This window comes from Abramis brama (assembly GCF_963993115.1).
Source record: "Abramis brama genome assembly, chromosome: 25".
Classification (NCBI taxonomy): domain Eukaryota; kingdom Metazoa; phylum Chordata; class Actinopteri; order Cypriniformes; family Leuciscidae; genus Abramis; species Abramis brama.
Window position 1 is genome coordinate 6688302 of NC_139987.1, and position 72089 is coordinate 6760390.

General features: G+C 36.3%; 2 protein-coding genes across 6 annotated transcripts; both read right to left on the reverse strand.

Moving 5' to 3' along the window:
- Positions 1 to 2522: 2522 nt before the first annotated feature.
- Positions 2523 to 26478, reverse strand: LOC311076099 (roquin-2-like). Of its 5 annotated transcripts, none has more exons than XM_084103991.1 (20): positions 24118 to 24253; positions 23605 to 23710; positions 19873 to 20176; positions 19146 to 19263; positions 17229 to 17462; positions 15067 to 15242; positions 14468 to 14668; positions 13474 to 13606; positions 13271 to 13389; positions 11943 to 12055; positions 11478 to 11705; positions 10671 to 10831; positions 10210 to 10592; positions 8625 to 8789; positions 8093 to 8245; positions 6653 to 6866; positions 6485 to 6569; positions 5345 to 5522; positions 5120 to 5256; positions 2523 to 3888 (listed from the first exon to the last, which is right to left on the reverse strand). In XM_084103991.1, the coding sequence occupies exons 3-20, from the start codon at positions 20101 to 20103 to the stop codon at positions 3768 to 3770; spliced, it is 3150 nt and encodes a 1049-aa protein (XP_083960117.1). In that variant the 5' UTR covers positions 20104 to 20176; positions 23605 to 23710; positions 24118 to 24253; the 3' UTR covers positions 2523 to 3767. The 5 variants fall into 5 exon arrangements, with proteins under 5 accessions (XP_083960117.1, XP_083960118.1, XP_083960115.1 ...); XM_084103992.1 differs by having other exon boundaries at positions 23605 to 23707; positions 24118 to 24245; XM_084103989.1 differs by lacking the exons at positions 23605 to 23710; positions 24118 to 24253 and adding an exon at positions 26197 to 26478.
- An 11732-nt stretch (positions 26479 to 38210) lies between these two features.
- Positions 38211 to 53313, reverse strand: LOC311076777 (keratin, type I cytoskeletal 18). Its single transcript, XM_084105201.1, has 9 exons — positions 53273 to 53313; positions 51387 to 51784; positions 50293 to 50375; positions 50054 to 50210; positions 48602 to 48766; positions 47041 to 47166; positions 45385 to 45602; positions 41976 to 42007; positions 38211 to 38703 (listed from the first exon to the last, which is right to left on the reverse strand). The coding sequence occupies exons 2-9, from the start codon at positions 51777 to 51779 to the stop codon at positions 38588 to 38590; spliced, it is 1290 nt and encodes a 429-aa protein (XP_083961327.1). The 5' UTR covers positions 51780 to 51784; positions 53273 to 53313; the 3' UTR covers positions 38211 to 38587.
- Positions 53314 to 72089: the final 18776 nt, after the last annotated feature.

Below are 72089 nucleotides of genomic sequence, written 5' to 3' on the forward strand. Positions count from 1 at the left end.
CCTTTAGATTCATCTCAGCAGCTTGCCCTATATATCAGAGCAAAGCTTAGCCAAGATACAAGAGCAATAACAAACAAACAACCCAAACAGTAAGAATCCACTGTGCGTTGGCTACATTTCTATATATTCTTTCTTGCATTGCCACAAGCAAAAGGGAAATCCTTGCCCGGTGGTATTTAAAAAGAAACAAATGCAATATAAATAATCTCTACTATTATTTCATCAAAAGATATTCCTGACTTTTAGAATCTTTCTCTCTGTGACCATAAATAGCCTCATATATCTGATTATACATCATAAAAATGTGCAGTATGTCCATCGAATGATGGCTCTGGTTGTATAAAATGACGGATGCCCATCTTCTATTCATTTACAATTGAATCGAACAATAGATTTGCAAAGAAAATGTCTAATACAGACGTAAAAATATCCAACACATCAGTTCGTTTTTGCAGTTGCGCACAGGACAAAATCAAGCATCATCACAACCAAACACGTCCTGCCCCATTATTACAGCTAAGCAAATTTTTAAAATTTAAATGCAAACAAAAATGACATTTCCAAGGGAAAAAAACTACAGAACTATGGATATAAAACAACAATCATAATCCTGATATTAATCCATAAGAGCAGACAGTAAGCGCTAGAGGAAGTGAGCGTAATGTAAGATACAGTGCAGGACACTCACAGCGCTGGGATGTTGTGTGACACAACTACACAATCATACTTCCTTTGCCAAAGAACCTCTTTGCCAAAGGCAACATGCACAATACAGGGCTGAGCTGGGCAGATAAACGAGTCGAACGTGTACTAATAAGGCTTTGCTGCGTCGCAAACGGGTGATAAAAAAGGAAAAAGTCATGTTTTTGACAACTAGCGAGGAAATTAAAACGGAAACTCGTATCGTTACCAACCCAGCACCATTTTTTTTAACTCTCATATCAGATGAGGCCAAACATAAAAAATAAAGGCAAATTTCTCTACATGAACACTAAACCAACAAGATGTTGCGCTTGCATACACAAGGACAGAAAATGAACAAATTTCTGTGTATATCAGCATTTTGCAACAAAAAAACAATATCTTTGCTGGAAGGTGCAGCTGTAACATCCCCTGTCGAAAAACACTTCGACTGCAGGAGGCAAAATGAAATTTAATGACCAGGAAGATTTCACTCATTACTCATTTCAGTGGAAAAACACTAATATCACATAAGTAAAACCGTGATTAACAGTCTTAAGTGATAATGCATTCATATTCATATTTTGTTCAGGCTTAACAAAGACATGTGCACTTTCATACACAAATACAAACATATACATGTACACTTTACTGGTCCAGGCAATACATTTAACAAAGGAGAAGTCAGTGAAGGGAGAAAAACATTCAACAAAACAATCCCGTCATAAATTAGACACTGAATCAAATAAATGCTGTTTATAGGAGAGATTTTTCTAAGTGATGTAACACAGTTTTCATCTCCTTTCAGGAGCACTATAGTGCACAAAACACCAGCATTGGGTTGGGTTGATAGTACTTTCAAAATGCTGACCAAACAATTAAAAAAGGATACAAAATATTCCAACAACTTCATGGAAGTTAGCAATGTTTTGAAATAAAATAAAGGAAAACAGGAACTTTGGGGGGGAAATTTAAACTAAGTCTAATTGTCTGACGAAAAAGAAACAGAAGCAATGAAAATGAGGTGACCTTTGGACCACTGTAAACAACAAATAGGAACTGTCACTGTAATCAGCATTTCATACACACTAAACACAATCTCACATCTTCAAACCGGACTGAACTCTAAAATTCTATTGTGCTGTTTGTTGCTTGTAGCTATTAAAGGAACAGTTCACCCAAAAATTATCAAAATTCAGCATTGAAGTATTGGCTTGGACTCAACCCACTTCTGGTGTCTGGACTCTAACATGAGCCTGTCCTGTTCTTGGTCTTGACTCAGACTAGACCCTCTTCTGGTCTCGGTCTTGACTCAGACCTTTTGTGGTCTCTGTCTTTTTTTCTCTCTTTTTTTTAAGATTTGTTTTTGCAATTTTTGCCTTTATAATGATAGGACAGTAAGTAGACAGGAAGCGAAGTGGGCGAGCGAGAGAGGGGGACAGGAGCAGGAAAGGTCCACGAGCCGGGAGTCAAACTCAGGTCGCCTGAAGCGCAGCGGTGCTATATGTTTGTGCACTGACTGTGGTCTCAGTGGTCTCTCCTGTTCTCAGTCTCAGTCTCAGACTCGCTTTTGTGGTCTCTCTCTTGACTCAGACTCAACTCTCTTCGAGTCTTGGTCTTGTCTCAGGCTTGACCCTTTTGTGGTCTCTGTCTTTATTTGGACTCATCCCTCTTCTGGTCTCGTTCTTGACTCACACTCGACCCTGTTCTGGTCTCGATCTTGACCCTTTTGTGGTCTCTGTCTCGACTTGGACTCATCCCTCTTCTGGTCTCGTTCTTGACTCAGACTTGACCCTGTTCTGGTCTCGATCTTGTCTCGCGCTTGACCCTTTTGTGGTCTCTGTCTCGACTTGGACTCATCCCTCTTCTTGTCTCTGTCTTGACTCAGACTCAACCCTCTCCTGGACTCGTTCTTGACTCACACTCGACCCTGTTCTGGTCTCGATCTTGACCTTTTTGTGGTCTCTGTCTCGACTTGGACTCTTCCCTCTTCTGGTCTTTGTCTTAACTCAGACTCATCCCTCTTCTGGTCTCTCTCTTGACTCGGGCTTGACCCTTTTGTGGTCCGGGTCTTGATTAAGACTTGAGTCTCTTCTGGTCTCTGTCTTGACTAAAACTCTAGCCTCTTCTAGTCTTGCTCTTGACACAGACTCAATCTACTCAGGTCTTGGCCTGGACTCAGACCCAAATGAGTTGGTTTAGTCTACAACACTGCAAAGTGTTTTTTTCCGCCAGAGTTTTCGTGACCAATCGACATTGTCAAAGCTGGTGAGACACATCTTGATGCACTGAATTTGAAAGTAGAATAACACCTGAATTTGGAGAGCCTGTTTCCATTTACTTTTATTATGAATCCTACAGGTTTGGAACGATATAAAGGTGAGTAAATTATGACAGAATGAAAGAATTGGGTGAACTGTTCTTTTTAGTAGTAGTACAAAATATTGACTGATTGCCTATGAAATGTCTCTTAGAGATATCAGACCTATACCACAATCTATACATACATTTAAACAATGATCAATGAATGGTGGTTTCAAACAATGATGCCCAACAAATAATTCATGCACATAACATTTCAGTGGCTAACACTGCAATAATATTAATAATGCAAGTACTATAGATTCCAAGCACCTTGGTTATTCTTGATATACTGGAAGAGTCCACTATATAGTTTTTATTCAGTAGATTATGGTTTCCACAGTGAGCTAAAAGCTAGTGAGAACCGTCACTTCTGTACAGAGTTACGGGACATGGGTAATTGGTTTCCTGGCTTGGAGAGGGTTCTGATTGGCTGACATCAAAAGTTACCTGAGGTGGAGTTGTGACTCAAAGTGAACATTCATCCACAAGCAGTGATTAAGAAAAACAAACTGACTCTGAACAGATGATGAGTGATTACAATTACAGGGCATAGCTAGCTCTTATGAAGAGAACACATGAATACAGAAGGCTTTCGGCTGCGTCTTGCTGCCTCGATTGACTCCTATAAGGGCAACTCTACCTTCTACCTAAGGAGGATGGTGGATTCTTGGCATGACCCCATGGAATTAGAACATGAGGAGGGCTGGTGTGTCCAGCCGGCCTCAGTTCCCGTTTAGCAGCATCTCAGGTCCTGGACTGGGTCGCGGGGGGTCTCCGGGCCTGGGCGAGCACGTCCTCATCTGCATCTTCCCCATATTGCGGCCTCCAGGAGAGAGGGTCTTTCTGTAATGTCATAAGAGAAATAATAAATTATAGCTCTTAGTAATAAAAATAAATTATCAACTATTAAAAGGGAAGAGAAAATGCTTCCCACAATTATATGTTGTTGATCTCAAAGGTTTTTGCATTCACACAATTATACATTTTCCTTTTTAGTCTCAGTCATGTTAACTCTTTTCCTGCCATTGACGCAATTTTCTGTCATTCATTAAACAACGTTTCCCCGCCATTGACGGAATTTTCCGGGTTTTTGTGGTTTCACTGTTATACGACAGGGGGCGCTATTAGGCATCTTCTGAAAGAGTACAGAATCTCCTGATCAAAAAACAGCTGAAGAAACAGAAACAAGCGATTGCATATGTAATCATATGCATATGTAAAATAAACGGATCATCAACATTAAACAGCATATAAATCAAAACTGCCTAATGCTGCCGAATTAAATGTCAATCCAGGACGAGCTAAAGGACTGTGCAAGCATTAGGTTTGTTGATGAACTCAATCTATGTTTTGATCATCGTTCTGAATCCGGTCAGGATGTAGTCTTTGATAAAAACACGATTTTCTCAGCTTTTTGCTCAAAATGTTGCTTGGAACTTATCCACATTCAAGTGTTGATAAAAGAATGCATGAAGCAAGAATAAAACAGTTTTTTTGTTTGTTTAAAAGCAGAGAGTCTGTTCTTTCTTTTGATATAGCATATTCAGATATTCATACAACTAAATATTCTGGGGGCCATAAAACTTCAATCAATAATCAAAAATGCTGGTGCTGGCTGGCAACTTTTTTCAAAAACGCTGGTGGGGAAAGAGTCAATTAATTTTCATATTGTTAGATCTATACAGTAATAATAATACATTTAATGTTTTTTGTGTCAAAAATTCAGACTTGGTGTGAACAGATCATTAATCCGAAACTTGTTCCAAAACATGTCACATCAAACTAAAACAAATTCTAAAATAACAATAAAAACTATAACATAACTGGGAAAAAGTGAAGATAAAATGACAATAAAATGACAGTGCTGAGAGTTGTTGTATGCGAAAGAATCCTGACATTGTGCAGATGCTTACATCATTACAACGGCAACCAATGTAGATGCACTGGATATTGCCTACAATCAAACTGATCCGATTTCATTACTTGCAAAATGACAAGCAAACAGTCAGCCCTAAAAATAGGGATTTGAAAACCAAATCAGATTTGTGTGCAGTGTCAACAAAGCTCTGCTTACCTGAATGCCATCTTCTTCATAAGGTGGTTGTCCATTCTGTCAGGCAGGTTGTTTTCAAACTGAGAACTGGATGCTGGATCACAGAAGACTGCAGAGAGGTGGGTGTTCTGGGAGCGGCTTTGCGTTTCAATTGAGTCCTTTAGATTATACAAGCAGTTAAACACTAAACAAAACAAAAACCTGCCAAATGCAATGTAGGCTTTCAAGTCTGAGTCTAAATGTTACCTCAGAGTTGCAGTCCTGTGTCTCAGTGTCCTCCATGTCCAGCGCGGAAAGCTCCAGCTCGATGTCTCTGTCAGGCTCACTCTCCGTCCCATCCTTCTCCAGCAGATCTATGCCCTGCTTTGACCCGCTGCTGAAGGAATTACGCCTTACATGCAGCCCGGACACGGCCAGCTGATCGCTGAGAAACACAGACACACACACTGAGCTCTGAAACATACCTACACTTCAGTACACAAATCAGTCGGCTCTGTTGTTTGGTGTTCTCAGACTAGAAACTCAATTTTGAGATCAGGTGAGAGGTGTTCTCCCACTCAGAATCTGCCCTATGAGTAATCATCATTGACACCAAAAAACAATGTTAAATTATTAGAGGACATATCAGAGGGAAAATATCAGAGGAAAAGGATTTTTTTCTTTGGAAATGAAAGATAGATTCATCTATAAGCTATAAAATGAAAGTGTCTGAAATGCATGTTTTATTTTTATTAATAATTATATATACACTACTGTTTAAAAGTTTATATCAGTAAGATTTAGGTTTTTGTAAAGAAATACATTTTTATTCAGCAAGGATGCATTAAATCAATTAAAAGTGACATTTATAATGTCTTATACTACGGAGCTGTTGAATGCTTGAATCTGATTGGTTGACTAACATTCTAAGGTGTGCAATTATTTTCAGGGAAACGCACGGCTAAAGTAGTGGTGCAAAAGACATTGACTAACTAAGTTGATTTCATGGGAAAAAAATAAAATGCTACAATATGGCCCTAGATAAGGACTTGTGTGTGTTTAGGAGACACTATTAAATGTAAGTCCTCACTGCTGTGTGTAAGAGCTTTGCAAACACAAACGAGTGGAGCTGTGTTCCGGCTGCTGCTCTATTTTTAGAATGGTACAGTGAGACGACTACGGCGGGGTAGGATGGGGGTGAAGACTGGGAAACACTTTGAAGACTACTTGTACAATGTTCCCGACAATACAGTAAAATTAATGTACAAATGACACTAATAATAATGTATACATGCATGACACTGCTATGTGGTTGTTCACTGGACCAAGTCAAAAGAGCCCACTCCCAAGTCTCTATATATGGCTCAGGTGCCTCCTTCAATGCAAATGAGATTTTTAGTTTGGTACCTGTCTAGAAAGCTGGAGTGACTAGAGGAATCAGAACCACGGGGGCCCCATCTGAGGTCACTGTGACCAATATGGCAGCCATAGTCTGTAAAGAAAAGAAAACACAAATCACTCTCAAAGCCAAAGGAATTCAGAGTCAATAGCACAGCAAACCAAAAAAGGTCTAACCTCTGAAGTTGATTGATGTGGTGCCGGCGCACCCCTGCGATGCGGTGGCCTGGACTGGGTCAGTGGTGTGAAAGCCAGTGCGGGAAGCTCGGGAGATGGCTCCCCATTTAGAGATGATGGGCCCCTCTCCAAAAGGAATGATGGGATCTTCTTCTTTCAGTCGCCTGTAGGGTTCGAACATGTGCAGCCACCGCTTGCCACCACTCTCCTCGTCCTGAGGACAGATAATTAGATATCCATTAGGAGCCATATCACAATCACATTTATGAAGCACTGCTTTGTGTAGTGTCATGATACAGAGGTCATTTCTGAAACTGACCATTTATTTACAATTATCACAACAAAAATGTGAAATATGTTATTTAATTTTACAAAAGGGTATGTAGCACTTTGTATAAAAGTGTTTGCCAAATGTGTAAATTTACCTGCAGCACATTTATTTCTAAATCAGTTTAAGTTATCTTAAATCAGTTATCTATTAATCAATAGAAATGTGTTGCAGAGTAATCAAAGAGTGATTCAGTGTGATGTGCAGTGACTCCTATTATATCTGCTACACATTCATTTTTAATTCAGTGTGAATGTGATGTGCAGTGACTCCACTTGTGCCTGTTTCATATTAATTTTTAATTCAGTTTGAGAAAATGTAAATGTGTTATATGGTAAGCATATTTACAGTAAGTGTAAATCAGTGCAAATGTGATCTGAAGTGGCTCCACTTACACCTGTTACACATTCATAGTATTTTAATTCAGTTTGAAGTAATATTGATTCAGTTTGAGGGAATTAACAGGAATGTGTTACTGGGTAAGAACATTTTAAGAGTAAATCAGTGTGAATGTTATTTGAAGTGACTCCATTTGTATCTGCTAATTCGTTTTTAGTTCAGATTGTGTTAATCAATAGGCACGTGTTGTAGAGTATGTAAAATTAGAAATAAAGCAAAGTGAATATTATCTAAAGTGACTCCTCTTGTACCTGCTACAGTACATGTTCATTTTTTTATTTAGTTTGGGAGAATTAATAGTAATGTGTTATTTGGCAAGCAAATTTATAAGTAAATCAGGGTGAATCTAAAGTGACTCCACTTATGCAACACATTTATGTTGATTCAGTTTGATGGAAACAATAGGAAAGTGTTACTGAGTAAGCTAATTTAAGAATGAATCAGTGTGAATGCGATCTGAAGTGACTCCAGTAGTACTCTACTCTCTACACATTTATTCTTAATTCACTTTGAGGGAATCAAAAGGGATTTGTTAAAGAATAAGCAAATTTAAAAGTATATAATTATATGTTAGTATATTTGTAAATGTGATCTGAAATGACTCCTCTCGTACCTGCTTTATATTCAGTTTGATGCACTTTAAAGGAAACAACAGAAATGTGTTATTGAGTAAGCAAATGTAAAAGTAAATGTGTTCTAAAGCGACCACTTACTAGCTGTTTGGAACAGGAGTGGGTTGACAAATGGTGGGGCACTGACTCAAACGGGCTGATGCTGCTGCACGACCAGGGCGAATAGTGGGCAAGGCTCTCTTCTCCACCATGACACTTACAAGTCATACGCCCACCACCTACACCCTCAGGATGCTAAAGGAGGAGAAAGAGAGAGATGACAACATTCTACAGTATCTCACACCCACCCGTGTGCAACAGGCTGCCAAAATTAAAAAATGGGGGTGGAAAGAAACAATGCAAAGTGACTCAGCCTCTGTGGTGCCAAATCTTTCTCTGAGAGTTCATGCATTTCAAAGCGCTTGTGCGCACACACAATTTTCAGGACAGAACTGCTTCTTGCTTTGGATTGATCAGTTGCTGAGCAACAGACCCACTTAAAATAGCTTAACACACCTCAGAAGGGCGACTGCAGCTTTATTGCCAAAGTTATTATTTGAAGAAACGGCAAATCTGATTTAACACCACTTTAGCACGGTGCAGACATGTGTTGTAGTTTTCCCAGGATACACACCTCTAAAAACACCAAATCACTGGGCCGTACCTCTGGACACACATCCACAGTGAAAACCGGAGAGGACTGGGAGGGCCTGTTCATGTTGCCGTGGTGATGTACCCACTGTTCCTGTTTATGGCGATAGAGTTCCTCATAGCCAAGCGGAACACGGGCATATGCGTCCTATATACAAAAGACAGAAAAGAAGTTTTAAACTTCTCTATTCTCATGATGAAACAGCATAATCACCTACTTTACATTTAAAAGTGAAGGATGTAATTTTTGAGCAACCAGCGGTATGCAAATAATGTTGTTGTTGTTGTTGTTTTTTTAAACCTACCACAATAGAAACCGAGTGACCGACAAAATGTCTTGTCACACTCAGCTGCTGACAGGTGCCATTGGTTACAACTAAAATTAACATGGAAGAAAAATTCCACCTGACACTCTTTTTACATAAAAGAGCCAATAAACAGTGTTGGGGAAAGTTACTTTTAAAAGTAATGCATTACAATATTAAGTTACTCCCTATAGAGGTTACTAACTGCATTACTTAGTAACTTTTTATGGAAAGTAATGTGTTACGTTACTTTTGCGTTACTCTTTCTCATCTGGGCTGAGCTTGCTTGTTTGTTTTTTAATAACATTTTTTTTTTTTTCAAAATGTAAAATGTTTTTTCCAAATGTAAAGGCTCTTTCACACCAAAAGTGAAATGATGCAGTAGTAGAAAGTTCAACACTCTTACTTGAAAAAAAGAAATTTTTGCTTATTCGATGGTTGAATTTGATCATCAAAGGTAATGAGATTAATTACATAAAGTATATTTGTGTTGTTTAACATATCGAATTACTGCAGGTGTTTGTTATATATTCTGAGTTTGCATTTAACTGTTTAAATCTATTGTATGTGCAAGTGAGATGAGTAAATGCATGCTCACATTTAGTCTAGAACAACAATAACCATAATTTCTGTCATGATAACTCTATGAGTGTTTGGCATGGTAATGGATATAACAATGTTGATATGTTTGGTCTTGGTGGGACTTGCTACTGCCAATACACACACGACACACTGCTGCTGAGTGAGTACAATAGCGTACATGAATTACCCGTGGCAGATCTATACAGGTGGAGCTGGGGAAGGTGGAGGGTTTCTGAAAGCACGCTGCAACTGCTACAGCAAATGCTGAACAAGTATTTAAAGGTTGAACAGCTCATTGGCTACTGATACAGCAGGAACCAATCAGCCTGAGCCATCTAGAGAATGATGTGATTGCAAGCAGATTGAGTTAACGACCTATCAGCCATCTAGAGTTTCATGACAGAACTTTGTATGGTTACACAGCGCACACAGCGCCTCTACACTTACTCCTGATTTCTCTCAACATGGGGACAGGAGAGGTGCCAGTCAATAAATGAGAAAATGGAGTAACTTGCGTAACTTATTTGAAAAAGTCAGATATTTGCTGTAAATTTAAAAGTAATGCATTACTTGTTACCTGAAAAAAGTAATCTGATTATGTAACTCGCGTTACTTGTAATGCGTTACCCCCAACAGTGCCTATAAGACACTGCCTATAAGACATGAGATAATGAAACGTGCCCTGTGCATTGCCGCTCTCTGCTCCGCTGTGCTGCTGTAGGGGCTGTCCAGCGAGTTGTAGCGCTCCCGGAGCGGGGCCTGGTAGACGGTGGAATGGAAAACCTCAGGAGGGAGAGAGTTACTTCTCCCTCCCTCCCTGGGATACAGCGCCGGCCTCCATGCGCGCCTGCTGTCGTAGACGGGGGTGTACATGCCGTGTGCGTGAGCGGGGGACATAGAGGTGTAGGTGGAGGGGGGCCCATAAGGGCCGGGGCCTAATCTGTCCGGAGGAGGAATAGAGGAGTGCTGATCTGAGTACAGAGGGCCCATTGAAGGGGGTAACATGGACTCAGGCACGTTGCTGGAACGACGGAAGCGAGCACTGCATGACCTGTGAGGAGGAACTGTGGAGGAAAAACAGAAGTGAGGGAGTGTAATGGAGGATATTATGCCACAAGAGAGATACAGGGTTTGTCGCTTACTGGCAGGTTGGTGGTAGGGTGACAGGTCGTACGTTCTCTGGTCCTGAGAGTGGTAAATCTCAGGGTGAGCTCTCGTGAGGACAGGACCGTGTTTGAGGAGACCTTCCTCTACCTCTCTTACCAAAGCTTTCACAGAAGACTGGCTATGATTGATGGGATTTCTGGGAAAAGAAACAGCTTCCATAAGAATCAAAGATGGACAAAGAAATACATTTTGGCTCTCAATTCAATACTTCTTTTTTTTCATTTTTCATCGTTAGCATGTTAACACATTCAGTTCCTTTTTATAAAAAGGAAACTAAATATCATATCATATCATTATTATTATTATATTAAATTATACATTTAAATAAAGCAATAAATAAATATATTACTCGATTAATAATATTATAGTACTGTGATTTTAAGTATTTATAATAATAATAATTTTACAGACAATGTTTACAGTAAAATTACAACAATACTAACATTTATGACTTAATTGCTTTCAAACATTAAACCATAGCGCTTTTTATTGTGGTGCAAAACTCCAGGAAGACCTGAATGTATAGCAGAATAGCAGATTACAAATGATATACACAAATCACACACATTCCTTATTTTGGTATCAAAAGTGTGATTTTCGCCAAAAAGTTTGACGACCGCGTTGAAAAGTAATAGTACACCTCTCCTCAACAATGATTTGAGTCATCATTCAAGGCTGTAGCACAAATGCTGCCGGAGTTAAGCACCAAAGTTTGTTCAAATCTGTTGCGGTAAGTATGAGCTTTAGTAACAGTGAGGCTTGCCTTGGCAAACAGAACTTACTGTTCTAGGCTGATAGCAGGCAGTCCATTAGCACCATTGAGCAGCATTTTGTCCTCCTGGTGGTCTCCTCCTCTTGGGATGAGCTGAGTGGGAGACGCGTCCTCTTTCTCATGGCTCTTCACCTCTGACCCTGGGACTACTCCTTTGGTGCTGGCTTTTAGCATAACTGCTGGAACTGACAGAAAGGGCCTCACCACCCCACTGGCTTTCCTATTCCTCATTCTGTGCCTAAAAGAAAGATGTAGAGAGAACGTGAGGAGGGGAAGGAGGGAAGGCAGATCCAGGCAGAGTCATGCCAGAAGTGTGCTGTTGTGTTGATGGGATTGTGTGGGTGAGCTTGAATAAGAATGAGGAACAGGTCTTTGGGTGAGGTTAGGGAATTTAATATACAGTTTTTACAGTATAAAAATCATGAAAACCCAACGTGTGTGTGTGCGTTTGTGCGTGCGTGTGTGTGTTTCTCACTTCTCAAGCTCTTCCTGCGTGTGGGCAAAAGTGCAACTGGCCCCTCTCGGACAGCCGCCCTGCTGCCGTAAGTCCCTGCACATACTCGTCTTGTACTTGCTGTTGGGTTGAGCCTGGACAAAGAGAACAGCATAGAAAACTTCCAGGATCAGCAAAAAATAAAAATAAATAAACTGGTAATAGATTGCTCTCTCATAGCTCAGGAAACTTAATGGATATGATTTATTCAAGTATCAAAATTGTGTCAGAAGCTTCTTTCAAAATGCCTTTGGTGAAATAATAATAGATATAAATGGGTCAATTGTTGACGTACTGTATAAGTATAGAGATATTAAATTATGGCTGTGATAATTTGTGACCTGCTCCATCATTTGGAGACCCAGAAATACATTTATACACGAACATACATTTCTAAATACATTCAATACATGAACTTATTCATGTTTTTACTGTAAAACCAGTCAAAGGATGCAAAGAAGGGAAAAACTGATGCTGTGGTAATGAATTAATTTTTTACCGCGTTAAACAGAAAATATTAATTGCGGAAATTAACACATTATTTTTGACAGACCTAAATGTTTACATTTTGGTAAGCTTTACGTTATCTTTTAACAAAACCTCTATATAGGTATGACAGGTATATCTATCATCCACTACATTAAACCGTATTGAAACCACATTTAATGTTTGAATTTCCTGATTAAATTGACATAATTTCAAAGCTTTTTGCATTTCGGGAAGTTGTACTTAAAGACACAATACGAAAGATTTTTGGATTAAAATATCCCAAATTTCATTAAAATGAAATAAAATAATATGATTTTAAGTGATCAAACGCAATTGTAACAAAGTTCAAGTTCAGGGAAGAATGAGGCGGGAACCGGCAAAAGTTAAACTTAAATCGTAAAATAAACATAAACAGCGGCATGCAAGCATAAAAAAACTCCAGAGCCCATGTGACTCGAGACTGGTGTGTCGCGCAGGTATCTGTCTCTCATTAGCATTCGCTCGTTCCGCTCCCACGGCTCTCGGCCCCGCCCTGCTTCATACCACAGTAACATTAATAAAACTTGAATACATTTGCTCATCCATGAACATGATTTTTGCCTGAGTCCAATCGGATGTATTCCCATTGGCTGTGGAGGTGAAGACGACAACTCCCATGATTTCATGCTCATTCATGGCGTCATCAACCTACGCCATTGTTATTGTTTTAAATAAGTGACCTCTATCGGTGAAACTTACATACTGTGCCTTTAAAGTGATGTAGAATAAATGTATTGAGCAGAATCCATCCTGAAACAGTGTAATGAGAGATCAGGCCGTACCTGAGGGCTTTCATTGCTCTTCTTGCTGAAGTTTTGGATGAATTCCACCAGCCCGTGGACAACAACCTTCACGGCCAATAACACACTCTCCAGCTCTGCCCAGGATGGAGCGGCCGCATCTACACACACACACACACACAGGTTATTGCTCTGTAATCTGATTGTGTTTGCACCCCTGTGGAAGTGCGAGTGCGAGTCCTCACCAGGGTTGTGGTCGATGCCGGCCAGCCGCTCGAGAGGAGCTCTGAGGCTGTTGAGGTTGGCTGGGTCTCCGGTTCTCTGCAGGATTATGGTGAGCTCCTGCACGCTCTTTGCAAAGGATTCTGGGGATTGAAGCTGTGGCGTTGGGGTGGAAAAGGACAAATGAATTCAGATTTGCACCAAAGAGACAAAAGTGCCCAACATATTCAACTAAAATATAGAAATATTTGCTTTATTACATTTTAATTATTAAATTGTTATTTAAATATATATATATATATATATAGCTAAACCAAAAAGATAATTATTTATTAACATTTATATCAACTAATTACATATAAATAGTAGTATATAAAAACTACAAATACATAAATATATATTCTATAAATTCCAGTTTGCTGTACTATATTACATATAAATATATTTTATTATTATTATTATTATTTAATACAATTCAAAAGTAAAAAATTTGGAATATTTACGATTCTTTAATGTTTTTGAAGTCTCTCAACAAGGCTGCATTTATCTGATCAAAATATGGTAAATATTGTGAAATATTATTATGATTGAAAATACTTTTTGTGAAAGACTGTAGAAAAAAGAAAGAAATTAATACTTTTACTCAGCAAGGGCACATTAAATAAATACAGTAAATACATTTATATTGTTACAAAAGATTTATGTTTCGAATAAATGCCGTTCATTGAACTTCCTATTCTTCAAAGAATCCTGATTTTTTTTTTATCGTGGTTTCCACAAAAATATGAAGCAGCACAACTGTTTTTAACATTGATGATAATAATCAGAAATGTTTCTTGAGCATCAAATCATCATATTAGAATGATTTCTGAAGGATCATGTGACACTGAAGATTGGAATAATGGGTATTACTCTGTATTACTATATTACAATATTATATTATATTACATATTTGATTGTTATATATTTGTTTGTTATATTATTATTTTGATGATTCGTGCACTATACATGCAGTACCTTATCTATGATGGACTGCATGTGAGATTTGTGCATGAGATCCCCGTACAGCAGAGACGACCACTGCTCGGGTGAGATACGCAGTCCCGCTTCCATGGCGATGTGAACGATCTGAGCGTCGTGTTCTCGGCGCAGGGCTTCGTAAGTGCGAAACTCCTCTTTGAGCTGCATGAGTGAGGAGTCTTCATCACGTTTGGTCACCTGAAAGAAAAAATAAAGAGGAATGGCTGTTTGTGTACAAGCCCCTGTAATTAACACACTTGAATTCTCCAAATAAGCAACACTGATTGATGTTCGATGTAAATGATCTCATTAAGATGATTTATTTCATAAGGTGCCACAGTAAATCAAGCCTCAGTGAAATATCCCAGCTCATTTACAAACATCAAGCTGTTTAAATGCATATCAAGACTGTATTAGATATTCCCATTGCCAAGCACTTTATATCCACATAATATCAAGTTACGTCAGGCTTAACACATTAGATAACTCTTTTCCGCTCTATTCATGCTGTCAGGGGCTTCATACTGAGAGTAATGGCTGTTAAGTGATCAGCGGTTTTAGCGCAATCACTGCGTGAAGCTGATTTTAGCTCTGACCTTAAAGCAGGAGGCACGGTACAACAGCTGAACCACGTGACCAATGCTGGTCTTAGACGCCTGAGGGAACCGCGCTTCCAGTTTCTGCACCACGAACAGCACCAGAACCTTCCTGGAGAGAGCCGAGCCGTCCTCCAGAGCCAGCAGCACCAGCTTCAAAGCGTCCTCCTGCATGGCTGATATATATATATATATATATATATATATATATATATATATATATATATATATATATATATATATATATATATATATATATATATATATATATATACGTATTACATATACATATATGGACAAAGACACATAGTTAGTGCTGTGATCAGTGCGTGCTTGGTCGAAGGAATGGATTTATGCCATGGATGTTCTCAGACTAGAAAACTCAAATGGAGATCACATGTTTTCACATTCAGAATCTGCCCTATGAGTAATCATCATTGACAGCCAAGCACAAATGCATATTTGGACATTCCCTTCACATACATTAAAGGAATATTTTGGGTTATTTACAACTTTTTTTGCATCTAGTGAAAGACTGCATTATCAGCAAGCTGATTAATCAAACCATATATGGGCATTTTGAGATTATTAGAATCGCCTAATTAAAATTAAAATTTAAAAATCTAAATAAAATATATATATATATATCAGGATATATATATATATATATATATATATATATATATATATATATCAGGATATATATATATATATATATACAGCACCATTCATTAATTTCTTTAAAAAAAAAAAAAAATCTTTCTTATGTATTACATTATTTTAAAAAATTATATAAACTACATAAAAACTATTAATACACCATAACAACTTGGGAAAATGGGACATTTTCCCCTTAGCTTACTAACCTACCGATAGACTTGTCAATGAATAATAAACCATATCTGTTTTTCTGAGATGTGTAAATCTCATTCACTGTCATTAGATTTTACTATGCATTATCTGCATTATACTTTACTCTCTAGACATAACTATCAGCATTGGCCTTTGAAAAACAAAGTCGACCCAGACAGCCATAAAGATAATGTGAAGTTGTCTAATTTGTCCTTTTGGGAAAACATTTCCAAAGCGTCTGGTCATATTTTTAAGAACACAGAAGAGTCCTTTATGGACAGTTGTCACATCCCTTCCGATTCCTTCACAGTATGCTCTTAATGATAACTGAATTAAAGCAATCAGATTTACTTTTTTCTGGTCATGTCATAAATTGAAATATTGGATATAAATTTGCACTAAGTTGTAGATAACCCGAAATATGCAAAAAATAACCAGGTATGCATCTTTAATGATGTATCTTTAAAGGGGTCATGACTTACATCATATGTTTTCAAGGGATGTTTTTTTACGTTTTTTTCAGTAAACGGCTACTTTTATGATTGGCTAACGTCATTGCATAGGAAATAGTATCAATGCACACTCACTATCGAACGCGAGTAAGTGTTTTGAAAACATTATCCATATATAACCGTCATTTCCAGACAAAGCATTATGAAATCTTTTACTTATGGTTTGTGATGCAGCTGCTGTCAGATTCAATACAGTTGCTGCTTCATCTTTCAACTAAAGCTTCTTTGCGAACTCTCCATTACACTGTGCCTCATTTACAAAAGAAAATGCTCTGAACAAACATATAATCATTCGACACGATCCGGGCCATTAAAATAAACAATACACTTGTTTTCGACTCTGAGATCCTTCTCGAGTCTGTACAGAGACACAAACAATCTGTTTAAACTGGACGCGTCAAAGCGATTTGTTCTTTCACTCTTCCATTTGTCCTGTTGTCAGCAGACTCAAGTGTGTGAAGTCCATCAGAAACTGAACACACTGTATCCAGTGTACACAGCGTCAGTTATTATAATGGCTCTATTTGCTTTGACGCAACTGTTGTGGGACAGAGGTGAGTCAGTGTTTTATATCTAGGCCTCATTGCGCTGACTGAGTAGATTATCTGAGCATGCTCAAACTTTGTTAATAAAACATTTTTTAAGCTACGAAACTTGCAGGATGTTTAATGGTACAAGACCTCTTATATGTCAAAAGATCAAGGCAAATTTGATTTCTCATGTCATGACCCCTTTAATGAGGAATAATAAAATGAAGCAGTGCTAGAGATGTTACACACACGGTAACACAGAACTCACCAGGTCCGAGGAACTGGCAGCCGCGTGCCCGCACGGCGGCCCATAGGTTGGCGGAGAGCTGCTGTGGGTTCTGGTGCTGCAGGATCAGTTCAGTGACAGTGCGCTCTCCCAGAGACCTGCACGCCCGCACCGCACGCATACGCCCCTCCTCCTCGACCAGCTGACAGTTCACCAGGGTCACCAGCTTCCTCTGCATGGGTCTACTGAGCGCGCTCTGACTGAGGGTCACTACACCTGTGTGGGACAGAAAAATACACACTTACTTTTATATGCATGATTCAAAGCTATATATTTATGATCTTATCAAGAAGTCAATCCACAGTCCATAAATATCAAGTATTCTGTGCGGCTGTAACATGCATATTTAACTTTAAATAAGTTACATTAAACTTAAAAATGTATTAAATTAATTTCTTGTTTAAAGTATTTTAAGTATGTATTTGTGTATATATATATATATATATATATATATATGTATGTATGTATAATGTACTATTTGTATGCTCTTTGCTCTATTTCTTTTGTTTGAAATCATTTTACTGTTTTTAATTAAGCATTGCTAAACATTTGTGTATATTGTAAACATTTACTATTTTTCTGTGAATTTCATTGCATTTATTGCATATAAAATACCTGCATGCTTTTTTTTAATACATAATCACATACATATGCATGTTGGTCTGAAGTCAAAATATCCTTGATGCAATTAAATGACAATTAAATTGCTGGGCAGATTACTTAGTGTAGTCAGTTAATGATTCCAAATTACATGACAAAATTTGTAGTTAGTAAAGTAATCAGATTACTTATTTTAGGTCATGTATTCTGACTACTTTTTGATTACTTTTTAGATTACTTTTGACATAACTCGTTTATCACATTGATTTGAATAGGGTAATCTGGTACCATTTTGATATAAAAATACAAAGAGAAAAAAAAATCCATTCTTTGTTGTCAACAACATGAAGTGCATTAAATATTACATTACGTCAGGGTAATGTAACAATCAAACAATCAAAATAAATAAATTACAAAACAATCCCCCTTAATCTAAGGGCTTCAAGTAAATATATCAGGGAAAAGTGGTTCAGCTGACAAGAAAAGTATAATGTAATTTAATCTAATTACAAGTACTTAATTTTTTTAATCTGATTACGTAATCCAGTATACATGTAATCAGTTACTCAGCACCGCCTTTCAGTTTATAATTTTTTAGTTAATCTACAACTAATGCACTATCTACAACAATATCTACTACTATTCTTACTTCCAGGAGCTGCGAAACATCCCGAGGGTGAAAGTCCCGCGAGTCTTATGACTACAGCACACAGTAATATAGTGGAGGCTTGGCAGAGGAGCTCTGATATGAGCTCAAGGCCAGTCAATGAGGAGTTTAAGAGCTTTAGCCTTTGGCGCCCCACTAGTCTGCTGTGAGGAGTAACTTTTATTGTTACTCAAATAAAACAGTCAATTGAGCCCTGAAACAGACTTTTCCACCGGTTTCCTGAAGCTTTACTGCTCACGAAGTGTTTTATTGGCCCACAAAGAGCCGTTCTAGTGTTCAACAGTCAACACAGCGTGAAATTACTGATATGTAAAAAAGTGTGTTTTTACTGTTTACTGCTTTTGTTAAGAATTGCTAAACATATGTGTATACTGTAAACAAATAAAATAGCAGCATGTTTTTCTTTTGTTTAAGAAGTGGCCTTTTGGGTTTCGCTGTTTTTTTGTTTTGTTTTTCCCACTGACGCAAATATCACCAACCACAGACAGATCGAGCACACGTACCCGCTGAACAACAGGAAACGTTGCGCTGTTCTAATCTGAGCTCATTCAGCCGCAAACCTAAACAATAATGCAGCCCTCACAGGCGTTGTTCTTGACATCGTACCTGTTTCATTCTCTCCACACTCTCACCTTTTCCTCCACTGATTGGTTTGAGATACAGCGCCAGCTCCTCCACACACATCCTGCACACTTCATAATGTCTCGTGTCTTCAGCACTGCCGACACTTACGATCTCTCCCTCTGGAACCTGCAGGGAAAAAAATCATTGGCAGATATGAAGCCCTGCCAGCAGATTTCTACTGTGTGTCTATGTCACTGTAAACAGCATAAGTTTTCTGACCACTGGTGAAAATGACCTGAAGCTAAATTAAAATATTGCATTGTAGTAATGAAAATAAAAATAAAAAACAAGAAATTCATTGGGATTTGATATTTCTGAAGGATCATGTGACACTGAAGACTGGAGTAATGATGCTGAAAATTCAGCTTTGATCACAGGAATAAATTACATTTTAAAATATATTATGATAGAAAACAGTTATTTTAAATTGTAATATTTTTTACTGTATTGTTATTGTATTTTTAATCAAACAAATGCAGCCTTGGTGAGCAGAAGAGACTTCTTTTAAAAACATTAAAAATCTTACCGATCCAAAACTTTTGACTGGTAGTGTATGTATGTTTATATATTATTATTTATTTTTTTAAACTTCATGCCCATTAAAGACACTGAAAATAAAACTATAAAAAAATAATTTTAAGCTTCACAGCCCTGAAAGGCAACAACACTGGATTGACCTGATCTACACAAAAACTCAACAGCAATCCTATCAATCTCCCAGCATGCCTCACTCACCGGCGCCCCCACCAGCTGCAGGAGGGCACAGTTGACAGGCAGCACATCAATGTCAGTGCTAATGGCCGTCTGGTCAAAAGGACAGGCCTTGCGGTGCAGTTTGTGCAGGCAGGTCTTGCAGACGGTGTGCGAGCAGCCCAGGCTGATGGGCTTGTGGCTGCAGGCGTCAAACTCATTGTAGCAGATGGGGCAGGATAGAAACTCAGTCCATTGAGCTGCCTGCACCGGCATCCTGTGACCTCCAGGGGGAACTATCACGCTCGGGGAGATCGCATGCTGCCACGCCCCAGCGCCTTAAACACACCTGCGGAGAGAAGAACACATCGGGTCTCATGATGCTTTCACGCCATGTCGTAATTACTGTAATTTCGAGATGACAACACACGTGATGTTGCACCATCAACGCCGAGTCAGCTGGTACAGCAGTCACGTGGTGTAGGAGCTCTCTTAAAATTCCCAGTTTACAAGTTGTAATTGCACTTTTTTCCAGTTGGAATCTCGTAACTATGGTACTTACGACATGGCGTTGGGAGCTTCATTCACTAATCGTGCATTCACACAATTCTGTGCATGAAACTGGTGTAAAGAACTTTTTAACGTTATGTACAATTCGTACTATACTTTATTTCTGAATTTACCGAAAATAACTGAAACTGCACAAACATAAAATCACAAATTCTGTGTGGCCTTAAAATTGTGTTAGGATGACGTTTTATACATTTATATTTCATATTTCATCATTTCATTATATAATGTACAGTAGAGCTGCATGATTCTGGATAAATTGATAATCATGACAGAGATTCAAACAGAGATCACGATTCTCCCACGAGTCTGAACAGACATCTAAACAAAATAACATGTAATTTACAAAAGGTTCTGACAAAATGTTAATTACTGAAGTCTATTTAAAATGTTTAATAAATTTGAATTATTTAAAAGAATCGGTTTGAATGAATGATTCAATGACTCACTCGTAAAATACCTCATTTGTTTCAATACTGGATGAATCAGACTTTTTGAACGAATCTCTTGACTGAATGATTCAATGACAAATATGTTTTTTAACAGCCACTTGTCGCCACCTACTGGTGTAATGATGTGATGATACAATCGTTATTTGAAGCACCAAGTTCATTTTAGAGTCATTTGTTCGTGAATTGGACTAGGTTGTGCTGTTTGCTTTTGCATGTAACCCGTGATTTTTTTTTACTTGTTCCAGTAAGCATCCACTCAAACCATCTTAGCAACCACATAGCAACCACCCAGAACACCATTAGCAACCACTTAGCAACACCATAGCATTATGGCACTAATTTTCTCTTTAAAAATGATCTTTTGCTCTCACTTCCCCCTTCCCTGATGTCATTTCTTATTGCCATCACCTGTCAGCTGCACTGCAGGAATAAACTGTCTTACTCTCAGACTCTTTCATGTTCTTCACATCTCCATTCACTCAAGCCCTCTCTCACTCTTTTTCTGGATCCCTCTATGTGTTTCTGAACTCCTCTCAGCCTGTTTACTGCTTTTCAGGGACTTCCTGAAGGACAGAAGGTGGAGCAGATAAGAGTGATTTACAAACAGCCATCAACAGTATGTTGATTAAAACTCCATATTAAACACATTTCACAAACGCCGGGCAAAATGTCAGGGAGAGAAACATATAAAAAGGACAGTTGAAAATGGACTTTATCTTCACCAGCTGCTCATGGATGGCTCTTGTCGGAAGGTGTAAAATTACAGAGGTAAAATAAATCATTCATTCCCCTACTTGGACACTACACTCCAGAGTGGCACAATTCTGGGAAAATTGAGAATCCCTTTTCTTCTTTCTTTTTTTCAAACAGAGATCACAATTCTCTCACCATTCTGAACAGACAACTAAACAATAATTGCAATAAAATAAAAACGATAATTGCTGCATATGTATATTTAAAAATGTTGCATGCATTAATTTGAATGAATTATTAAAAAAAAAAAAAAAAGAATTAAATGAATAATTCAATGACTCATAAAGATAACTTGTTTCATCACTGGATGAATCTGAGTTTTTGAACAAATCTTTTGAATAAATGAGTCACTTTTTTAACAGTTTTTTTAACAGTCACTTGTCGCCACCTACTGGTGTAACAATACAATCGTTATTTGAAGCGTCAATACTCTAAAAAGGTCATTTGCTCTATTTAGACATCAGTGTTTATATCCAAAGTATAAACTTTTATCAGTACTTCTGTGGATAACTGCTCTCTCTGCATCAGCGAACACAGATCTGAATTTTAAGGTTTAGATGCAGGCGAATCGTGATCATTTAGGAATAAGATCACGTGGGTGTTTGGATCGAGATCGCGATCTTTTAATAATTAATCGTGCGGCTCTAACCCCAGCTTACAGGGAACTTTCCCATACTTTCCTTTAACGTTTTTTAAAGGTTGTGTAAATGTTTGGGCATAACGTTCTTAACATAATATTTATGGAACATTCTTATTACTATTAATATGATATATATTATGTTCACGTGAAGTAGAGAGGAAACGTTCTTAGAATGTTCTCCAAACTTCCTTATGATGTTATTAACATTTGCTGAATATTTCTGTATTGTTAGCAGAAAACATTGTGACAAAATTGTTCGTGGAATATCTGTATGATGTTATTTGTTTTTGATGAATGTTCTTAAAAAGCGTATTCCCCCTTGATTAAGGTATGATTTTGTTCTAAGAACAATTTATATTAAAATTTATGACCATTATTCTCAGTAAGTAATTTAATCATTAGAAGGATCCGCCAACGGGGAACGTTCTCAGAAATAGCTCAGAACTATGTTCAATAATGTTCTTCAAAAATAACAAGAGAACGTTCTCATAACATTTCAAAAATGATAGAATAATCAAGAAGAAACGTTCTTGGATAATTAAAAAACTAGATGTTTAAAAAACATTCAGAAATATAGGCTATATATATTTTTTTTAATTTCTTAATTCATCGGAATGGTAGGCTACGAAACTTGGCAAAGTGTTTGGCACTTGCTGTGTGAAAAAAAATCATGGACATGATTCGAAAAGGTTAAATGGTCCTGTGCATGTAGGCTATTGGGCATTGGAAACTAATGGGAGACGAATTTCATCTATTGGAAACTTTTGGTACTGCGCCCAAACAAAATCTTACTGAAAGCTCATTTTTTGAGATATCAACCTCAAATTTGGAACACAACTTGTTTAGATTTATGGCTTTGATTTTTTCACGGTTTCAGAGTAAAACATGCTTTGAAAATATATATTTCATATAAAAATTGAAAATTGTATTTTTGTGCAACAATAAATGTAAAACTTTATAACTTTTTCAAGTTCAGCAATACTCTGCCAAGTGTCGTCTTTAAAAAGAAACCTAACTTGGTCTGGGCTCCAAAGCATACGAAATATATGACAGTTGGAAGTTGGAAATTTAATTTTCATGCATGCTCAAAAAAGTAAATAAATAGATTATAACTACTGCATAAATATAATTTAGTACCATAAAATCCCCTAAAACAAAAAAACTAAATATTAAATGAAAAACATTATCGAACTAAAATATAGTGCAATCATTTCGTTGAAATAATAAAAAGGTATTTTTTGACTGACACGTGAAAAGGGAGGGAATGTTAGCTAAACGTTCTTTAGAGTATATTTTTGTTGGCTGGGACAGAGCTTCAGCTGTCACGTAACTGCTGTTCTAGCACCTGCTGCATGGACGAACCCCTCGGTTGAAGTCTGGTCCTCCAAGAAAAGCGTCGGTGACACTCCACACCCTGTCAGGAGTCAGGACAACCATGCCATGCAAAATTATGCAAGGGCCCCCACTGCTGTTGAGAATCAATCATTTGTCAGAGAGAGACTCATGCATGTGGCCATGTGGGCACTCCTCTCTTTCAGTACATTTTATTCATCACACTCTTAAAAGTATTTTAAAAAAACACACAACAACAACAGCCATAGATAGCCTAATCTAAAGGCATGACATTTTTTTTATAAACTGTAAGGTAAAAGGAAATCGCGCAAATATTATTAGAAACATAGTTGTGTGAAGTGAATCATTAAACACAAAGCAATATCCTAATAGAAAATGCAATGTATACTGTATTACATTTAAACAATATTGTGAACAATTCATATGCAACATTAGAAAATAAATACGATAAATGAAGTAACACTTTAAGATAGTAAGTTGTACATAAATAGGCTACATTAAAAAATGAATTCAATTACGCACCATGTAAGTGACCGCGCGCGCGAAACATCCACAGCGTAGCTTGAATCTGCTCGCGCGAGTCATGTTTCCACGCTGCTGCTGAATTTAACGTCTCTGGGTTTCACGCGTGTGACAAAACGTGTCCGTGGGTTCTGAATATAGTTGCGGTGGAGGGTTTCGGGGCGTGATTCATGGTCACGGGGAGCATCTGCACGAGGGAATTCTGTTATTTAGCTGCGCGCGCCCACACAGACACCCCAATCACGCGGGAACATCATCGACACAATTTGCATTGTGCGAGTGTTACACGTTACCTTTATAATTACAAAATAATTACATATCAATAATTTGGCGACTCGATTCTTATATGTAATGAGGCCAAAATGACGCAGCAGTGACGTTAAAATAGCCCACTACATTTTAAAATAATACAGGCTAAAATGGGTTTGTTTGAACTGAGCACGTCGTGTGTGGAACATGTTGAAAAAGCCATAAACAGGAAATAACTTCACTGTCTTGTGACCATGTGACGCGCGGGGGCTGAAGAAAATCTGACCTCAAACAGGAAACCGTTTGAAAGTTATTTACTACTGTACTGTAAAACACAATATATTATATATTAGCCTATTCATACCTCGTGGGCTAAAAGTTAGGGGGAAGTAAAACTGCACACTGCTGAACTCCTAAATTGTCAGCTAAATACGTATATGCAAAGTTATAAATATTTAGAGTTATTCCAACCCTCTGATTTAACCTACATCTCAACCAGCATCACCGTAATAGATAGACCACAACTCAGCCCAGGATAAACCATAAAATGATCACTTCCATCAAGCCAATTTGCACCTGGTGCCTGGTGTACTAGTCCCTTGATGGATGGTCCCTTGTGCTTCGTGGAAAGCACTTGCTCTAATATATCGACAGGCTCAGAACCTGAACCCCAGGAATGCTGAGGGGTAATGGGTGCAAATGTGCGCACCAGTATATCTTGGGACCTCAAAGTTGGAACATCCTATCCTTGTCACCCCCGATACCTCCTCTGTCTTCATACTTCTGCACGTACAGTTTTCACGTACAGCAAAAGGAAATTTGCACTCATTACAATTAAGTTGTAATGAACTTCTCATTGAGAGTTCTCCATAACTGTTATTGTTGTCTAACTCACTTGCTATTACTGTTGTCATTACCTGTGGTCTCATGCCTCAGCTGAAATATATCATATTTATTTTTTATTCATATTGACTGTTTGCCATGCATATGCCTGCAAATGACCATCACTGTAAAAATTATATGGAATTACATCAACTAGTTTTATTCAAGTCAATAAATTATTATTGTTTAATATTACTTTCTACGAATTGAATCATGTAGAAAACGTATCTGTCATAAGAGTGCATTTGCGGCTCTTACAGTGAATAATGAAACTGAAACTACGTTAAGCTATTGTCTGAAATGTGTTTCTGTATACTGTATTTTATAAACGTGAAGAAATGCGAGCATCGTTATTAGTTTCAATGGAAAATGAACATTAGCCTATCTAATACTTTGGGTGGATCGAATTAATGAAACGTGGAAGAATCAATTGTTCTGCAAAACGCGGAAGTCTTTTTGAGCGCGAATTGTGCTTGATGGTGTTGTAGGCTACAACTTTACTGACATCTGTGCACCTAAAGAACTTATATAGGCTAGAGCAGATACACTCTATCTTATACAGGTGGATCATCTGGTTCACAAAACCATCATGAAAATCAATGATCTGTAATTAATATTCTTGACCAAGCATTCTATTAGACGTTGAAATAAACGAATGAAATTATATCTAATATGATATGCAATGCGCATCACTCCAAACGCAAAAGGCATTCGCGAAACTTCTTGAGCAAATAACTAGCTGTGCAACAAACTTAAAACAAGGCAACATTGGCATGCTGTTGCTCATGAATCACTGCCTATTTGCTTTCATAGAAAAAAAGTTTGAAAATAATTTTATTATAGGGATGATGTTGCATAAGCATTTCGCGCGCATCTCGAAAGCAGCGCGCGCCACACCAGCAGCGATCCTCAATTATATACTTCCCAGTAAAAAGTCGCGCGACTTACCGTAGGCGATACAGAGTATCATCATAATCGTCCATAGTTTATGTGCACTTCGCCATCAAGCCCAAATTCTTCATCGCATTAAATTATTCACAGCTGAGCCGAACTAGTTTTCCCGATTTTTTTTTTGGGCGTCCTTTTGTTCCGTCCAGACATCACATAAAATAACATATTTAATTTCCAGAGATTTGGGAGCGCATTCCCTGACAGCGCGACATGTTCGGCATGAGCAGGTACACTCCCATGACCGTCAGCGAATATACCAAAACTACTATGACGAAGTGTTTCTTTTTAATATTAAAAAGTCAGGCCTGTGCCATTGGAACACAACAACATGACGTCTGCGTTATCTAATCAATATTCATGAGCCAAGCCCTCCGCTATAGGGTTGGGGGAAAACATTTTTCTCAACTATTGGACCATAAGCTTAATACGTTCGTCATTCCCTACTCGAAATGAATTATGTAATGTTACTGAAACTTGTAGGCTTACGTGAAGTGATACTTGAGGTCGTGAGATTAAAATCAGTATTGTTTATTGGTTGTACAATATGACAAGGTGTAGGCCTAGTTCAAGATATATTTCGTCGTAATCAGTATTATTTTAAATATATAAATATGTATCCACGTTGTTTGTTGGTTTAGCATTTGTTTTAAATACATATTTTAGAGCCAATTAGCGGTTGAATGTATGCTACCTCTAAAAAGTCAGGAAAATCATATCTCTTCTGCTGAAATCTGAAATATTTCCATTTGGATGGACTGAGTGCAGCAGATAGGCCTATAACAATTGCAATTTCCTTTCCCCCCCTCAAAGGTAATAAAATAATCATGAATGGAACCAGAATCCTTATACATTCGTTACGATTCCCAGCTTTACTCTCCAAAGTTACCAAGCAACCTTCTTATTTCATAATTAATATTCATTAGCTAAGCCTTCGCCATAGTAGGATTCGCAATTTCAAAGATCCGTCGAGCAGTGAGATTCAGAATCGATATCACTCCGCCACAGATGCTCGCATCATGGATTGAGCTGTGGATGTGCTCGTTTAAACATAAAATGACTCGGTTAGATCCTGAAACAGTGCTGCTTTTCAACAGAATGTGCTACTGGATGTTGTTGTTGATTATTGTAGGCTACACGGTACTATTTTCATGTAGGGGGCAAGGATAAAGATGTAAAGGGGCAAAGCCGGAACGAGCCGCTTTTCGAGGCGTAGGCTGCATGTATTTTAAAGAGACAGAAATGCTTTAGTTGAACGTCAGGAGATCATGTGAATCTGTTTGTTCATGCACATTATATGTCTCTCGGTGAAATAAGAAATGTAATGAGCATTGGACATATTAGTAAACTCGATAATATTCTTGAAATGGTTAATATGCCTCAATTAGAGCATCCTCATGGGAATCTACTGTATGGTCTTCCTCGACTTTTGCCAATGAAAGAATCCTTGGACTCTTTTTCATGCACACTTTCTGTTCCTGCTTCACTGCTGATTTGAGATCACTATAGATTGAGTTCGATATTGTATACAGTAGCTAGGTGTGTGCTCACAGGGATAGCAAATAGCGACATGGCATAAACAATAGTGCACAATACTGGGGAGATATGTGATGCAAATGTATGTTATAAATAATTTATGTTCTATTTTATAAAACCCTGACAAAAGTAATGGTCTTTTTTTAATGCAAACGGTCTAGCGGAAGGGTCTCTACTGAACCCACATGTATTTTGCATTACTGTTCTAGTTGAGGATATTCATATTTTGTGAAAAGAAAAACAGTCGCTCTTCAAGACAGTCACCATGTTAACACGTTTACCCCCATTCACTCACTTTTCATTTGTATTACAGAAAAGCCCAAGTGAGGGAGACATTATTGATAAGGACGTTGGCGACACCGTCTGGCCAGAAAAAGACACTACGGTCATATTGATTAATTACGGCATTTAAAGGCATAGTTCACCCAAAAATGAAAATTTAATCAATTCAATTAATCAATTACAGTGTAGTGTAGATTATTTTGTCATTCATAATTTTACCTAAATCTAACATGCATCTTTCAGTTTCCTATACTTCTATACTTACTGATTTGCAATAATGAAACTCTTTTTCCACAAAAAAGTCTTAAAAATTGTAACATTATAGTCAATGAAACGAGGCTTAGGAAATTAAAATTTGATCCTACACCTCAAGAGGTCAAGCCTAAAATTTTACGAGCTATTTTATTTTTCTTATTTTCTATCAAACATCTAACAAAATTTGTTTTTTCATATTATTAATGAATCGGGTCATTCTCTGATATTTCAGTCCCAGTTATGATATATATATATATCATAATTTTTTCATAATGTCTTATTTCTATTGTACACTATTTTATCATGTCATCATTTGTACTTAAAAAATATTTAACAAAATGTACACTGTGTCTATATTTTCGACAATATTGTGTATATTTGTGTAACTTTCTTGTGAAAAATATTATTAAAAAAAATTGGCAACATATTTTATAAAAACAGACTATAATTTTATGTCCCTCAGTCGCTTCAAACCAAACATTCTAATTTAGATTCCACCCATATGTGACATCATTTACCAGAAATTACATCATTCAGGTCTCTTTAACAGTGGTGCAGATGATAATTAGTTTCATACTTTTTATTTATATATTTGAGGTGTATTATAGTCAGAGAAGGTACTGAAAAGCTTAAGAACTCAACCCCATCAAAATTAAGATGGAACATTATTATTTTTCAAAATTGTATTTTAATCCATAGGTAGGCTACTGTATAATATACATATTTCATTGCTGCCATATGTGGTCTACTATCCTACACTACATGAGGAGCAGTGGCCATTTTTAGCAAAAAAACCTCAACCCCTTCACACTCAACCTTGTCACTGTATTGATATTTCTCATTGTTTCGGGGTTGAAAACTTGTGACAGGGAGTTTTTCACTTTATTTTTGAGAAATGTTCTTACAAAAAATATAATATAGTCATGGTTTTAGTAAAAATATACTTACCAAAATCACGACAACTGTACCAGATGTGGGCCAGATGTGGGCCGACACTATGAAAAGAAACACAGAAAGAAGGGCACAATATGATAGAGAGACAAAATTGAAAATATAAAATTGAAGCCAATGTCTCCCTTCAAACCTGTCTTTAACACCGTCACACTATCCTTGTCACATTCATTTTTTGGAAAGAAATTGAGAAAACTATTAAAAATGAAGGCATTTCTTGCTGATTACCACCTGACATGTTAAGGACTAACACAATAAAATTGTGGTTTTAGTTAAACTTCTAAACTTTTTTTTTACACAAAAATAAAGAGAGCACAGACACACAATTTGTCTATTTTTAACTTCAGTCCCATAAAATGTGAAAATGATCATAAATGTTACATTTGTAATTATCAAATTGTTTTGAGGGACACATGAGCAGTAGGAAGATGTTTTGTGTAAAATCGTTTTTAAACCAATTCCATTTCGTCCGTTACAGGGTTGAGAATAAAAGGTTTTAAAATCTAAAATAAAAATAAAAATAATAAAAGGTCTTTAATGCCTGAGGTGGAAAAATATGATCTGTTTGGAGGTTTGATATGTGCTTAATGATGTGGGGTATTTAGAAAAATAATTGTGTAGTTTAAAAAAAAAAAAAATCCAAGTTAAAATATCATAAAATCCCTAAAAGTTTGAGAGATGTTTTATTTAAACACAAGAGGGCGCTCTTCGAATACGGTGACCTTACTTTATGGTGAACAATACTTTAAGTAGTAAGCGTCCTAATATAGAACTATATATTATATATATAACATAGAATATATGTACTAGAAGAATACTTGTAATTGTAAATGTACTTCTTCAATACTTATGCAAACTTTTTAGTACCTATGTAAAAGTATACTTTTAAGTATGCTTTAAATAGTAAACTTTGAGTACACTAGTTTACAACTACATTGTTTTTGTACTGCAATGAGACATCCAGTCATCTTCTATTTTATCATCCTATCACCTTAAGATTCAAAAGCGTAAGAAATCATCTATTAACTCTATGGTGTTATACTCACCTATTCCATTTGATAAAATCCACATTTTGCATTAATATTAAAGTTAATTTACTTGTTTGTCTAAAAACTGTTTTAACATTCACAATTAATCCTGACATTCTGGGCTCAGATTTAAAAGCATCAGAGAAAACTACATTTCAGTGTAAGATCTGAAACTTAATAGGTAAGTAAAAAGACTTTGTTTTTCTGTGAATGCCTCACGTGTCACGACCACTTTCCAAATCCATTATTCGTCTGGAATAAGATTTCAATGACAATGTGTCATTAGCTAAGCAAAGGCATTCACAGCTGGACAAGAGAAAATTATAGGGCCACTCAAATCAGTTGGAGAACAGAATGTCACTGGAACGCTAATGACACACATCTACTGCGTTTGAAGACAATCGCTTTGAGGAGTTTAGTGTTACCTATACCCCATTTGACAGAGAACACACCTTTGCATTTGCTGTCTTGTGCTTGAAGGATGTGCACTGCCATAGGTAAATCATTAGAGCAAATCTCTCTAATCCCTTGCATGTATCTGATGGATTGCTAAGAGATCTTTCTCTTTTAAACTTCACGATGAAGAGACTCTAGTTGCTATTAGTGGTCCTTTGTGTGATCATGCGAGGGCCCCTGGTTTTCTAGATTTCCATTAAGCCCTTCAGGACTGGTTTTTCAGGTGGGAAAATATTCAGGAACCCATAAGAGACATACAGTGTGCAGAGAAATCAGAGCTATGAATACTCGCTGCCACTTTTATTTTATTGAATGTGAGAAGAACAACAGCTGTTCAGTTATGATGTGTTTTTGTAAGTTAATTCTCTGTTGGCACGTTTTGTTCACAAAATAAATGATACCTCTGATTTAAAAAGATAGTTCACCCAAAAATTTAAATTCCGTCATCATTAAGCCTACTCACCTTCAAGTTGTTTCAAACCTGAATGAATTTATTTCTTCTGCTGAACAGAAAAGAATATATTTTGAAGAATGAAGGTCAGTTAATGGGCCCCATTGACTTCCATAGTATTTGGGGTATTTGGGGTCAATGGGGTATCTTATATTAGCCTGGCTCCGCCCTCCTGCATACTTCCGCTCAATTTTATTTCCCTTCAGTACTACGTCTGGGATTGTGGTGTATTCTTTGGTTTTCTCCGATCATTTTTTTACCGGTCCAATCAGCGAACAGAGGGAGTGGCTGAGAACGATGACGTTGAGGTCGTGCGCTAGTTTGAGTATAGGGTTACGTCACGACCAAACGTTAGCGATTGGTTATGGCAGATCCAGAGAGTCTGGTAGAACCAGGCTAATCTTATATATATATATATATATATATATATATATATATACATTTTTTTATATCTTTTGTGTTCAGCAGAAGGAAGAAATTCATGGTGCTCAATGTTTACACTTCTGGGGAAGATACACCCATGATGAATGTCATACAAAATGGTCGTCAATGAACAAAAAAACTGGATTAAGAACATGTTTAAAAAAAAAAACAAAAAAAAAAAACATACACACTTGTTGGTAATAAGTAAAAAAAAACATGTTGGTAATAAGTTTCTATACATTAATCAAGCATGTAAACTCACATATGTGTGGTACTTGTTAGCAATTAAATGTTGTCAGTATGTGAATCTCCTCAAATAGCTAATGTCGCTATGTTGCTGTGGTTGCTAAAAAGGCTAATGATCATTTTTACTCAAAAATCTATGCGAAATACCCATGAGCAATTTCAGAGGGAACCTGACTAGAAAATCAAATACTGTCTAGTAGGTATTTGCTAAGAAACGCATTTTGCTACTGTTAAAAAAAGTATGGCTGAATTCGAAACAGCATATTAGCATGCTACTCTTACTATTTCCACCATATATTTCTAGTACTATGAATATGTATAGTATGAATGAAACCCAGACATATACAGTTGTGGTCGGAATTATTGGCACCCCTGGTAAATATGATCAAAGATGGCTGTAAAAATAAATCTGCATTGTTTATCCTTTTGATCTTTCATAATTTTTTTTTGCAAAACTCCTTTCATTGAAGTAAATGAATTGAAAGTGGGGGGAAAATCACATTATGAAATAAACGTTTTTCTCCAAAACACGTTGGCCATAATTATTGGCACCCTTTTATTAATTATTGCCTTTTTGCAACCTCCTTTTGCCAAGATAACAGCTCTGAGTCTTCTATAATACCTGATGAGTTTGGAGAATAACTGACGAGATCAGAGACCATTCCTCCATACAGAATCTCTACAGATCCTTCAGATTCACAAGTTCATGTTGGCACTTCTTCTCTTCAGTTCAGCCCACTCATCTTCTATGAGGGTTTGAATGAAAGATCAAAAGGATAAACAATGCAGATTTATTTTTACAGCCATCTTTGATCATTTACCAGGGATGCCAATTGTCACTTTAGCATCATCATTTACCAACACGTGACCAACTGGTGTCATTCACAAATCCTCTCCCGTGGCCTCATGGGATAGTAACGTGTTCACTCTTTTATGAATATTGTGAATGAAGACATACTCTTGTCACATATACTGTTTTTCGCCTACTGTTTGGAAGTATGACAGTGTGTCTTTTGGACTGTGGCGTATAATATTTCTGTCAACAAAAAACTGTTAAACTGAGGTTAAACTGTTGGCATTCATCTGTCTTGTTTACAATGACACACCTAAACATTGTTGTGGTTATCGCTAGAGCGGCTGGATTCACTTCATAAAATGTGGTTGTCATTCCCAAACCTTTGCAGTGTGTAGGCCTACTTCACCTATGCTTCGAAAAGCTGAGGTAACTTTTAGAACAGAGTTACAGAGTGGACCTACAATTTTCAGAAAAACATGAAATAATGGTTTATCCTGCAAATCTGTCTAGACTGTGCTTATGTAAGACTGTTATCATAGCGTAAGCCTGTGCTAATCTTAGTGGTGGAGCTAACAACTCCAGTGGTTTTTAAAGGCTTAAAGCTCTTTAGCAACAGTAATTTGCGGTTTTTTGTATTATAGTCCTCATTCTAAGTGTTGTTTTGACAGGGCAATATGGATAGATGTTGGGTATTTCCCTCATAAAGTTCAGCACTTTCCATTAGCAAACCGTAATAGCCTTGACAAACACTGTTATTGTCTCATTTCAGGGCCGCAGGAGAGTAAATGATTACAGTACCTGTTGCATCTCACCGGTACATGCTTGCTTGTGTCACGGTAAGTGATTTTATTTAACGCATATTAATTATGTTTGCTTCACTGGTTAGCGTGCGTCATTTAGCTTTCATATGAACTTTGCAGCTGTGCTCACATGCTAACTAAATGTCTCCCTCACTCTTGCATATCATATTAAAAAAAGAGTCATAGCAATATTGGCAGAAGTTCATATAAGCGCATTATACTAAACAAGATGACTTAAGAAAGATGAGTGCCGTTTAGAATTATTATTACCAGGGTTGCCAACTTTTGAGTTTAGCTTGGAGTGAGAATTATGGAGGGAGGGAGGGGGGAATTTGCAAAAAATAAATAAAAAATTGCTTCACAATAAGTGTATTGTGATTGTCAAAACATTTGGTAAACAGAATTTCATTAAGTTTAGTGACAACATGTTATAATGTTTACATCGTACAATGATTGGTAGCCTACTGTTTTTATTAGTCCTTGACACAAATTTCACGATTTCAATTCATAAGCTTTCGATTTGATTCTGATCTTGATTCAATATGATTCAATTGGATAAATATAAGGTACAGTGGCTCCATGTTAATTTTTCTCAAGGAAAAAAATCTCTCACCTTGTAAACATGAGGCATGCCAGCTGGTATTATTATTAAAGGTTAAAATTAACAACTCAAATTAATAATGTGGTATTTTATAATATAGGCCTAACATCATTATGGGCTATTTTTTAATGATATGAATAAAAATATAATAAATATGCAATATAGTGCATATATTGACACAAAACACTTCCCTCTCTAGTTATTTTTTCTAGCTAGCTAATATGCTATGCTCATTAAATGGCTTTTCCTGAGGTAAATGTTATATATTTTTTTCTCCAGTTGTTTTATTGACCTTTCCGCGGTTGAAAAACACCGATATTGATCGATTACATGATACATTCCGGTAAGTTTTACCGTATTTTTCAACATTCCTTCTAAATGTTCATTAATGTTTATTTGGTGCTGTAGTAGGCTATTAAAGAGTTTAGAGATTATCAGTTCACGTGCCGCTATACAGCGATCTGGCACGCCACATTAAAGTGCGCCAAAACTAAATTTATTGTTTAAATTTCGTAATAAAATTGATAGAATTTGAAAGTTGAGACTTTATTTCATTTCAAAAGTAACCTGCTCTGTATTGTTCATCGGTGTCAGTTTCCTCTTTGCTTCGAGATTTTTCACTGCGTGAGAAAATGGACGTGTTGCGTGAGACACTGTGTCAATTGCGTGAGTCGCAGCCCTGTTATTAGGCTACTATTGTTCAAGTCAGACTTTACAGAGTCAATCAATAGCTAAACAGACGGCGTTTTAAGGAAACAGACTGGCTTCAAACGCACCCAACCCAATCTCCTGATGTGAAAACATAAGTTAACGAGATAACATCAATGAATTTGATTACATCAAACAGGAAACATAAAACATGGACCACAATCTTAGTCAGGTTTCTTCGTTTCATGTAGGCCTACTGTATATCTGTGGGTTTGCTGAAACATATTTTTTAGGCTTACAATGTTTTTCTTGAATTGATTCGTTTACCATTTTTCTGTGACAACATGGTGGTTGAATCTTCATTAAAATGGACTCTCATTATATTCATACTCACAAAAAATGTATACATTTTCTGACAAAGATGGCAAACAAGAATTGAGGCAATATCTAAGACAACGCTCTTACATATTTACAAACTTTCAAAAGTTTTGGGACAGTAAGAGGTGTTTGTAAAAATAATAATAATAATAATAATTTTATTCAGCAAGGATGCAGTAAATTGATTCTATAGATTTCTATTTACTGTTCTTTTGAATGTTCATTTTCTATTCTATTCTATTTTCTAATTAAATTATTGTCATCTTTTGAATGGGAGTGTATACAATCATTGATACACATATATACCCCCAAATTATATTACAGTGAGTTTTAAATAGTGATGAATCTGTTCATAGCCTTTTCTGAAGTGCTGTGACCAATAATATGTACTCAACCCATAATGTGCATTCATTGATGTGCTTGGCCCTGTAATTGTTGCTTGCAGCTGTATTATTATGCATGTACCTGTTTATTATGTTTTCATGCTTAACATTTTTGCATTTGCACTTTTCCCCCCAAGTTTTGGAATCCAGTTGTGCCCTTAAGATATCGCTGAACTAAATCCAGAAATTCTGGCATTGAGATGGAGACTTTGCGGCTGCTCTCATCAATAATGAGCGTTAGAATACAGATACATCAGTCCAAGCAGGACAGTTTCAAGAGACAACATGAAAAAGTCAGATTCAGCAGTGTACCTACAAAAATCCCAGCATATAGGGAACTGACAAGCTGCGTGAAACTGTTGGAGATGGAGGAGTTTGACAGATGTTTAAGTCAGATTTTGAGGTATCATGCATGTCAGTTTGTATGTTTTAGGATCAGGGTGTGTCAGGGGAAGTACATTCACTTTATTCCTACAAATCCCCTCTTGAAGAATCATGTTTCAATGGATGTTTCTTCAAAAGAAACAAGACAGTCTGTTGATCATGTTTGCACTGATCATTTTTGACCCGGTTTAGTATCCATAGAGACAGTGTCAGTGTGGGCAACAGCAAAATTGCTTTGAGTTGGAAGTGGTTAGTGAAATGCATGTTCTCAGCCATCATTTTTCCCACTCATTGCCATGGCTGAACTTTTGGCTAACAACAGGGGTTCCTGTCCAAGAAAAGTTTTTTTAGAGCGTTATTATGATGCAAAACATTTAAAAAAATTATATTCACTTACAAAAAAAAAAAGAGTGGTGTTTTCCCATGCCAAATTCATCACCACAATGCTATAGGGTGTTCTGAGTGTTTGCAAGGGTTTCTATGTGGTTTCTAAGGTATTCAAAATGGTTTTGACCATTGCTGTGTGGTTGCTAGGTGATTGCTTACTGTCAAAAGAACTGGATATATATATAATCAATCAATCATGATTAATCACATCTAACAAAGGTTTTTGTGTGCGTGTATACAAACTTTTTTGTTATATGCGATCAATTGACAGCACTAAAAAATTATAAAAACAAGAAAAGTAAAAAGTAAAAAAGCATGAATAAAATAATAAAAGTAAAAAACAGGTTGTTGCTTACTGGCCAAAAGAACCAGGATTTGATTTGATTTTATTTAAGCTTTTTTATTTTTTATATAATTAAAGTAAATATTGTGAATAAAATTAAACTTAAAAAATATATATATTTAAATAATATATTTAACATAAATAACAAGAATTGCAGTAATATAAATAACATTATCTTATATAATTATATAACAAAATCTATAATCAAACCCTCATGGACCTATAAGGCATTAAACAGAGCGTTCCAGTATAGACTCAGGACAGGCTTCTTAGTGAACATCCTGTTGTTCTGCACTGACAGATCATTGCAGGGATCAGTTCACATTGCCGAAGTCTCCAGACGGCCCCGAATGCCAGACCGCTCTTCAATCCTCACCAGCCTATCCGCCGCTGCGTTCACTGGCCAACAGATCAAATCATCTGAATGAGCCCATTTAGGTGAAGCTGAGGACAATCAGGATGGCGTCACCAATCAGGAAGGGGTTTCCACAGATCCAATTTACCATAATTCTCAAATTGTGCCATGTGAAAGAATAAGAAGCCTACAGCCATTTTATAGCTGTGTGCCTCTGAGATCATTACTACTTTAAATCTCTATAGTAATACAGTACAAGAGCAAATGTCAAGTCCAGTACGGTAAACTTTGATAGGCCTAAATGAATAGCTTTGTTGTCCTGATGTGAACCAGCTACTTGATTTACAGGTTTGCAAGGTTTTACATTCAAATCACAATTCAAAAGTGATTTTGGTTTGCAAAGTGAAAGTTCCCCAGAACGCACAGGTATTTCTACATCAAGGTATTTTCTAGTTCCATCATACTTGTGTCACAGTACTCACAGTATGGTATTTTGTATTTGCCTAAATAATTATTTTCCTTCCCTGCCATGCAAATTTGTATGTATCCTACAGAAGAGAAAAAGAGGAAGATGACCAAAGAGGATTTGAATGAGACATTTCATCCTTGTGTTGTCTTAAATTTGCCCTCGCTGTAAACCCGAACAGTGCAATTAACCAAACGAAATGAGTTTATTTCACTCAAATATTACTGAAAGTTCCTTGTACTTAATACAAAAAAGTTAAATGAACTCAGTAAACTGATTATATTGAACTGAATGAGTGCAGCAGGACTGCATAAGGAGAATACAATTAAAACATTTTTTTTTAATTAAAACTTGTGTTTATTGATTATCCATCATGCATCTCATTCTTGATCTACGGATTGAGCTGGCCACGCTTGTTGTGACAGATATTATTATTATTAGCCTACTACTTTTTTTGAGCAGGAGAAACGTGCCCTAATTTGACAGAATTGAAACAAATGAAGAATAAATGAATTCAAAATGGTAAAAAGGAGACCGAAAAATTTGTCCTTGTTATAGGAGCTGATAAAAACATAATAAACAATCCATCTAAAGATAACTTCTCAGAACATGTTGAAAAGTTGAAATCATTGCCAATGATATGGTAACTTTACATATTATGTAGATTAATATTAAGTGTTTCTGCAAATAACTGTATCCTGAAAATGGATGCAAATAAATTTTGAAATATTATTATATGGTGTTTATATATGTGAATAAAGACTATAAGTCATGGGTTCAATTCCCACTGTATACTTTGGATAAAGGTCTTGTGAAAGTCATAAATGGCACAACAAACGCAGTTTGCATGTAATAGTTTTATTATGGATAAAAGAGTGGAAGAAATGACAGATAAGCAAACTCTTAAGGTAATACATTCCTCCTCACTCTACTCTATTTAGAAATAAATATTGCATGCAGAAAGAATAAAGTGTTTTGGTCTGATAAGTTCCTAAAAGCAATAACAGGAGCACTTGTTTCATCCTCAGTTTCAGCTCTTATTCTGATGGCTTTCCTAGTAATTTCAGCTCTTTTGTTGCTTGAGAAAGGAAAGACGATCTCTTTGAAAGACTGGGAATGAAACAAAACTCAGGGGCCCCGTGGGGCCCAAAGGTAATGTGGCTCCTAAATGGACAATAGAGGCTTTTATACGGAGAATCACACAGACGGTCTTGTTCTTGTTTTACTTCTTTGTCTCTTCAATCTGTTCAACTTCACTGGATTCGTCCACCACTTTACCATTGATCATGGTTTGCGTTACCACCTTCACTATCTTACGGGTACGAACGTCAGGCTCCTCTGTGGATAGAAAGACAGAGACAGAGAGAGATGTTAGCGATATGTCAGATTCCTTTCGCTCTGTGTTGCTGTGGACGGCTCTGTTATGAGAGGCTGCTCTGTTTGGCAGTGTTTAATGTGTCATTAGTTTTCAGTCACAGCCGCTGTGGAGCCCAGGTGAGAGGACAAACGCGCTCCCAGAACATTCCAGAGCCACGCTCGGATATCTGATGAATGTTTACCCAACAGTTCAAGATAGCTTAAAGTATACTTAAGCATCAGGCTCGCTTTCACACTGCTGCCGAATATCAGCCTTTCTGCTGAAAGTATGGAAGCTTGTTTCCGCCACTGAATAAAAAATAAAAAAGGTAATTGCAAATTTTTAATCTCGCAATTCTGACTTTATAACACGCAATTGCAAGAAAAAAAGGCAGAATTACGAGAAAAAAATCAGAATTACGAGAAATAAAGTCAGAATTGCAAAATAAAAGTCAGAATTACGAGGAAAAAAAGTCAGAATTGGGAGAAAAAAGTCAGAATTACGAGAAAAAAAGTCAGAATTGCGAGAAATAAAGGCAGAATTGCAAAATAAAAGTCAGAATTACGAGGAAAAAAAGTCAGAATTGGGAGAAAAAAGTCAGAATTACGAGAAAAAAAGTCAGAATTGCGAGAAATAAAGTCAGAATTGCAAAATAAAAGTCAGAATTACGAGGAAAAAAGTCAGAATTGGGAGAAAAAAGTCAGAATTACGAGAAAAAAAGTCAGAATTGCGAGAAATAAAGTCAGAATTGCAAAATAAAAGTCAGAATTACGAGGAAAAAAGTCAGAATTGGGAGAAAAAAGTCAGAATTACGAGAAAAAAAGTCAGAATTGTGAGAAATAAAGTCAGAATTGCAAAATAAAAGTCAGAATTACGAGGAAAAAAAGTCAGAATTGGGAGAAAAAAGTCAGAATTACGAGGAAAAAAAGTCAGAATTGGGAGGAAAAAAGTCAGAATTACGAGAAAAAAAGTCAGAATTGCGAGAAATAAAGTCAGAATTGCAAAATAAAAGTCAGAATTACGAGGAAAAAAATCACTATTGCGAGAAGAAAGTCAGAATTACAAGGAAAAAAGTCAGAACTGGGAGGAAAAAAGTCCGAATTACAAGGAAAAAAGTCAGAATTGGGAGGAAAAAAAGCCACAATTATCTTTTACATGTTTTTATTCCGTGGCAAAAACAAGCTTCCATACATTTGTGTGTCTCATATAAATACAGAAAAAAACGTTAACAGTAAATAGATGAAGCCTTTCTGCTGAAAGTATGGAAGCTTGTTTCCGCCACTGAATAAAAAATAAAAAAGGTAATTGCAAATTTTTAATCTCGCAATTCTGACTTTATAACACGCAATTGCAAGAAAAAAAGTCAGAATTGCAAAATAAAAGTCAGAATTACGAGGAAAAAAGTCAGAATTGGGAGAAAAAAGTCAGAATTACGAGAAAAAAAGTCAGAATTGTGAGAAATAAAGTCAGAATTGCAAAATAAAAGTCAGAATTACGAGGAAAAAAAGTCAGAATTGGGAGAAAAAAGTCAGAATTACGAGGAAAAAAAGTCAGAATTGGGAGGAAAAAAGTCAGAATTACGAGAAAAAAAGTCAGAATTGCGAGAAATAAAGTCAGAATTGCAAAATAAAAGTCAGAATTACGAGGAAAAAAATCACTATTGCGAGAAGAAAGTCAGAATTACAAGGAAAAAAGTCAGAACTGGGAGGAAAAAAGTCCGAATTACAAGGAAAAAAGTCAGAATTGGGAGGAAAAAAAGCCACAATTATCTTTTACATGTTTTTATTCCGTGGCAAAAACAAGCTTCCATACATTTGTGTGTCTCATATAAATACAGAAAAAAACGTTAACAGTAAATAGATGAAGCCTTTCTGCTGAAAGTATGGAAGCTTGTTTCCGCCACTGAATAAAAAATAAAAAAGGTAATTGCAAATTTTTAATCTCGCAATTCTGACTTTATAACACGCAATTGCAAGAAAAAAAGTCAGAATTGCAAAATAAAAGTCAGAATTACGAGGAAAAAAAGTCAGAATTGGGAGAAAAAAGTCAGAATTACGAGAAAAAAAGTCAGAATTGCGAGAAATAAAGTCAGAATTGCAAAATAAAAGTCAGAATTACGAGGAAAACAATCACTATTGCGAGAAAAAAGTCAGAATTACGAGGAAAAAAGTCAGAATTGGGAGGAAAAAAGTCAGAATTACGAGGAAAAAAGTCAGAATTGGGAGGAAAAAAAGCCACAATTATCTTTTACATGTTTTTATTCTGTGGCAAAAACAAGCTTCCATACATTTGTGTGTCTCATATAAATACAGAAAAAAACGTTAACAGTAAATAGATGATGCAGACTTTTATTTGTTATTATAGACGTTTTTAAACGAAAAATTATTTTCTTTACTGCTGCTTTAACAAATACACTACTGTTCAAACGTTTTGGGGCTAGTGAGATTTATGTTTTAAAGAAATTATTACTTTTATTCTGCAAGTCCACATTAAATTGATCAAAATGTATTTCTTTTTCAAATAAATGCTGTTCTTTTGAACTTTCTATTCATCAAAGAATCCTGGAAAAATGCATCACATTTTCCACAAAAATGTTAAGAGGCACACCTATTTTCGACTTTGAACATAATAAGAAATAAATAATTATTAAAATGGAAATTAGTTTTTAATAATTTTGAATGAATTGTAATGTTTCACAATATTACTGTTTTTACTGTATTTTTGATCAAATAAATGAAGCATTGGTGAACATGAGAGACTTCTTTCAAGACGATAAAAAAAATCTTACTGACCCCAAACTTTTAAAAGGTAGTGTATGTGTATGTGTAAATAAAAGCTCATATTTTTCTTTTTTTTTTTTTGTATGTTTTTCCCCTCATAAAAAAACCTTCATAATAATACCATCATCCAAAGGTCTCCCCTTTTTATCCCTTATCTTATGTTTTGTGATGTTTGTCAGTAGAAAAAAATCTTAATAATATGTCATCCTGTTACCATCATTTTCTATTGTAAACAACACTTTGTAGTTTCATGACTTGAGGAAAAGACATCCATTTCTGTGTTTTGTCTGTAGGCATGAGGCGGCAGGAACAACAGCACTGTTGCGAGTGTGATATTGCTTATAACAATTTTATTATGCCAATATTTGTTAGAGCTATGCAAATTTTCTCAAATGTTTGTTGAATGCAAGATTAGTTTGTGCATATTTGTTGTAGTGTTTGCTGAATGTAGCGTGTGACAGTGCAGTACTCACTCTTGGGGGGTGGAGGAGGAATCTCTTTAACCCTGTGAAATAAAACATGAATTAAGTATCAAAACAATCATTAAGCTGCAAAAATCCCAGAAAACGATATCAGTGTCACAAAACATGCAGCATACAGCTGACATTACGGTGAGTAAATAATAAACTTGTTCATTTTGCGATTATTTTTAGTGCATTTAAATTTTTAACACAATTAACGCAACATCCATTTTTTGGATGGATGACGGATAGTAGTGACAGCGGAGCAATCCACCTGTCACTCAAGTGGCCACGCCCTTAATTTTGCAGATTTTTAACCCATTTAAGCCCACCGGCAACTATAGTTGCCGCAGTACATAGTTGTCATTTTCCTTTTGTAAATATTTTTCTAGATGTTGTCCATGTTTTATTTCTCAATGAAATGCAAGCAAACAACCAAATAAAGGATTTCAAGAAAAGAAAAAAAGGTATTCACTTCCTCCCTGTCACATGAGGCTGTCAACTTCCTAACCCTATTTCCAGGAAGCAGAGCGAAGGCAAACCCTCCCAAAGAAAGGTCATTTTCATGTTACTAATAAGTATTTTTTGTTGACATATATATATCTACATAATCATGAAGGTCTCTAGAATCAGCCAAACAAAACAAATCTTACAAGAGATATATAGTTTTTTGTATACTTAGTCAAAAGTCCAAGCGGCAACTATAGTTGCCGGTGGGCAAATGCCTTGTAAGTACATATATCATGGGAAAATGGGGTATACTGTGTTAATAGGTTAATAAATCAAGTTTATTGGTCTTGTTTAGTGCATAAACATAACTTAACCCTTTAAATGACATCTCTATATAGATATATTTTTTTCTTCATTCTATTTATTTGTATTTATTTTCATTTACCTTTTTGATACACAATGCCCTGTTATGGCTGCACTTTGTTCTGTACTATGTTCCACAACTTTAACCCTTGTGCGCTGTTCGTTTGCGGTTTACAGTCAGGCTGTTTGGGGTCTGAGAGACCCCAGGCAACAAAATGTTATTTTGTAACAATATATATATTTTAAACAAATGTAATTTTACTCAGTTTATTAATGTTTTTACTCTACATTTGGACATTTTTACTCCACAAAATGTTCAAAAAAAAAGAAAGAAAAATTAATACAAAATGTGCCTTATAAAATACCCACATTTCTAACTTTCATTCATGGGGATAACATGGATAATTTGACATGGCTTAGTGTAAGATTTTTGGCCAAATCTTGGAAAATGCAGTTTTAAAAGTAAAAAAATAAATAAATCACTTTAACCAGTAGATGGCTGCAGAGCTCTAAAAGTACTAAAAGTTTCAAACTAAAAGACATCTTTTCACAAGTTTTTCCGGTTAGATTCATATCTACATATAATGAAATCACAATTATAACAATAAAAGTTACTTTTTGTCAAAGTTTGGCAGTTTTTGTACTGAAAAAAATCAGTTTTTCAATAATGTTCCATTATGATTAGAATCAAACCTGATCAGGATGTTACAAAGAGAAAAGTTGGAGTTTTTAGAGTTTATCATTTATTTCAAACATCTGTTTTTCATATAATTCTACAAATTTAAAGTGTGCCACTTCATTTCTGTCTATGTGTGTTCTGTGTTGTTTCTGATTTTGAGGATGATTTTGTCCATTGATCAAATTCATTTGATTCTAATCATAATATAACACTACTGAAAAACAGATTTTTTTTTCAGTACAAAAAGTGCCTAAACTTTGACAAAAAGTAACTTTTATTATTATAATTGTGATTTCATTATATGTAGATACAACTGGAAAAACTTGTGAAAAGATGTCTTTCAGTTAGTCAAAAAGCAAATAGCAAATAGTGGTGCTCTGCAGCCATCTACTGGTTAAAGTGATAAATTGTTACTTTTAGAACAGCATTTTCCAAAAGATGGGCAAAAATCTTTTAAAAACACTTAACCATGTCAAATTATCCATGTTATCCCCATGAATGAAAGTCAGAAATGTGGGTCAAAAAGACCCTGAACAGCGCACAATGGTTAAGGCAAATGGATTTGTTGTTTGTTGTGTTTTCATATTCAAGAGATTATAAGCTAGATGCAGTTTTTTTGGGGTCTGCATCAAATGTTCTTCGACTTTTATACATAATAAATTTGTTTATGAATAAAGATTGATCTGTTGAAAGCAGTTTTTTTGAGATAAATGCCAAATGTTCTCCTCCTATTCATATTTTACATTGAAGGGGTGCATACAACATAGTTGCCCACCGGCAACTATAGTTGCCGCACATTCAAATATGATTTTCAAGAAAGAAAAAAAAAACCTGGGGAAAATAAATGCAGAACATGTTCACATAGGACACTATTAACAGGATTATATGCATGAAACCATTCAGAAAAATTTGGGCACAAATGGGTTAAGGCTTAATATAATTTAAACGGATGAGTTATAAAATAATTCACCCCCCTCACAGTTTTCATGAAGGGCAAAATTAGCTATATAGACCAAAACCACTTTTTATACCAGGCTGTAAACATTTTTTTTTCTGCTGTAAAGTTGGGCATATTAACATGGGGGGTCTATGAGATTGACTCTCTTTTGGAGCCTGTCTCTAGTGGCCAGTCGATGAATTGCAGTTTAAGTCACTACCGTGTTGGATTCAAGAGAGAGACCGGAAGGTTGCCGCTTGGTTTGAACAGACAAAAACAATTATGTCAAAATGTCAGTTTTTGGTCAGTATCCATGCCCTCATCTTTTGGAGAGTACAGCCTTAAATTAGTTTCAAAAGTCTTAATTGAGCATGAAGAGTTGTGAGGGAATAGGATGTGTGTCAGATCTGCGTCATGTGCGTCAGCTCTTAAAGTGACAGCAGCCTAATAAACCTGTCTGTGTCGTTAATGTTAATCAAAGAACAAAAGACAAAGAGAAAATCACTCACTGCTCTTGGCTAAATAACATTTGTTACTTTAATAAGGATAATATTCAATTTATAGTTTATGCGTATAGTTTATGTGAAGATTTTGTTTTACGTTCTCTTAAATCAAAAGTTTATTTATATAAAGTCTAAAAGTATATCTTTTTAAAGTCTATTAAATGTAAAAAATTATGGCTTTCAGCTTTAATGTTGAATAGCTAAAATTGAGGGAAAAATGCATTTAATACAGACATCAGTAGCTCTATTGATATCAGTGATACTGGCCTTCATTCATAGTACTTTGGGAAAAGCTCCCATTAAACAATGTTGTTTCTACATTAATTAATTGGGAAATTTAATGTGAAGTTATTACAATATAAAAATATTATAATTTATATTATAATATTACGATTAATCAAAATAAATTACAGAAAATGTGTGATTAATGATTTTTTTTAATCGATTGACAGCACTACAAGTTAAGCTAACAGAAGCCGTTGCGCTCACGTTTCCTCCCCCTCCAGCAGCCTCCTGTAGGTGGCGATCTCCATCTCCAGGTTCTGCTTGATGCGCAGGAGCTGCTCGTAGTCCGTCTTGTTGCGCTGCATGTCCAGTCGGAGCTGCGACAGGTTTTCCTCCAGCTGGGCCAGGGTCGCCTGCAGTCGCTCCATCTCTATGGTGTACTTCTGCCCCGTCTCACCCAGGTTACCCTCCAGAGCCGACACCTGTCAGGGGAATGTGTTAGTTGAAGCCTAACACGAGTTGGTTAGCACACACATTAACACATGGAGCAGTGCTGGTCAAGGGGGAGATTCAAGTTTAAATTGGAATCCTGTTTCCATCTCTTTTCCCAAGCATTTTCTGTCCTCCCTTTATAACTGGCAAGTTCATATCCCACAATTCTGAAGAAAAATCGTGATAAAAAAAGTCAGAATTGTGAGATAAAAAGATAACAATTATTTATTCTGTGGCGGAAACAAGCTTCCATTCAACAGTTCTGCTCTGGAATTATAGGTAATATTTCCGTTGGAAAATTTAGCAAAAGCAGACAATATTGTGTCTAAAATATAACACAATCTTAACTTCTTATTTATTAAACTGTTGTATAAAATCAGTATGACATTTGCTATTCGGGACAAAAACAGCACTCGTATGATGTTGCACTCTTACTCTTTACTAACTATATCATATATAAATATATGAAACTCATACGGGGCATTTTTGCCCTGATATGGCTGTTGATTTATATATATATATTTGTTTTTTTAATGCTTGGTTTCAAAAGGAATCGTTGCATGATATAAACTGTTACATCCCAAAATACATGTAAATGTGGGTGTGTGTTTGGTGAATAATTACCATGGAAATTAAGCTATTCCATCAGTAAATAAATACATTGATACTATTTATTTTACATGTAATCATGTTTAAACTGCCAACCACCGGTTAGTGATAAGGTGAACCGTCCAGACAATGAGGCTTCTTTAACTAGTGCTCACATGCTGATGAGGAGGAAACCGTTTATACAGATACAGGCCACTATTCCTGCAAAACTTTAATGCACTATCTGCTTTCATTGTCCTTTTGTGTTCCACAGGGGAAAGAAAGTCATCCAGGTTTGGACAGAATTGAGGGCAGATGACAGAATTAGGGCATTAAAAGGTACAATGGCTTTAATGCACCTACTTTCACCCTTAAAATATAACAGTACCAGCACAGAAACTACAAAACAACCCCCATGTGAACTCACATCTTGGCTTATTTACACAAGCGTGACCTGTTGATAGCTACTACATCTGAGATGCTGGGAGTGATCCTAGACTGGCAAGAGACTCAAAGGTCATGAAAACAAGCAAACCTGTTTCTGATTGAACGTTCTGATGGAAGAGTTCCTCTTTGGAGATCTACTTTTAGTAGGATTTCGACATAATCCAACAACAAACTGTGTCTGTGCTTCTTGCATCGCACATTTGACTCGTGAAAGCAAGTAATGGCATGTGATGGAGCATTTATGGCCTGGGTCATTCAAATAGCCTCGACATAAAGGGCAGGGTTTCACTTTCCAGTGGTAAGCTGTAACTGTATCTGCATTGGCCACGGCTCTAGAGGTTCACTCAGGGAACAGAAATGGTACTTAAAAGGTTCCTCCTGCCTGGTTCTGACCTGTTTGTGAAGGCTCTCCAGTTCCACTTCCAGTGTCTGCAGAAAGCGCTGCCTCTCGGTAAGTTCACTCTGAGACCCTCTCAGCGCTTCATTACTCTCACGCACCTGCATATGCACCATCTCCAGCTATACACACACATATACAGGGAAATGGGTTACAAAAGTGTTCTGCATACAAGACCACCATGCAACAGTCCAAAGTGATATATCCTGCTGGAGGTTTGTTGCACTGCAGCACCAATTCAGTTATAATAACATGGTACCATTTACTATAAAGATGATTACCATATTAATTTTCAAATTTTATGACATACATTCAAATAAAACCATGGTTCCAAGTATTTTTGAAGTACTTAATATAAATATCTTGTTTAAACGTACCAAAAATGCCAAGCTACCATGTCATAAAAACATGGATATACCACTGTATTTTTAAACTACTGTACAGAAATTTCATGGTTTCAATTACAAACAATACCATGGTATTACCATGGTTCTGTGTACAAAGGTATTTTTTAAGTACCTTGGAGTACCATGTAAATACCTTGGTTTCATACAGAAAAAAATATATATCATGGTACGGTTTTTATGTCCAAAAAACATGTTAATATCACAGTATTTTTGAAGTACCTTGAAATAACTATACAGTAGGCTATATAGGCCTACTGTACCATAGTTCACATGTATGTGAAAATTCCATATAAAAAAAAAAACATGGTAATAACACAGTATGTTTAAAGCACCATATGTAAATACTATGGTTACACGTACCAAAAATACCATGGTATATTACAATAGTTTCATGTCCAAAAGTATTTTGGAAGTACATTGAAGTACCATATAAATACCATGCTATAAAAAACATGATATTAAAGTGTCTCCATATAAAAAAACAAAAAAAACATGGTAATATCACAGTATTTTTGAAGTACCTTAAAATAACTCGTAAATACCATTGCCAACATGTATTAAAAAACAACATTATTTTGGTTCCATATTAAAAAACATGGTAATAACAGTATTTTTTTAAACACCATACGTAAATACTATGGTTACATATACCAAAAATACCATAGTATTGCAATAGTTTAATGTCCAAAAGTATTTTGGAAGTACCTTGAAGTACTATATAAATACCATGCTTTAGCTTACAAAAAAACATGATATTAAAGTGGCTCCATATTCGAAAAACATGGTAATAATACCACAGTATTTTCGAAGTACCTTGCCTTCAACTCTGACGACGATGTGAATCGAAAAGATTTTGTCTTTGCATTTGGCCTCTAAATAAAGTATTTTTTTGCATAAGTACCTTACCTTCACTTTCCAAAAATATCATCATATTACCATGGTAATGTCATAGTACTTTAAAATACTTTGGAGTAACATGTAAATACCATGCTTTAGTGTACAAAAATACCATATACCATTAAACCTGTACAAAAGCACATGGTTGTCCCAAGGTGTTTTTGTAAGTGGTCATCTGGGTCTATAGGAAACACTAAATGGGGGCTGGCAGACAAGGTACTGTTTATGACCCTGTTCCCATGGGAGCACCAACCTTTTTACGGTACCAGTTCTCAGCTTCCTCCTTGTTCTTCTGGACAATGCCTTCATACTGAAACCTGAGGTCGGAGAGAACCGTCCCCAGCTCTGGCCCACGGGCCGCATCCACCTCCACACTGACTTCCTCTTGAGCAACCCGGGCCCTCAGGCTGTCCAATTCCTGCAGAGACAGTGGGAAAACTAATGAGAGAATCATAGAGATAAGGATGTGGCATGAGTGATGACTAAACAAATCGTGTAATAATATTCTGTGGAACTAATAACAACTGTTAGTCTTGGACTAATGATACATTTAAGTTTGTGTTTGTTAAATGTGCATGCATTTTGTGTTTGAACATTGGGTTGTGGTTTGTGTGGTGATTTGAGACTGCAGAGTGAATTTTGGGAATTTGATACCACGTGGTGGCACACGGTGGGTGGAAGTTACTTCATTATTAAGTTCTTCTCAATGAATATTTAATAGAGTTTATCTTATGTTACTCACAAAGGGAGCATGCAATGTGCCTCTCACAACAACAGACAAACACTCCAGATATATTTTGAATATTCTACAACCGTGACACCACACCCTTCTGTCCAAATATACCCTGAGTGTACAGTATGCGTGAGAAAGTATGAGAATGGTACTGTACTTCCTGAATATTATTTATTTTCTATGTCAATGCGCCAGCAATAATTGCAAGTACAACAAACACATATTATTTTCGAATGCAATTCACAACAAAACATAACGGCCATTATCACAGACTGTTATTTAGTACTTTTCTTTTTCACGTCAACTATTGTCATTTCAGAGCTGCAGTTTGAAGAGAATCTTGCTGAGCAAGTTAGTTAAACTAGACATGTTTATAGCTAGCTACCTGAATACCTTAATCTGGTTTAATGGCACAGATCTTTAATGGTAACTCTATTGCCCTCTTAAGTACTGGGACTTGTTACTTTCAAAGTAACACAATAATTCGAGTATTAGTATTTGTACTGCTTCTTTGCACTTAGAATTTGTTGGCCAAGCATTTGCATCTTTGTGTATTTGTGTAAAGCAAGTTTTAGCATTTGACTTCATGCCAGGAGGTTAGCTACGAGGGACATCTTAGATTTCATTTGACAAAAGAACGACATGGATTGGGTTTCAAGGTATTCCTTGTCCTTGTCTATCAAAGACAACAGAGGTCACCGCTTGATACTCTTCAAGGGTTTGAGACAAGCCTGTCACAGAGGTAACCATCCATTCCATGAATGTATGCAGAAAAGGGGCATTACATTAACAGGAAGTTGGAAGGAATGGAAAACCATTGAACTTTGGACTGGCTCACTTCCTACTCTTAATGTACACTAACATGCTACCCCTAGTCTAACAAGTTTGTAGACTCAGGGAATTTTGCACTGTGGAGAGGCAGTTACTTCTCTATAAGGTGCAGGATTCGTCACTCTGTTTCCACGTCCTTACCTCCTCATGATTCTTCTTCAGGAAGTACAGTTCCTCTTTCAGGCTGTCCAGGTCTCCACGGAGCGAGGCGATGATCTGGTCATGGTCTGACTTGGCTTTCTTCAGGGCCACACAGTCGCGCTCCACCGACTGACACATCGCGCTCTCCGTCTCCCATCTGCAAGCACACATCCAGTACATGCCTCCTAAAGTTCCTCAACAGATGTTTAGAAGAGGTTTTGAGAGGTGCGGGCACTCACTTGATTCTGAAATCATCTGCAGCCAGCTTGGCATTATCAATCTCAAGCATGATCCGAGCGTTCTCCAGGGTCTTCTTCCTTAACTGTAAGGTACAGCATGAGAAGATGAATGCCTTCATCTCAAACACATTATTGAAAGCACAAATCAAATTATTATAGTGAGAGTGTAATTAATTATTACGCCTGGCACAATTACAACTAGGATGCACACGTGTATCCTATGTGGAGGTCTTTCTTGTCAAAAAACCTGATGCATGTACGATTTCTCCTCCCCTTTCGCATCTGTTCCAATCATTTTAATTGATGTTTTACCTTTGCAGATAATATAAAGCTACATCTCACATATTTCAACAGGGCATCTTGCTTTATTACGGTATTATTTATTATGAATTTCTAAAGCCCTTGAGCACAGCTGATGACGCTTTGAAGTGACGCTTGAGTGATCAAGAATATTCCAATATACAAATAGGCTTTCCTTCAATTAATCCGTCCTCATTTCCTTTCCTTGCATCCCAAGGGGAGTGGAGTTAGGAAGTGAGGAAAGGAAGTGAGGATAAGAAATAAGAAGGACCCCTCGTCTCCACCCCTAACACAGCCGAACCAGCCAATCAAGGTCTTTATGATCACTCAAAACCTTCGGGCATGTGTGTTGAAGCAGGTATGAACAAAACCCTGGGAGAAGGTTCCCGTCCAGGAGCAGGATTGGACAGTCCTGTCATAGACGCCACACATGGAGGAACTCAGGATTATGTTGCTTTTCTTAAGGGACACAATGGTGAGGGGAACTTAATTCACCAGTTCATGGTGTTGTTTGAACTTACAGTAGTACCACTGGGGAACCGGCCGAGTGTTTCAACCATTAGACAACCCCTTTTACAAAGCTATTTATTCAAATTTAAGTATTAGGTACTTTCCTGCTTTGTTAAAAGGTAACTGTTTAGTCTGACGATAGGTAATCATTTAACTATGTCTGTCTGTTATGGCTAATGATCAGAAACATCGCAGAGCAGACTTTCAGAGCATGTGTATACCTACACAGTATGAGTCATGCATGTTTTTATGTTCAAAAGGCCTTAAGGGCATTGTCCACATACTTCCTGTTCTAGGGCATGGGCTTGGGCCATCATGGAATCAATATCGTGGCCTTTCGGCACACGGTCCAGCATCAGTTGTTTGATCCTCAGCTCCAGGTCAGCGTTGGACTTCTCCAGAGTGCGAACCTTGTCTAGGTAGTTGGCCAGTCGGCTGTTGAGGCTTTGCATGGCCTCTTTCTCATTGGTGCTGTTACCATGAAGGCCGTTGTGGGACAGGTTGCTCAGACCGTTCAGATCTGACATGCTCAATGAGGACGAGCGAGACAGGGGCTTGGAGGCAGCGAACGAGACGGAGGCTTTGGACCGGGCTCGTCCACTGTCCCTCAGAGACATGCTGGAGAAAGAGGGCTGCCGGCCCAGAGAGAAACTCCGTACTGAGAAACTGGACGCCATGACCTCTGAAAGGAGAAGTATTACAGTATGTCACACCCGAATGCTCAGTGTTTTTGATGAATGTCTATCACCAAAAAGTTAAATAATATCCTTGTAAAATATCACCATATAAGAAATGGATTGCACAACATTGTTTAATTTAAAGATATACTTCTACTATATCAAAATGTACACAAAGGTATACAACCGTAAATGTAATGTGTGCTTTTAGAATAAAAATAAGCCTAAAACCTCCATCATAGCCAGAAACCTTTTGCTGAAAAAAACTAGTAACAACATTATGCAAAGAAAATCATATTTGGTGTAGAAGAACATCACACATCTCCACCTAACCTCAAGACTTCCAGCTTAAAAATGCTCTTCATACAAATGGACTTTTCAAAAGAAGCTTTTCAAACCAAGAATTTTCCATTGCTCCCCCACGCTGGATTTTACATCTAGAAGTAAACGTCCAAACTCAGTAAAAAATGACTTCTCAACTCTGGGCTGCTTAAGAGAGCTGGTTCACACTTTCCTAATCCATTTATCTCCATAAAGTGATAACCGTCTGACAGCCTGCTTCTGTAAGAGTTTTTCATGCTGATCTGGGACCAGAATCCCTACTCAGTAATGTCAGGGGTGAATCTGACAAAGAAATGTCCGGTTATATTTTTTTTTTAAATGTGTGCATATATATAAAATATAAGACCATTTTTCAGTGTGACATTATTTGCATGACAATTAACCACATTTGAAGTCCCAGTAATGAGATATATATATATATATATATATATATATAATTTTATGTATTTATTTTTTCAAATAAGTAATGTTCAAATCATATAAGGTTTTTTGGGGGGGTGAAATAGATCTCAGATCAGTAGCAGAAACTGAACCAATACTGAGGAAACAAGTCTTACCCTGTCCAACTATAGCAATAGACATCAGTTGTTTTAAAATACTTCTGTTGAAATGCTTGTACAAACATTTAACTATTTATGTTTTCTACTTAGTGAAATATTAAGGGCATCAAGCAATGCACAAAACTTCACTGAACGATAAAGATCACGTGACATGTAAATGGACACTCTACTGTTATTTTATGTTGGCACATCAAACAATGAACCTTCTCCAAATGTGAGGGTTGTATAACACATAGATATCAATTAAAAAGGAAACTATTTCTCAAACCATGCACCCAAGAATTTGGAGTTACATAGTCACTTATAATTTCTTCAATTTAAATCTATGTAAGTGAATATTAATATAAGTACCAAATTTAATGTGAATCACAACATATACAGTAGTCAACATTTTAAGTGGATCAAAACCTTTCATCAAAGTTATACATGAATTTTGAACAATACCATTCTTGTCTTAGGACAACTTTGCTGAATCCACTTCAAATGTTGACTACTGTATAATTCCAAAGTCCAAATATATAATAATAAAAGTAAAAGTTGATTTATATGTGGTTATTTTTTACAAGAGAATGAGTTTAAGAAGATTCATACCTGTTGAAGGGCTCCTGTGGTGAGGGATGTGTACAGCGTTAAGCTGTGGTCAGTTCCTAACGGTGTCCTCATATAGAGCTCAGGACGGGGGGGGGCGGGGCTTACAGCACCTGAACACCTGTGGGCGGAGTCAACCTGACTCTCTCTCTAACTGCAGTTCTTCACATCACTGTTACTCAAGACACCAGAGATCATGGCTTTAAATATTCAACAGGTTTCTGATGTAACGTGAACAAAGAGACTGAAATAAACAAAGGCTGCTCTATGTGCCTGCAGGACAAGATCTATGAGCCAGAACAACGTCTACTATACTATATTATACTATGCTTATCTCTCTGAACTAGATCTGAAGGATAGCTTATCTTTTCAGTAGTTTACTTATCAAACTGTGCTCTACTGAACAAAAATGATGGTGGCCTGGCCTAATTTACAGAGGCTACGTTCACACAGAGACTGAATTTGGCTGTCCTGTATTTATGCGCTTAATTAAAATAAAAAATTAATTAAAAATTCTGTCATCATTTATTCACCCTCTTGATGTTTTAAAGCTGTATGACTTTATACCTTCTGCTGAAACATAGAAGATATTTTGAAGAAAGTTGGTAATCAAACCATTTTGGTTACCATTGACTTCCACTGCTTGGGCAAAAAAAAAAAATTTGATGATCTTTGGTTTGTACATTATTACAAACCTGCAAGTTTTGAACAGGAATCGTGGTTAAAAATCAAGCTTTGAACAGCTATATCATATTCCAAAACAAAGCTAATTTCCAGCAGGGAAGAACAACTCGCCTTTTCTTAAAGTTTGCAATAAATATAGGCTATATGATACGCACAGTCCGATTAAGTCAAGCTGCTCTGGTTAACACCTTTTAAATGTGCACAACACCAGTGTAATCCTTCTCTCAAACTGCGTCCTGGGAACAGGAGCTGAGTAGCAAACAGAGATCTTTTGTGTCAGCTCTAAACACAATAAGTATCCAGATCTCTGGACTCTCTGGACTCTCAGATGGCACCACGATTGATTCGATTCACACATCCATGTGTGTTTCAGGTTACATGTTGCCTAGTCCATTTCCTACGTGCCTGTAAACACACATTCTGACATGGACGCTCGCCGCAGTGACATTCCTGATCCTCTCTCTCACACTGAGGTTCAGGGTTTCTGCATAGTTAAGTATGAGCAATGGTGAAAGAGTATATAAAGATTTGGTTCAGTACAGTAGAGATTTTTACATTATCTTAAGCAGTGTTGGGTGTAATTAATTACTAAGTAATCTGATTACTGTAATTTAATTACTTTCCCCTTGAAACAGTATAGTAAGGGATTACTTGTGTAATTGCATTGGATACTGCTAGACTATAAAACAATCTATATAAAACTACAGTGGATTTAACATCAAAATTTAATGTAAATATGTATGTTTTTGATGTAATCTTCTCCCTTTGAAATACTTTGGTCAGTTTAAGGATAATTTATGCAGTTGTATATTAAAAAAATTAAAAGTCTACTTTCCTGTGTATCCTTGTATTGTTCAACTGGTCGAGGTTGATATGGATTTAGAAAATAATTCGTAATAATCCAATACTTTTCAGAGAGAGTAATTAGTATAGTAATGGATTACTTTTTTAGAGTAACTTACCCAACACTGCATGGTCTTTAGAAAAGAAAATGCTTGTAGCTGCAAAACTCGCCTATAATTTAATTATAATAATTTAGTTTTATTTATAATATTTTATTATACATTATTTATTATAAATATATTGTTTATTATTTATTTATATTATAATTGATTTTCGTGCATTTATTAAAACTGACTTCATTTAATCCATAAAAAACACAAAAACAAAAACTTTTCATAATATTTTTAAGTGATTAAAACTGATCCAATTGTAATGACTAAATTTCTTTTTATATATAGGGAATTCACTATTTGATCATCTCTCTTGCTCTTTTACGACACCATGGGTGGGCAAATAAATCCGCAGCATGGAGACATTGCAAGGGATGGAAAAGAAAGACAAATTAGCAGCAATTCATACAGTATACGAGCTTTTCGAGCAGCTCAGGTAGATCACAGGTTCTTTCTGTCGGAGTAATTACTCAACATATGTTTGGCTCACATTCATCCCAGAGTCTTTGTTCTGTAATGCCAGGAGCATGACTTATTTGTCATATTGAATCCCTTCCTACAACTTTTACTGGAGTATAACATTTCAGTACTACATCGAAAAGAGTTTTGACAGTCCTTAAAGGAACGGCTCACACAAAAATAAAAGTTATATGAATTTTTGAAGAATATTCTGGCCACTTTACTATGGAGGCAGATTAGTCTCAAATATAAATCACGCAAAAAACATGATTCATGGCTGAGCAGAGGTAAGTGCAGTTAATCGTTCATTTCTGTGTTTAGAAGTTAGAGATCAGTTGAAGCAATAGTTTATTAACTGCTGTTTAGTCCACATGTGAATATAAACATTTATTTTTAGTATTGATGGATTTTCATGTCCTGTCCACCACACATTCAACTAATGATAATGTATGTAATGACGTGCATATATAGGAGACATGTTTTGATCTGCATATATTATGTAGTTTTATTGTTTCAGATTTCCAAGACAGATGATGTATGAAGTTGCAGACAACCAGTACTGTGATCTTACCATTACTACTGTAATTCTTTGAAAACAGTCATGTTGCAAGCCATCCAATTTGACAGTTGTTTCAACAAGTGGTTGAAAGTGATGCATTGTTACTGTATTAATTTGTCTCCTGCAGACTATATGTACACGCTTTAGGAATAAAGCCTTGCTATGCATGCATTATTAAATGTTCTTGTAAGAATTAAAAGATTCAGACATAATTCAATTTGATGTACACGTTTTATTAATTTGAAAGTTTCCGAATCCTTTGGGAATAAAATATATAAAATGACTTGATCATGATTAATGTTCCTGTTACATATGAAGATCATGAACTGACAGTGTGAAGCACAACATTCAGTACAGAGAAATATACGTCTCTTCAGGAGTTGTGAGATTCAGTCAGAGTGTACTTTGCTTTTAAAGTATATAAATATAAGTGCAATACATCAAGTGAAAAGTAAAAAAATGAATTGTGTTCAGTCCGGTCATCAGTAGACCTCTCTGTTAGGACATATAAGATTTTGTCCTGATATTTAAAGTACTAAAACCTAAGTACTAAGTACAAGAGGTGCAGACAGAGGATGTGGGAAATTAAGTGATGGTATTTGAATAGAGTTTACTGAGTAATCTTAGTCACATAATCTTAATTGCCTCTCTATGATAAGTACCTTTGTCTTATCAGCATAAATTGAGATTTGCCTATTTTACTAGGCAAAGTAAAATTAATGCTTCACAATATTGTCCTGTGAGACCTTAAGATGACAATAAAAAACCTTATTTAAAAACCTTGACATTACAATACAGCATAAGGAAATGCATGTTGAATATATTGGTAACACTCTACAATAAGGTACAATAAGTTAACATTAGTTCATGTATTAAATAACCATGAGCAATACATTTGTTGCTGTGTTTGTTAATCTTTGTTAACATTAGTTAAAAATACAGCTGTTCATTGTTAGTTTACAGTGCATTTACTAATGTTAACAAGATTTTAATGAAGTATTAGTAAATGTTAACATTAACAAAAAATAATAAAGGCTGTTCACGTGCAGTTCATTATTAGTTAATGTTAACTAATGAAACGTTTTAATAAAGTGTTACCAATTAAGACATAAATACAAAAAAAAAAGTATATAAGAGAATAAAGAAACAACATGAATTAAGATGTTTGTGACTGCTATCCAGATGTCACACCAAAGGTGAGTAATCCTGAAAAATGCAGGGAAACAAGTGTTAATAATAATTTAACATCATACACAAATGGCAAAAAACACTGGCTGCTCATTAAAATAGGTCTATTCACTATTTAAAGAACAGTCTCGATGGGTATTGACCACAGATGATTGTTTTGCAATCATTAGCGTGATTGTAGCTGTGAGAGCTGTCTGTACCTTCAGCTAAAATACAACAAAACAAGCATCATTCTTCTTCATTTTTGACACGATATGGGACATCTGATTACAACAGCACTTTCTTACATCAGTTAATAGTTCATAAACTATTGCTTCAACTGATCTCAAACTTCTTTAACTTCAGTTAACACAGAAATGAACGATTAACTGCACTTACCTCTGCTCAGCCATGAACTGGTCGAAAGCTGATGACGTAACATGTAGGTAGGCCCGCCCTCACGTGATACTGATTGGTCGATTGATAAGCTTAAATCTGATTGGCTAAAGAGTACGACTGCTCTGTGTTACGAGTGTTATGCTGCCAGGAAAGTCTCAAAAACACACACACACACATATCTAAGGCGATTCGTACGTGAATGACGATTTGCACATTCAAATGCAAGGATAAACTCGTACATTTTAAACATTCAAAGGTTTTTGTATCTACGAATTGTGGTTTGCATTTGTGAAATGTATTTTATGATTATATAATTTTATTTTGCGCATGTGAATTGCTTTTTGTGAATATATATTTTTTTTCACGCACGTGGATTTTTTTTGTGTGTACGTGAATTAGGTTTCATGCATGTGAAATTGTCTACGCATTTGTGAATCATGTTTTTTGCGTGAATTATATTTGAGACTAATCTGCTTCCATACTTTTCTCCATATGATGAAAGTAAAGGTGTCTGTCAGGCTCCAAAAAAATAAAACCCACCACAAAGTATATTTTGCTCTTCTGAAAGTTTTGTGCAAGGAACAGACCAAAATTTAAGTTGTGATACACTGAACATTTGATATTCATGTTATCCGGTTGTTATAAAATGTATTCATATTTTGAATGATCTTTTGGTCAAACATTGTAACACTCAATGGTCCACTTTAGACATTCTACTAACTACATTCATTCTACATTCATTCTACTAACTAATAACTTTGCAACTTTGCAACTACACTTAACCCAAACCCCAACCCTAACAGTCTATTAATACTCTACTAATACTCTAATGGGAGTTAAACGGCATGTTGCAAAGTTACCATTGAAATAAAGTGTTACCAATCTTTTTTACTTGTTTCAGTTTTCATTATAATTTTAGCTTTAGTAATATTGTTATGTGGTACTTTTATTATTACTTTTAATTTAATTTTAGTTTTAGCCATTTAGTACTTCAGATTTGACTTATATTTTTTTCAGTTAGTTGCAAAGGTTAAGTTTTTCATCTAATAGCCTATTTGTTTTATTGTATTTATTTCATCTATTTAATTTGACAGAAATTATATTTAATAGTTTTAGTTGATCTAAACTCAGGGTCTGTTTACACGACACTGTTTAAAAACTAAAAACGGAAAAATATTTTTTTCAAAAGTTTGCGTTTTCAGGCACCCAAAACACCGCTGTCGTGTAAACGAACGGCCAAAACGCATAAAGTTTTACGTTTTTAGTTGAAACCAGTGTCGTGTAAACAGTCCCGCGTAAACTACAAAAACATGTATTTGTGAAAACGCTGACGTCATGCGCATGCGTGTTATGTGTTCAGTCTATAGTAGTGTTTATTTAGAAAGTGACATCGCCACCAACTGGCCTGGCATGAATAATACAGCGCTTTTAGTTGTTTTTCGCGGATCCGTCTGAATGGGGATCGTTTTGACAACATTGTCGTCTGCGGAAAACTCAAAGGAAAAACGTTTCCTTTTTAGTACATTGTTGTCGTGTAAACAAACCCTTAATTTTCAATTAATGAAGGAATGATATATTTTCAATAAATCAAAACTGGTCTGAACAATTTGTTCTTGAATTGAATTGATCCAGTTCTCCAGTTCAACTCACAGACTCATTGATCCAGGAGCAGCTGTTAACAACTGGAGGGGAAGATTATGAGTAAAAGCGACTTATATTTCAGTCTGTTTCTCAGACAAAGCCATTGAATAACTTCAGAAAACTCTGAACATAGAGCGCAAGTCGTTTCTTGCCATGTTTATGGTGCTTTTTGTCTTTGTGAAGCTTGAAAGCTCCAGTCTCCATCCTCTTTCATTATATGGAAAACAGTGCCCAATAATTTCTTCCGAGATTCACCTTTTGTGTTCCACGGAAAAAAAGAAACGGCATGGAACGGCACAAGCATGAGTAAATAACTACAGAACTGTCATTTTCAGGATGAGCTAATCCTTTAGCACATAATTCACTCACGGTATCTCAACAAGAGATGGGACACGGCTTATGATGACAGGTTAAAGACAAACATGTGAGAGACAAGATAAAGCAAACTCAATACAGAAGTGCCATAAAGAGTCTCTACAGGAGTCAGCCTGAACACACACACGCAAATAAAACCACTCTGTGTCTGTCTGCACTTCTTTTTAGGCATGTTCCTGTTATATTTGCCTCACATTTTGGGCACACATTTCACATTTCTCTGAAAAAGCACATGTTTTATACTGATATATTGAGCGCTCAGTGTTGAGTTATGAACTGTCTGTCCACACCTCACATTTACATGTTTATCAGTGAAGTACAAGAGAAAACGTAAATGATGTGGGTAGGTTGTGGAGTGGTGAACTGTTGAAGCAAACGCTTTATGTTTTAAGCCTCAGCTGAAGGCGAACGGGGTAAGTTTACCATAGAGGGAGTAGAGAAGTCAAAGATCACCTTGCTTTGCTACTGTGCCTGTATCCAGTGTTAAATATCTGGCAAGAAGTCATACTACACTAGTCACTTTGAATGTCGCAGGCATCAGGTTATTATTGTATAAAAGGAAACAGGAGACTGTGCTTTTGGCAGCCAACAACTTTAATTTTAAGATAAGCCTTTCAAGATATTATACAATTTGAGTGGGTAATGGAGTTTTGTGAAGTATTCAGTAGAAGAATATAATATAATATAAATTTGCCTGTAGAAAAATAAATTGAACTGGGAAGAAATGCTCAGGACAACAGCGCCACCTTGTGGATGAAAGAAATATTGTATTTCTGATATATCAACAATAGTCTGATTTGGTGGGCTCGTTTTGAGAAGTTTAAATATTAATTAATTTAATTTAGTAATTAATTGGAGATCATTTAATTTTGTTTATTTTAGTAAAACTACAACTGTTTGATACTGGTTTGTCCTCTTTTTTGAGTAATTTTATGAGTAACATCTTTAATCTTTACTAGCCTTATAAATTATTATATCTTCACATATTCATGCATTCACTGTTTGTTTGTTTTATATTATAATCCCCTTCATGTACAGAAAGCAGATATGTTTGGTTTTGTTTAAAAGTGCTTTACTCAAAGACACAATGATGATTGGTTATGGTTCACGCCTAAATTTGCATAGTAAGATCAAGACTGTTTATGAATTAAGGGTTAGTTCACCAAAAATGAATTATTCCATTATTATCCAAAAAAATATCCCATAATTGACTCACCCTCAAGCCATCCAAGGTGTATATGGTCAGCAGTCACTCTTCCGCAAATGTCTCGCGTACGGCTTTATTTTTCTAACAAAAACACATCACTATGCTTCAGAAGGCCTTTAATAACCCCTTGGAGCTGTATGGATTACTTTTATGATGGATGGATGCGCTTTTTGGGATTCAAAATATAAATTCACTCCCATTATAAAGCTTGGAAGAGCCAGGATATGTTTAATATAACTCAGAATAAATAAATTATGGGATCATTTACATTTTTGGGTGGACTAAACCTTTAAGATAATTCTTAATATATATATATAGCCTCAGTTATTAAAAATTAAATGCTGTTGGATTTGCAAGGGAAATGCTGTTTGAGACTATTGTTTTCTGATTTTCTAGACTTTGAGTTTAGCTTTCAGGAAATTGATTAGTTGTAATTATGATACATTGTGATTGGTTGTTTTAATAATCCACATCTTGATTAGTAGGCTATCAGACATGTATTGTGCTGAAAAAGCACTTAAACTGTGTTTTATAGCCTACTACTACTACAAAAAAAGTCAATGCCCAAGCAGAACCAGCAGGGGTCCCTCACGAGCTTCAGTCCTGAAGCTAAAGACACTCACAGTGTTCATGTATCTGTCCTTTGTGCTGATCCAGCATCACTTCATTCTCTATCCTCGACTGTTCAACAGTCATACAGTTCATATTTTTGCCTGATATGTTCTCTTCCGAAAAAAAAAAAAAAAAAAAAGCCAAAAAATATGCATTTATTTTTAGGAAAGACAGCACAAGCACACTTTAGCTTGCTTGGTTTCAAACGATAAAACAATTTAAAAAACGGTTAAAAATGCTGTGAAAAAATCAGGTTGTTGGATATTCGTGGATTATGTTCATAGTTAATGTGAGGAACTATGAACCATAACATGAACTTGAGGAGAACTGACTTCTTACATCCACTAAAAATCACCTTGACAACAGCCAATTAAGTCATTGCAAAAAAACGACTAGAAACGACTAGAAAAAACATTGGTTTGCAGTGAATACTTTCCATATTTATAATGCAATGACATTTAGATATGCTAAGTGTGACTGTGATTTAAAGGGATAGTTCACCCCAAAATTAAAATTCTGTCATCATTTACTCACCGTCAGGTTGTGTGCATTTTGAACACAAAAGAAGATATTCTGAAGAATGTCGGGAACCAGACAGTTGATGGACCCCATTGACTTCCATAGTATATTTTTCCATACTATGGAAGTCAATGGGGTCCATCAACTGTTTGATTACCCATATTCTTCAAAATCTCCTCTTTTGTGTTCAAAATTCACACAGGTTTGGAACAACCTGACGGTGAGTAAATGATGACAGAATTTTCATTTTTGGATGAACTATCCCTTTAAGTGTCCAAATACGTTTTGGGAACATGGTATGTCCACTAAGAGTAGTTTCAACCTGATCTCACAGAAAAACGTAACTAATTTATTTCGTATAAATTTGTAAGATGATTTTTTTTTAAAAGAGTAATGATGAAGGACCACCCCTTAACCCCACCTCTAAACATACCCGTCACTGGGGTGTGAATAGATCGTGCGAAAACTTAACAGTGAGATCGTACGAATTCATCAAAACATGAAATATGAATTGCCATTAGATTGTGATGTTTCCATAGGAACGCTAAAAAACCCAAAGCAGAAACATTATTCCTGGCAGGTCGTGTCAAATAATGCCACCTAAAAAAAAGAAAAGTGGACACATCAAATATATAAAAGTGCATCAGTGTGAGGTCAGTGAAATCAGCTAAATCAATAATTGACTGATCCGTCAGTGCAAAGTCAGGATGCAGCCTTTGACCCCACTTGACCTCTGCTGACCTCTGTCACACTTGATTAGCCCGGACAGACCCCTGTAGCCTCCCTCTCACTTTCCCCTCTGACCAATAACAGTGTTTACTTCAAATCAAGAGACCGGCCACGGATAGTGATGAAACTTGAATGATGATTCACAGGACTAAGATGTTCTTGAAAAGTTTGGACATACGCTTTAGTGCAAATGATTAAGGCCTTCTTTTACATGTAAAGATGAAAGCTTTGGGATTTTGAACATCAAAAATAAGAAACGTTATAACTTATGATGCAACATGAATATTAAATATTTATGATTCTACATTATTTCTAGGTCTTTAAACCTAACTCGTATGAATCTGTACAATCTCATCCGTACGTTTTCGTACAATCTAGCGGTTAGGTTTATGGCTGGACCTTCATTCTTACTTTTTTGTACGTTTTGTACATTGTACGAATTCATATGAATCGCCACCTCGTAACATAGTTACGTTTTCCTATGAAAGCAGATTGTAAATCTTATCAAATATTTACACCAACACGCACAATAGATCATGAGATTGGATTGGATAGATTGTATGAATTTACCACCAATTTGCCAAAATGTAAAATAGTTACGAACAGCAAAGTTACTTTTAAAAGTAATGCATTAAAATATTGTGATAAAAAGTAACTAATTGAGTTACTAGTTACTTTTTAAGGAAAGTAATGCCTTACGTTACTTTTTTTGCATTACTTTTTTTGCGTTACTTTTTCTCACCTGGGCTGGGCTTGCTTGTTTGTTTTTTAACGGCAAAAAGTTGAAACCGAAACCGCCCCCTATTAATAGGGCCCTATTTGCGGGGACAGCCAATTGGTGTACGCAACCATAGTGGACGCTATAGAGTGCATTCATTCATGTATGCTCAACGGCTAGAGAATACCCATAATGCACTGTGAGAGTCAGCGTTGAATAAATTCCTGCATCTGACCAGAAGATGGCGCCCGAAGCAGAATCATCCATCCAACCGTTTTACAAACCACTGGTTCAATGTGGCTACAGCGTAATATTATACAGGTTTATTATTTGTTTAATTAAGGTTTATACATGCTAGTTTCCATGGCAGAATTCAAGATTCATCTTTTCATTACCACTGGAGCTGCCAGTTGGCTAAGTTTCAAATGATTATTAAACAGCACAAACTATGCAAAAGAAGCCGCCCTTCCGGCACACGCAGTGTCTAAATTCACCCACTCGTTTTCATTCACTCCTTCAAGTGGACTATATTAATGGACAAATGTAGGGAAGAGTGAATGAGGGTATAGGGGGTGATTTCGAACACACCAGACGCGAGTGGCATGACATGACAAACGCAAACCCATTATAATCAGTGATGCTGTTTACACTGGATGCAGTGACCTAAAGCGACATGACGAATTCCCGACAGTAGACTGATGTCCCGTTCTATATCTGATGTACACCCTGTCCCAAATGGGACCTTAAACACTCTTTGAGTTTGCACTTTCATAACGTAATGCCGATTTGACTGTCGGGAAGAAGTTTGCTCGCTTCAGTGCGCATCGAGGGTGATTATCGCTCTCGAGCACCCTTCTTCTGAATCCTAAACTGACAAATGGGACACCCTACGGTCTCATGGACACGTGAAGATGTGTGACCAATAGAAGATCAATACCTCACTGCCTGACCTCTTGACTTAATTAAAAGAACACATATTTTTGCAGTAAAGTCGAGTGGATTGTACATTTTTACATTTTTAATATACTACAAGTTGACATCTGACGCAAAAGGCAAAAAAGAGGCACTTTCACTAGAGGTCTCAGGCTTTTGGACCCTATACATGGAAAGCATTATCAGCCTCTCTTCCACTCTCAATTTCGTGGCCAAACTGTTGTAGTTAGTGCATTTTTTCTTATCTTTCCCCTCATTTTATCTTAAGTCATTCTTTCCTGTTTGACCGGCTGCAACGCTTACGCTTACCCAGTGTTTACGCGCACAGATTCTGCCAGGGTGTTTACTGTTTGTCTTCCAAACTGCACACAGTGACCACTTAGCAGAATTAGTCTGCTGATATCCAGAGCCCATCGAGGGGGAAGTGGAAACGTTTTCACAGGCTCAGAACACAGTTCAGGTCCTTTGAATAGCTGCCAGTGCGATCGGCCAGGAAAGCCCGAGCCAGAGACTGCAGTTCATAGCTCAATTGAATCAATGATAAAGATCACTAGTGGTGAAATTGCAAACAGATACGAACAGATGTGTATTACACTGGGGGTCAGCACCTGCATTTGCCTTTCGCTCATTACTTTTTTTTCTTCTTCTTTTCATGCAGTTTGTGTTTCCTCTCCCAAAGCACAGGTTGCTTTTGTGCTTCAAAAGGCCCAACAGAGGCAGGCAAAATGTGAATGGACATGTCTGAGGGAGAGATCGCTATCTAGAGAGTGTGTGAACACTTTAACCGCTGGCCAGCTTACAGCGGCTTTTAAAACCACTGCTTTTAATATCATTTTCCGTCCTTCGAGCGATGAGAACCCTGGGTATTAAAAAAAACCCGCACAGGCGATAGTGAAAAGCTTTGGGAAATTGTTAAAAGACTGAGAGAGATAATCAAGGAGAAGTATGCCTTCAAAAATGGCCTAAAGTCAAAAGGAGAAAAATGTGAGTTGCATAAAATATGAGGCTATGGTTAATTGTAGGGTTTTTTAGTGTGATACGGCCTGGCCAAGTTATTCTTGTAAGCTTTCAAAGGCTCATGCTTAGATTTGCAGATGGCATGTTTGTTGTTTCAGATAAGAATTTAATGAGCAAATGACAATAGCATTATATTTAGAGCTGGTTATTTCTTTCATTTCCAAATATTTGTGAAAAATGACACCTATATTCATGCTGCCTTTAGAACACTATGTAAAGCTTATTGCTGTGATTATTTATCACAACTTAAAATTGAACAACAGAATAAGAAATAATATGTTGTTTCAACTTTTAAAAAAAAGTATGTGTTTGTGCTTGACTTAAAATATTAATTTTAGTTAAGGTGGATATTGAAGTTATCTCAACAAATTATAAGTTGTTATAACTAATTGCAGAAACATTTTTTACAGAAATTGGCAATATAACATTACAAATCACTCTTTAACATGACACAGTGAACAATGTTTCTGTTATACTTCAGAACAAATATTTTTTTTAAATGCTAATTGATTACTGAATTGATTACTGTGGAAACATAGAAGAAGTGCTTTTATTTTCATTAAATACAATTTTAAATAGATGTGTGATATCAATACAAAATAAAGTTTTTTAAATATTAGTTTTACAAGAAAATGTAGATGGGTGATTGACAAATAAAGCTTAAAACTGACTTACAGTGTAATGCATATTGCATTCATAAACAGTGTAATGCATATTTTTGAGTCATGAACAATGTGCTTAAACAAGTTTCAGTTGTTAAATAACATTTAAAATTGTTTAAATAATTTTCTTGACTGTTTTTATGTCAGGCGGTACAACCAAATAGTTGTATATAGTTTTACCACCTGACATGTAAAGTGTACCATACTTCCACTTGAAATCAGCAGGTTTTACCAGTATTTGAGAGAGATTTACAAACCTTTTCACTCTGCCACAAGGATCAGTTGGGCTCCTCTGGATGATGTATTATCCTCTTTACTGTTATTACCTTGTAAATTCATAATAAAAGAGCCGTGTTTGCATTTGTGTCACCCTGAAATTTGAGAATATACAAATTAATGGACAAAAGGTTTTCAAATTATCTCAACAGTTGTAAAAAAAAAAAAAAAAGTTATGACAACATATGTTTTTACATTGCTTCAACTTTTTATAAGTTATACAAGATTCAACTCTTAAGTCTGTTTAATGTAATTAAAGTTGGAATGACTTAAACATCCAAGTTGATTGTATTTAAAAATTTAAGGCAGCAACTTTTTTTTTTACAGTATACTGATATTTATAAAATTTGTTTAAAAGTTTCAAATCTATTCAAATCTATTATTATTAAAACACCATTTTAAATAGTTTCCTTAATCCGTTCATTTGTTCGGACTGTTGCACCACCTGACATTTTGGGGGTTTAAGATAATAAAACATAAAATAATATGTAGGTTATTTAAATGTACTAAAAATGAATTCAAACTAAATAGATTTTATAGAATAGAGTGATATTTGTCATGAATTTATCAAATTATTTAAAAAGGAAATAATGCACTTGGACTCAAAAATAAGCATGTCATGTCATTGACCTAGATGTTGTTTCAGGAACCGGTCTAATCGATTCAGTGAGTCATTCAGTGAAGGATTTGTCAGACTGATTCAACCTGACAGGTAAGCCGCGAGTATGTTATTCTTTTTGAACGATTCAGTATTCGTGAGTGAATCGGACTGACTACTTAAAGGGTTAGTTCACCCAAAAATGAAAATTCTGTCAGTAATTACTCACCCTCATGTTGTTCCAACCGCGTAAGACCTTCGTTCATCTTCGGAACACAAATTAAGATATTTTTTTATTAAATCTGAGAGCTGGATCACTCCTCCATAGGCTTCTAAGACATTATAACTTGCTGGCCCAGAAAATGTATTAAAGACATCGTTAATATTGTCCAAGTGACTACAGTGGCTCAATCTTAAGTTTATAAAGCGACGAGAATACTTTTTGTGTGCAAAACCCCCCCCAAAATAACGACTTTATTCCACTATTCATTTCCTTCTCTCTGGGCCTCGAGTTACTTCACGTAGTATAACAGCGCAGCACTTCTTACATCACACGTAGGCTCACTATTGGCCGACGCTGGTCATGTGTGTGATGCGTGTGACGTGCAACACAGACGCGCTGCGCTAAAACACTACGTGAAATAACTCGAGGCCCAGAGAGAAGGAAATGAATAGTGGAATAAAGTCGTTATTTTTGTGTGTTTTTTGCGCACAAAAAGTATCCTTGTCGCTTTATAAACTTAAGATTGAGCCACTGTAGTCACTTGGACTATATTAACGATGTCTTTAATGCATTTTCTGGGCCAGCAAGTTATAACGTCTTTAGAAGCCTATTCCCCCATAGGCTTCTAAAGACGTTATAACTTGCTGGCCCAGAAAATGAGCCAGCTCTCAGATTTAATCAAAAATATCTTAATTTGTGTTCCGAAGATGAACGAAGGTCTTACGCGGTTGGAACAACATGAGGGTGAGTAATTACTGACAGAATTTTCATTTTTGGGTGAACTAACCCTTTAAGCTCACAATTCGGGTAGAATGGGATTTCTTTTGCAGTGTGCATGGAAATTCGTCGATGCAGGAAACACTGGGTGTGATGATGAATGTATGAATGCAGAAACTAAAAAAAAAATCCCATTATGATAACTGTAATTATAACCAACCACATTGTTTTAAAGCCTGTTCCCAACCTACAGATGGCCACTGATTCTGAATCTTCTAGATTGCACAATACGGCTCTTGGCAGCATTTCTACTTTCCCACTATTACTAAATGTTTCCTCGATCTATTCTTTCACATTTTCAGATTGAATGTATGACTTTCAGTGACCTGTGGTGTGTGATAACACAATCAGTGTATAGAGATTAACCATTTTTTTTCTTGGTTTTAATCCATTTTAAATCAGCCTGCAGAGGAAATTAATATTTATAGTTTAAATGAGAAAACAACATTTCTACTTAGTATTAATGCAAAGCCAGAGTAGCAAAGTCAAAAATAGCATTATGGTAGGCCTATGTAGGCTAAAATACACAAATCCAAATGATTTCTTTTTGCGGGCAATTTTTAAAAGGCATTAGTTGGTTAGATACAGTTCTGAAGATAAATGTGCACCCATCTAGTTGCTTTTTAATTTTATTATGCGTCAACTACAAGCCACATTTGCTGTTGTCAACTTTATTTAGTAAATAAAATAATTAACTGCTGCCAAAATTATGTAGGCTAGGCCTAAACTGAATGCAGGCTAATTGTGATAAGTTATAAATGTTTTATATTTAAACTCGTAATACAAATGCCAGGTGAATAACTGTTATTGTGCGTGCATATTTGGACTGAAATAATTGTGGTGCGCTTCCGAAATATTTCTTCACAGTGACCTGTAATGTGCTCATTAGAAGCGTATGGAAAAGAGCTGGAACTTAAATGTTGCATGAAACAGGCTTTGTGGGATGCAAAAGTCTTGTTACCACCAATTATGAACCCCAGGAGAAATACCTTCGACTTCCGACCAAAGAATTCTTCAAGTCCTTTCTAGCTGTTGGTGGGGAGAGCTGAAGTTGTTGATCAATATGCAAAAGAGGGTGATGAATATGCATGAAGGGGGGCCGGTAATTGCACGTCAGCGTGGCGGCACTGCTAATTTACAGCTCGGGATCCTGCAATCAGCGCGCTATTCATTAACACTGCAGCCGTTTCATCCGCGCGCACTCGAGTCTGCCAATCACCGCCGCAGACACAAAAGCCGAATAAAAAAGTTTCAATTACCAGCCAACAACACTAAACACTATATTTACGCCGCTTTATGCTCTGAATGGCTGTTAACGCATTGTGAAAGAGAAGGGAGACGAACTTAATGAAACAACATAATCTTATGCATTTATATCACCTTTTTCCCTCGGCGGGCGCGTGCTCGTTAGAAGCCGCTTGTCTCGCGTGGAGAACAACAATTACCTCTCCGTCATAATGGGAATATGAAAAATGTCAGATGGAAAGCTATAGTAGGCTATGGTCTATGCAATTCCTGCAGCTTGTGAGAAGGATGGACTTGAGTCGCTTCTTGCCCTTTGGCACCCCCTCAACTCACCCCAAAAACATATAGGCTATGCTATAATGGTTAAAATTATATAGCCTAGAAATAGGCTACAATTAGGAAGAACTATATTCACTTTTAGACATTTAGCACTGAGATTTTTTTAAATAATTTTTTTTTTTTTTTTTTTTTGCTTTAAATGTGATTAAATGCTGTGCATCTTTCTACATGAATACATGTAGATGAAGTGTTCTACATGAACACTTTACAATATTATGATCCCATGCCATAGTGCATTAAAGTCCCCATGAAATCAAAAGTTTTTTGGCTTTTAGTATGAATATGTTATATATAAATTAGTGTGCTCCAAAACAATGGCACAATTTGCATATAGCAAGAAGACATAAGCATTCACATCTTACAGTCTCACTTCCGCCAATATGGATAAATGATTTTGATGACATCACTCTGCACTTCAGCTTCTCATCAGATTTTCTGTCCAATCAAATGCTCTCTAGAATCTAAAGTGTCCTTCGTTATAAATATATGCTGAAGCTGCTGTTGAAATCGGTCACTAGTTCACACTATTACTATTTTCTATAGAGAATGGCACATAGTGCACTATATAGGGGATAGGGAACGATTCAGACAGTGTAAATATGCTTTTCATTGGGGCGAATGAAGTCTGGTTTGAAGTCGAGTCGCGCAGACCAGAAAACGTATCGGAGACATTTGAATTCTGAACAGAATGCTGTATTTTAAGGGAGATTAGGAGGAGAAACGGTTAGAGATTAGAAAGAAACTGCGGCTTTACCGAGCTCAACGGCTCTGGTCGAGCTGTGATATAAACTAAATGATATTAACTATTTTTTTAAAGGGGAGGAGCTGTTCAATATGTCCTGCCCTGTCTTCCTGTTTCAGTGGAAATTACGTCAACACATCGAATAATGCTACGCGTTTCAAAGCACTTCAGTGTGCCTTCAACTCAAATTAACTAACACTGAGCAATACATTTGCTACAGTATTTATTATTCTTTATTAACAATATTAAAAATGCAGCTGTTATTGTCCATTAAAGGGGTGGTATAATGTCCCTTTTTACAATAAGTAAAATAAGTCTCTTTTGTCCCCAGAGTGTGTATGTGAAGTTTTAGCTCAAAATACCCCACAGATCATTTTTTACAGCATGTTAAAATTGTTCCTTTTTGAGGGTCAGTAAAAACGTGTAGTTTCGTGTTTGTCCCTTTAAATGCAAATGAGCTGCTACTCCCAGCACAGAGGGCGGAGCTTCAAGAGCTCAGTGTGTTAGCAGCTCCGATTACCTCACAGACAAGCACTAAAATGTCAGAAAATGTTCTGCCTTTTAATGTTTAAACTGGAGTCGGACGATTATGGAGTGACTCAAGAAGAAGTGACAACATGTAGAATGCAACAGGACGTTTCTGAATGGTTAGTTGATGAATTTATGTTGCTGATGTGGAGTTAACTATCTTCAATTAGCATATTCTGTCATTATAATCTATAAAATCGCTCGTGTGGGAACTGTTGTAAGATGCCTATAGTGACATGCTATTGCATTTGTATTATGTACTGTATTGCATGTGAAAAGACGGATGCGACAGCTTGAGCAGACTCACAAATGTGCTCGACTACAACAACTCTTCCTCTTCTAAACATGGACTGCGTTCCTGGAGGCGGGGTTATGTAAATTTTAAGCTTGGTGATGTGACTAACCCCGAAGGAATCTCATAGTCCCTACCAGCCGTTTCTTTAAAAGCAAATATCTCCCTTTGCTTTGAGCGTTGTAACTTTGCAGATGTTGTTTATGCTCAAACAGCAACATTACACACTAACTAAAGTTAGAAAAGTGAAATCATTATCAACCACCCCTTTAAATAGTTAACAGATACAACTTTTTATTTTAATAATAGTTCATGTTGAAATTAACATTAACTAAGATTAATAAATGTTATTTTAAAAAATAACTATTTTAATTGATAGTTCATGTTAACTTATGTATTTAATTAACGTTAATGGAAACATATTTTTTAAGTTTTAAATACACCAAAATCAAAAGCAGAACTACATAATTTATAATATCACACTTTTTATTTTTTATCACTAGTCAACTATCAAACCAAGTGCCATCTATAAACAAATAATGCTAGAGCTTCACTTTTTGCTGTTACTTGTAACCAGCTGTGTTGCAGTGTTTAAGTGAACATCACTTCAGGCGTCCTATTTTATTTTGAACAGTGCTGTTTTATTTAAACCTAAAATTTTTGTGAAATGTTTTACTTGAAAAAGTGCATTAAGATTATCCAAAAAAACCTGGTTTGATTCTTCATTATACATTTTTGATAATTGCTTACTTTTTGGGGGACATGTAGTCTTTGTGTGTGCCAGTCAGTTCTGATATCAGACAGCAGGGGCGCTCTTGAGTGCAATCAGACACATTGCAGTAACTGAGATGGGCGGTGCATCTCAATATCAAGAAATGGGCAGCAGGCCAGTACAGACAGGAACCCCACTGTCTCCACGGGGGGGCTGCTGAACCCATATATCAGTGTGTGATGACCTACAGGCGTGTGCTGTCAGGTCTGCGGCAGACCCCCTGTCAGATGTTGATCTCTCTTTTCTCTGGGTCCCTCCTGCTCTCTCTGACTGGCTGTTCTAGGAAGGGAGTTCCTGGCTAAGGGGAAAGAGTCCTGGTTAAAAGTAAGTGTCTGTTCTAGGGACACCACTGCTGTGTGAATCCCCTATTGTTCTCTCTGACACCCGTTTCTGT

What these genes read in the sequence shown, in the direction of transcription:
- LOC311076777 (XM_084105201.1), bottom strand. Translation starts at nt 51,779, where the DNA reads ATGGCGTCCAGTTTCTCAGTACGGAGTTTCTCTCTGGGCCGGCAGCCC. An exon ending in GCAGATGATTTCAGAATCAA is followed by an intron (nt 50,211 to 50,292) that starts GTGAGTGCCCGC and finishes GTGTGCTTGCAG; the next exon opens with ATGGGAGACGGAGAGCGCGA. An exon ending in CTGCTGGAGGGGGAGGAAAC is followed by an intron (nt 42,008 to 45,384) that starts GTGAGCGCAACG and finishes TTTATTTCACAG; the next exon opens with GGTTAAAGAGATTCCTCCTC.
- LOC311076099 (XM_084103989.1), bottom strand. Translation starts at nt 20,103, where the DNA reads ATGCCGGTGCAGGCAGCTCAATGGACTGAGTTTCTATCCTGCCCCATC. An exon ending in ACCGTGCCTCCTGCTTTAAG is followed by an intron (nt 14,669 to 15,066) that starts GTCAGAGCTAAA and finishes TTTTTCTTTCAG; the next exon opens with GTGACCAAACGTGATGAAGA. An exon ending in ACGCAGGAAGAGCTTGAGAA is followed by an intron (nt 11,706 to 11,942) that starts GTGAGAAACACA and finishes TCTTTCTTTTAG; the next exon opens with GCACAGAATGAGGAATAGGA.